Below are 72,089 nucleotides of genomic sequence, written 5' to 3' on the forward strand. Positions count from 1 at the left end.
TGTCCAACAACTAAGTGTGGCAGAGATGCGTATGTTGCGCTGGATATGTGGCCACACAAGGAGAGATCGAGTCCGGAATGATGATATACGAGAGAGAGTAGGAGTGGCGCCAATTGAGGAGAAGCTTATGCAACATCGCTTGAGATGGTTTGGACATATCCAACGAAGACCTGAAGAGGCACCAGTGCATATCGGAATAATTAGGCGTCCCGAAAATGTGAAGAGAGGTAGAGGCCGACCAACTTTGACGTGGACAGAGGCTGTGAAGAGAGACCTGAAGGAGTGGAATATTGATAAAGAGCTCGCCGCAGATAGGAAGGGGTGGAAGTGTGCAATTCACGTGCCAGAACCCTGATTGATAGTTTCGCTTTTCCTCCTTAATCGTTTGACCTTTTCTTGTGTCCATTTTAGATCTTGCTGGTCCTTGTGGGTTTTATCTCTTTTATGTGTTTCCCCGTTTCGTTGTTTTCGGTTCTCCTTTGCCTTTGTTTCCCTTTTCTGTTCTTTGGGGGTTGAGCTCTGAGGTTTTCATACGGGGTTTCATCTCTAGCCTACCCCAACGTGCTTGGGACAAAAAGGCTTTGTTGTTGTTGTTGTTGTTGTTGTTGGCCAAGTCAAAATTTAGACTTGGTTCTGCTGAGTTTAGTTCCTGTCTGTGTGAAGTTCAAGTTATTACTCAACTATTTGCATGTCTCGCTCATTTTATTTGTTGCGGATTTATTAACAGTGTTTCTGCTAGGAAAATGGATCGATGTCCATTTACCGTTAAATTTTGGTGTTTGATAACCAATATAACAATTTAGAGTAATATTATTTGTTAGTGTCTTTGGATATAATTCAAAGATTGTGAAGTAGACTTAGACTAAATGCAAAGAGGTGGCCCAAATGATCAACACATTAAGCAAGCCATTAGAAGAGATATTGAAGACCTAATAGAACATACAAAACTTCAAAACACAAGATAAAACCAAATCGGACGAAGATCGTAAGGTAATAAAGAAACGAAGGGTTTCAGTAGGCGTTAGGTCGATGCATCAGACTACTTGTGGGGTGTCGGACCATGAGGTCGAGATAACCCTAGCTAGCAGATAGCGGTGTGTCAGACCAACAGTTGCAAAGGTGTCGGATCATAGAGTCTCAATGTGCACAAGAGATGTGTCAAACTAAATGCCTGGCTGTAGTTGAGATGGCGTCAGATCAAACGGTTACAATGTTATGCTCAAAGGAACATTAGATCAATGCTGCATAGCATGGGTGAATCTAGGATCCAATCACGCCCAGGGTCGGTCTGTTGGATCAATTGAGTTTTCAATGCATTTTGGTCTAAAAGCAATAACGATAACTAGAGGTGCATGGGCTATGTCCTGGGTCATGGACTGGGTGGCCGAGGCTTGTATCCACCCCTATTGCATAGGAGCGTTTGACCATCAGAAGTGGAGTCTGACGATCACAATAAAGGTTCTTGAGAGTAGAAAGGTGTAGTCTTACAGTAGGTGTCAAACTATATATCATAGATACGTGATACAACGGTTGGCTATGACTAATATTGACACAGTAGCCATTATGAGGTGTCGAGCCATGACACATGGTCTGACGGTGCACATAGATGACTGTTGAGGGTGCAATGCAACAACCATATCTCTTCTTGGAAGCTATAAATAAGACATCAATCAACCATTTGAAAAGTGTGGGAGTTAAGAAACATATCAAGAGGGTTGAGGCTCATCTCACCCATAGTAACAGGTCAGACGTGCACTGGACCAATCACCGAATCGGGCCCACAGAGAGCATGTTTCTAGGACTTTGGCAGATTGGCGCACCGGGCCGATCCAGTGTGCCATCGAATGACCCTCTAGACTCGGCACATAAGAGCTTGTTAAGGGGGCTTCGGTTCTTGATGCATGGGACCAGGTCTGATGTGCACCGGACGCATAGTACAACCAACAGTCATAAGCGGAAGATACAACAGTCGATTGACATGGCACTGACGTGGCAAGTACGATGTGCCACCGGACCGGTCCGGTGCACATTGACAACTTTACCTATTGGTCATCGATGGGACAACGCACAATGAGAGATCTAGTGTGGCCAGTTTAATGACCAAATTTTGTAGTGGACTTCCAACGTAATGGAAAATTTATTTTTCTTGGCACATTTGCTATTTTATATCAATTTTAGTTTACTTGTGTCGGTACCCAAAATATGGGTACCCACTCCTGCTATATCAAGGTGAGACCCCAGTGGCTACCATTGAGGATTCCACGAGCGGCTAGCCCAACGCTGGGCTAAGGCCCACCATATGGAGTTGTGGCCAGGCCAGGTTCACCTCCTGGGCTAGATCACCATCTCCATCAAGTCTCATAAAGGGAGGAATCAACAACTTCAGCTATAAATCTGGGATCCTACAAATAGGACCCGAACCTCCTTGTGGACCCGACGGATCCCTGGAGAAAGGGGTCCAGAGGGAGCACAGAAACCCCGGAGATGAAGACACTCTCTAGCTATAGCTAGGGCTAGGCATTTGGTCTATTAGGGTAAATCGGTTCGGTCTATTTGGGTTTGTTAAATTTCGGGTTCTGGAAAATGAGAACGGAATTTTTCAAAATAATTTTAGAAACCAAACCCAAATAGACTCATAATTTTGGTTCGGTCTATTTGGTCCACCAAATAGACCTGAATAGTAGAGAGACTAGTATCTTTTGTTAAAATATATACACTGAATAATTAATTGGAAGTACTATTATTACAACAAGAGACTATAAAAAATAGCATACATAGATATATATATACTATCGTTAAGATGATATCATTATTTTGGCTAATAAGTTCATAAATCATATAATAATACCATCACATATTAAGAGCTTTTTTATATTTCGGGTTATTCGGTCTATTCGGGTTTTAAAGGTTAGGAACCGAACCCGAACCCATACCCTGAAATATAGCATATTTAGGAACCGAACCCGAATAGACCGACAATTCGGTCTATTCGGGTTCGGTTTTAAAATGCCCACCCCTAGCTGTAGCAGCCTTCGGAGTGGCTCCAGGTCCAAAAATACCATTTGTACCTCAAGCCAGGTGAGGTCTGGTGTCGCCACGTATCCGGACAAGTGTGGCCGAGGCCTGGACCCCCTCGGGTGCGGTCCATGCCCACGGCCAGAGAAGGCCTAGGAATGCCATGTCATCACTTATTCCCGGGCCTGTCCCTTGTCCAGGCAGAGGTTCGGTGCCGACGCGAGGCCAGACGCACCTGGCGTAAGCCACCGAAAGCCTCTGACATAGGGCCCGCCAGTATTGGGTGCGGATGGGATGCATACTTGCCCGTCAGTGACGGGTAGCGTATCCCTGGCATTAAATGCACGTGGCGCACCAAATCTGTAACGTGCGGATTTTACTGTTACCCGCACATTACCGAGGCAAGGGCATTGACCCAATGCGTCGTTTGGGTACCTTTCATTATGACTTCCACTATTATTTGTGTGTTACCGAGGCATGAAGAGACGGGTGGAGGAGACGCAACGACACTGCCCACACCTACGCACGGCAACGTATCAGGCTACACCGCAACCTACAACAAGAGTTGCACACATACTCTGATAAAGATGAAGCGGGAGGATAAGATGTCAGGAGCATGCGCGATGACCAAGAAGGGATACACGCTCAGGAAGATCTAGTGTTGTCAGCTCTATCCGGGGTTTCTCGTTCCATATTGTAAACTCTCCTAGGTCCACCTGTCAGGGACTGAACTCCCTTGTAACGTGCCTCCCTTGGATTATAAAAGGGAGATCACTTGCTCCGTAGCAGGAGAGGTCGATTCACACTCAGATCGACAACTCTCAAGTTCTCAAGCAATACAATTCACAGTGGATGTAGGGTATTATGCTCTGGCGGCCCGAACCATTCTAAACCCTTATGTTCTTGTGTCCATCTGTAAGGCCAGGTAAACACCCAAGCCTACTCCTCATCGTAGGACCAGGGCAGGTGCAATCTGCCACCTGGCCGGAGGATTCATCCTCCGACAACTTGTATTTGTACAAATGCTGGTACTTTTATTTAGCTTCTTAAATGTCAGTACTTTGACTTCTTAAATGTCACGCCATTGTTGTTTTCCTTTTGTTACTTCGATTTGGTAGTTTAAAAATATTATACATACAGTTTTAGTTGACTTTCGATATGGGGGATCATGGGGAATCAATTTTGATTTAAGTTCGCTTTAACTATGTACATATGTTAAACTTTAGGATATGTAGTTTGAGTTGAATTGAGTAAATATCTGAATACAGATTTAGATTTAAACTATTCATTTTATATTCGCATCCGAGGATATTCGGATCCATATTCAAATACATATTAAAATATGATAAATTATGGCATTCAAATTTGTATCTGTGCGTATTCAATCCGCACGACTCCAAGCAGCAAAGCACGAAAACGAGCAGACGCATCGAATTGCGCGAAGCCAAGCCGGTCCAAGCAACTACTTCTGGTCGGCTCGGCTGCTGCTCCCTTCTCGCACTGACCAACACAATCCCGTGCCATGGATCACGCCGACCCCGCGCGGGGCCGCCTCGTCGTGCTCTCCTCCTACCTCGGTACCGATGGCGCAAGCAGGGCCGGCCCTGAGAATTTGGTGGCCTGGTGCGAGATAAAAACTGAGGCCCCACTGATGACAAATATAAGAAGATTATATATCAATTGTAACTATAATACATCACAGTATGAAGATCACTTAAAAATGTTCCTTCTAACTGAGGGCACCTAGAGGGGGGGTGAATAGGTGATCCTGTAAAAACTTAACTTATAGCCACAAAAACTTGTTAGGGGTTAGCACAATAATTGCCAAGTGGCTAAAGAGAAGATCTTGCACAATACGACAATCACAGAGAATTCAACACAGAGGAGACACGGTGATTTATCCCGTGGTTCGGCCAAGTACAAAACTTGCCTACTCCACGTTGTGGCGTCCCAACGGACGAGGGTTGCAATCAACCCCTCTCAAGCGGTCCAAAGACCCACTTGAATACCACAGTATTTTGCCTTGCTTATCTTTATCCCACTTGCGAGGAATCTCCACAAATTGGAGTCTCTCGCCCTTACACTTAAGATTCACAAAGAAGCACGGAGTAAGGGAGGGAAGCAACACACACAAATCCACAGCGAAACGCGCACACACACGGCCAAGAATCGAGCTCAAAGACTATCTCACAGTTTCTCACAAGAACAGAGCTCGAATCACTTAGAATCACAAACGGATGCGCAAAGACTGAGTGTGGATGATCAAGAATGCTCAAAGGTTGCTTGGTGTCTCCCTCCATGCGTCTAGGGGTCCCTTTTATAGCCCCAAGGCAGCTAGGAGCCGTTGAGAACAAATCTGGAAGGCCATCTTTGCCTTCTGTCGTCGGGCGCACCGGACAGTCCGGTGCACACCGGACAGTGTCCGGTGCCCGATTCCTTTCCTTAATTGGCGAAGCCGACCGTTGCAGATGCGGGAGCCGTTGGCGCACCAGACATGTCCGGTGCACACCGGACAGTCCGGTGCCCCCTTCCGACCGTTGGCTCGGCCACGTGTCCCGCGCAGATCGCGCGGTCGACCGTTGGCTCAGCCGACCGTTGGCTCACCGGACAGTCCGGTGCACACCGGACAGTCCGGTGAATTTTAGCCGTACGCCGTCAGCAAATTCCCGAGAGTGGCCACTTCGGCCAAGGCAGCCTGGCGCACCGGACACTGTCTGGTGCACCACCGGACAGTCCGGTGCCCCAGACCGAAACAGCCTCTTGGCTGTACACAGCCAACTTTCTTCTTTTCTTCTTCTTCCTGTTTCTAACACTTAGACAAGTATATTAGTACACAAAACCAATGTACTAAGACTTAGAAACATACCTTTGCTCTAGATTTGCACTTTGTTCATCCATGGGCATTGATTCACGTTTAAGCACTTATGTTGACACTTAATCACCAAAATACTTAGAAATGGCCCAAGGGCACATTTCCCTTTCAATCTCCCCCTTTTTGGTGATTTATGCCAACACAACATAAAGCAACTAGAACAAGTGCAAAATCACTTCAAATAAAACTCAAATTTATTTTGATTCAATTTTGGCATATATGGATCATTCTTTGCCACCACTTGGTTTGTTTTTGCAAATCAAACTCAAATCTCTATCTCTAAGTCACACACACATGTTGAAGCATAAAGAGAGTCATTCCAAAAGAGATTGGTCAAAGATTTAAAAAAAAACTCCCCCTATTTCCCATAATCAATACTTCTCCCCACAAGAAGCCAACTTTTGACAAGAGAGACAATAATAGACAATAAAAGCGTTTGACAAAACAAAAACTCTATTCTACTATTTTCAAAATCTCTCAAGTGGTAGCTGATCCATTTATCGCTTTGGCCTTTATTTTCTCCCCCTTTGGCATCAAGCACCAAAACGGGATCAATCTTGGCCCTATAACCCCATTGCCTCACCAAAATCTTCAATAAGAATACAAAGGCAATAAGAGTCTTAAAGATGAACTTGGAATAAGTTACCCTCTCATCGGAGTGCAGTGGAAGTCTTTCATGGTCCAAGTCCACCTTTTCCCTTTCAATCCTCCTTCGAGACTAAAGCATCAAACTCAAGCACATGGTTAGTCTCAGAGGGTCAAGTTGTAACACATCTCCCCCTAAACATGTGCAACACTTTGCAACGGACTTGTGAGGTCCAGGGAGTGTTTGTACAACTTGAGCACCATAGTAAAGCAACAAAATGCAAAAAGGAACATGATCAAAAGCATAAATACATGTATGCTACAATTCAATCCAGGTTCCGCGAATCTAAGACATTTAGCTCACTACGCAACCTGCAAAAGGTCTTCTCATCTAGAGGCTTAGTGAAGATATCGGCTAGCTGGTTCTCGGTGCTAACATGAAACACTTCGATATCTCCCTTTTGCTGGTGGTCTCTCAAAAAGTGATGCCGGATGTCTATGTGCTTTGTGCGGCTGTGCTCAACAGGATTCTCCGCCATGCGGATGGCACTCTCATTATCACATAGGAGTGGGACTTTGCTCAGATTGTAGCCAAAGTCCCGGAGGGTTTGCCTCATCCAAAGCAGTTGTGCGCAACACTGACCTGCGGCAACGTACTCGGCCTCAGCGGTGGATAGGGCAACAGAGGTTTGTTTCTTAGAGTTCCATGACACCAGGGACCTTCCTAAGAATTGGCACGTCCCCGATGTACTCTTCCTATCGACCTTACATCCAGCATAGTCGGAGTCTGAGTATCCAACTAAGTCAAAGGTAGACCCCTTTGGATACCAGAGCCCGAAGCAAGGTGTAGCAACCAAATATCTAAGAATTCGCTTCACCGCCACTAAGTGACACTCCTTAGGATCGGATTGAAATCTAGCACACATGCATACGCTAAGCATAATATCCGGTCTACTAGCACATAAGTAAAGCAAGGAACCTATCATTGACCGGTATGCTTTTTGATCAACGGACTTACCTCCTTTGTTGAGGTCGGTGTGTCCGTCGGTCCCCATCGGAGTCTTTGCGGGCTTGGCGTCCTTCATCCCAAACCGCTTTAGCAGATCTTGCGTGTACTTTGTTTGGGAGATGAAGGTGCCGTCCTTGAGTTGCTTCACTTGGAACCCAAGGAAGTAGTTCAACTCGCCCATCATCGACATCTCGAATTTCTGCGTCATCACCCTGCTAAACTCTTCACAAGACTTTTGTTTAGTAGAACCAAATATTATGTCATCGACATAAATTTGGCATACAAACAAGTCACCATCACATGTCTTTGTAAAAAGAGTTGGATCGGCTTTCCCAACCTTGAAAGAATTAACAATTAGAAAGTCTCTAAGGCATTCATACCATGCTCTTGGGGCTTGCTTAAGTCCATAGAGCGCCTTAGAGAGCTTACACACGTGGTCGGGGTACCGTTCATCCTCGAAGCCAGGGGGTTGCTCCACGTACACCTCCTCCTTGATTGGTCCGTTGAGGAAAGCGCTCTTCACATCCATTTGGTACAACCTGAAAGAATGGTGAGCGGCATATGCTAGCAAGATACGAATGGACTCTAGCCTAGCCACAGGAGCGAAAGTCTCCTCAAAGTCCAAACCTGCGACTTGGGCATAACCTTTTGCCACAAGTCGAGCCTTGTTCCTCGTCACCACCCCGTGCTCGTCCTGTTTGTTGCGGAACACCCACTTGGTTCCCACAACATTTTGCTTCGGACGAGGCACCAGTGTCCAAACTTCATTGCGCTTGAAGTTGTTGAGCTCCTCCTGCATGGCCAACACCCAGTCCGGATCTAGCAAGGCCTCCTCTACCCTGAAAGGCTCAATAGAAGAGACAAAGGAGTGATGCTCACAAAAATTGACTAATCGAGATCGAGTGGTTACTCCCTTGCTAATATCTCCCAGAATTTGGTCGACGGGATGATCCCTTTGAATCATCGCTCGAACTTGGGTTGGAGGTGCCGGTTGCGCTTCTTCCTCCATCACTTGATCATCTTGTGCTCCCCCTTGATCAAGCGCCTCCACTTGAGGTACCTGTTCGTCATCTTCGGTTGGGGGATGCACCATAGTTGAGGAAGAAGGTTGATCTCGTTCATCTTGTTCCTGTGGCCGTACTTCTCCAATTGCCATGGTTCGTATAGCGGCCGTCGGAACCTCTTCTTCATCTACATCATCACAATCAACAATTTGCTCTCTTGGAGAGCCATTAGTTTCATCAAATACAACGTCGCTAGAGACTTCAACCAAACCCGATGATTTGTTGAAGACTCTATACGCCTTTGTATTTGAGTCATAACCTAACAAAAACCCTTCTACAGCTTTGGGAGCGAACTTAGAATTTCTACCTTTCTTCACTAGAATGTAGCACTTGCTCCCAAATACACGAAAGTAAGATACATTGGGCTTGTTACCGGTTAGTAGCTCATACGAAGTCTTCTTGAGGAGGCGATGAAGATAGACCCTGTTGATGGCGTGGCAAGCCGTGTTCACGGCTTCCGACCAAAAACACTCAGGGGTCTTGAATTCTCCAAGCATTGTCCTCGCCATATCGATTAGCGTCCTGTTCTTCCTCTCTACCACACCATTTTGCTGTGGTGTGTAGGGAGCGGAGAACTCGTGCTTGATCCCTTCCTCCTCAAGAAATTCCTCCACTTGAAGGTTCTTGAATTCGGACCCGTTGTCGCTCCTTATCTTCTTCACCTTGAGCTCAAACTCATTTTGAGCTCTCCTGAGGAAGCGCTTGAGGGTCCCTTGGGTTTCAGACTTATCCTGCAAAAAGAACACCCAAGTGAAGCGGGAAAAGTCATCAACAATAACTAAACCATACTTACTCCCTCCTATGCTCAGATAGGCGACGGGTCCGAAGAGGTCCATATGCAGCAGCTCCAGAGGTCTTGAAGTGGTCATCACATTCTTGCCGTGATGCGCTCCTCCCACTTGTTTACCTGCTTGACAAGCTGCACAAGGTCTATCTTTTTCGAAATGCACGTTAGTCAAACCTATCGCGTGTTCTCCCTTTAGAAGCTTGTGAAGGTTCTTCATCCCTACATGTGCTAAGCGGCGATGCCACAGCCAGCCCATGCTAGTCTTAGCTATTAAGCATGCATCTAGACCGGCCTCTTCTTTTGCAAAATCAACTAAATAAAGTTTGCCGTCTAATACTCCCTTAAAAGCTAGTGAACCATCACTTCTTCTAAAGACAGACACATCTACATTTGTAAATAGACAGTTATACCCCATCTGACATAATTGACTAACAGATAGCAAATTATATCCAAGACTCTCTACTAAAAATACATTAGAGATAGAATGCTCATTAGAAATTGCAATTTTACCTAACCCTTTTACCTTGCCTTGATTCCCATCACCGAATATAATTGAATCCTGGGAATCTTTATTCTTGACGTAGGAAGTGAACATCTTCTTCTCCCCCGTCATATGGTTTGTGCATCCGCTGTCGATAATCCAGCTTGATCCCCCGGATGCATAAACCTGCAAGGCAAATTTAGGCTTGGGACTTAGGTACCCAACTCTTGTTGGGTCCTACAAGGTTAGTGCAAATTTCCTTAGGGACCCAAATGCAAGTTTTGTCTCCCTTGCATTTTGCCCCTAACTTCCTAGCAATTACCTTCTTACCCTTTCTACAAATAGCAAAGGGAGCATTGCAAGCATAATAAATGGTAGAAGGTTTGTTCACAACTTTTCTAGGAACATGAGCAGAATTTCTCCTAGGCATATGCACAACATTTCTCCTACACATATCTCTATCATGCTTATAGGAAGAACTAGAAGCAAACATGGCATGAGAATCATAAACATGTGAATCAAAATCATTATAAGCATTTCTAGCATGTCTCCTATCATGGTACAAGAAAGCATGGTTCCTTTTAGCACTACTAGCCATAGGGGCCTTCCCTTTCTCCTTGACGAAGATGGGAGCCTTATGGCTTGTTAAGTTCTTGGCCTCTCTCTTGAAGCCAAGACCATCCTTAATTGAGGGGTGTCTACCCACTGTGTAGGCATCCCTTGCAAATTTTATTTTATCAACTTCACTCTTGCTAGTCTTAAGTTGAGCATTAAGACTAGCCACTTCATCATTTAGTTTTGAAATTGAAACTAAGTGTTCACTACAAGCATTAACATCAAAATCCTTACACCTAGTGCAAATTGTAATATTTTCAACACACGAGTTACTTGCTACTTCTAGTTTAGCAGTTAAAACATTAATTTCACCTTTTAAAGAAGAAATGGTTTCATTACAAGTAGAAAGTTCACAAGAAAGTATTCCATTTCTTTTAACTTCTAGAGCAAGTGAATTTTGTGTACTAACAAATTTATCATGTTCTTCATATAAAAGGTCTTCTTGTTTTTCTAAGATTCTATCCTTTTCATTTAAGGCATCAATCAATTCATTAATCTTAGCTATCTTAGTTCTATCCAATCCCTTGAATAAACTAGAGTAATCAATTTCATCCTCACTGGATTCATCATCACTAGAAGAATCATAAGTATTAGCATTACGAGTGATCACCTTCTTTTCCCTTGCCATGAGGCAAGTGTGATGCTCGTTGGGGAAGAGAGCCGATTTGTTGAAGGCAGTGGCAGCGAGTCCTTCGTCGTCGGAGTCGGACGAAGAGCAATCCGAATCCCACTCCTTTCCAAGGTGTGCTTCGCCTTTGGCCTTCTTGTAAACCTTCTTGTTCTCTCTCTTCCCATTTTTCCCTTGCTCCTGGTCACTATCATTTTCGGGACAGTTAGCAATAAAATGACCAAGCTTACCGCATTTGAAGCATGATCGCTTTCCCTTGGTCTTGGCCTTGCTTGGCTGTCCCTTTCGACCTTTTAGCACCGTCTTGAATCTCTTGATGATGAGAGCCATCTCTTCATCATTAAGACCGGCAGCCTCAATTTGTGCCACCTTGCTGGGTAGCGCCTCCTTGCTCCTTGTTGCTTTTAGAGCAATGGGTTGAGGCTCGTGGAGTGGACCGTTCAACGCGTCGTCGACGTATCTTGCCTCCTTGATCATCATCCGCCCGCTCACGAATTTTCCAAGTACTTCCTCGGGCGTCATCATCGTGTACCTGGGATTCTCACGAATATTGTTCACGAGATGAGGATCAAGAACGGTAAAGGACCTGAGCATTAGGCGGACGACGTCGTGATCCGTCCAACGCGTGCTTCCGTAGCTCCTTATTTTGTTGATAAGGGTCTTGAGCCGGTTGTAAGTTTGAGTTGGCTCCTCTCCCCTTATCATGGCGAATCGTCCAAGCTCGCCCTCCACCAACTCCATCTTGGTGAGCATGGTGATGTCGTTCCCCTCGTGAGAGATCTTGAGGGTGTCCCATATCTGCTTGGCATTGTCCAAGCCGCTCACTTTATTGTACTCTTCCCTGCACAAAGACGCTAAGAGAACAGTAGTAGCTTGTGCATTTCTATGAATTTGTTCATTTATAAGCAAAGGGCTATCCGAGCTATCAAATTTCATTCCATTCTCCACAATCTCCCATATGCTTGGATGGAGAGAGAATAAGTGACTACGCATTTTGTGACTCCAAAATCCGTAGTCCTCCCCATCGAAGTGTGGAGGTTTGCCGAGAGGAATGGAAAGCAAATGTGAATTCGAACTATGTTGAATACGAGAATAATCAAATGAAAAGTTCGAATTGACCGTCTTTTTATAGTCGTTGTCATCATCCTTTTGGGAAGAAGTAGACTCATCACTATCGTCGTAGTAGATGATCTCCTTGATGCGCCTTGTCTTCTTCTTCTTCCCTTCCTTTCGTCTATGCCCCGAGCCAGAGTCGGTAGGCTTGTCGTCCTTCGGCTCGTTGACGAAGGATTCCTTCTCTTTGTCGTTGATCACAATTCCCTTCCCCTTAGGATCCATCTCTTCGGGCGGTAAGTCCCTTTGTGAAGAGAACGGCTCTGATACCAATTGAGGGCACCTAGAGGGGGGGGGTGAATAGGTGATCCTGTAAAAACTTAACTTATAGCCACAAAAACTTGTTAGGGGTTAGCACAATAATTGCCAAGTGGCTAAAGAGAAGATCTTGCACAATACGACAATCACAGAGAATTCAACACAGAGGAGACACGGTGATTTATCCCGTGGTTCGGCCAAGTACAAAACTTGCCTACTCCACGTTGTGGCGTCCCAACGGACGAGGGTTGCAATCAACCCCTCTCAAGCGGTCCAAAGACCCACTTGAATACCACAGTATTTTGCCTTGCTTATCTTTATCCCACTTGCGAGGAATCTCCACAAATTGGAGTCTCTCGCCCTTACACTTAAGATTCACAAAGAAGCACGGAGTAAGGGAGGGAAGCAACACACACAAATCCACAGCGAAACGCGCACACACACGGCCAAGAATCGAGCTCAAAGACTATCTCACAGTTTCTCACAAGAACAAAGCTCGAATCACTTAGAATCACAAACGGATGCGCAAAGACTGAGTGTGGATGATCAAGAATGCTCAAAGGTTGCTTGGTGTCTCCCTCCATGCGTCTAGGGGTCCCTTTTATAGCCCCAAGGCAGCTAGGAGCCGTTGAGAACAAATCTGGAAGGCCATCTTTGCCTTCTGTCGTCGGGCGCACCGGACAGTCCGGTGCACACCGGACAGTGTCCGGTGCCCGATTCCTTTCCTTAATTGGCGAAGCCGACCGTTGCAGATGCGGGAGCCGTTGGCGCACCGGACATGTCCGGTGCACACCGGACAGTCCGGTGCCCCCTTCCGACCGTTGGCTCGGCCACGTGTCCCGCGCAGATCGCGCGGTCGACCGTTGGCTCAGCCGACCGTTGGCTCACCGGACAGTCCGGTGCACACCGGACAGTCCGGTGAATTTTAGCCGTACGCCGTCAGCAAATTCCCGAGAGTGGCCACTTCGGCCAAGGCAGCCTGGCGCACCGGACACTGTCCGGTGCCCCAGACCGAAACAGCCTCTTGGCTGTACACAGCCAACTTTCTTCTTTTCTTCTTCTTCCTGTTTCTAACACTTAGACAAGTATATTAGTACACAAAACCAATGTACTAAGACTTAGAAACATACCTTTGCTCTAGATTTGCACTTTGTTCATCCATGGGCATTGATTCACGTTTAAGCACTTATGTTGACACTTAATCACCAAAATACTTAGAAATGGCCCAAGGGCACATTTCCCTTTCACTAACACTCTTAGATGCAAAGTTGGTGATGATAGAGTCAGTATCAAATCATCCAGCAGATGCTTCTCGATACAAAAGGTTGCCAAACCATTTAATCTTTCTTGGGACATTACTGACCTCAAATAGTTCTTCAGCAGCTTCAACTTTGAAAAACTTCTCTCCGCTGATGTGACAGTCACAGGAATAGTAAACAAGATTCCTTGAGCTGTTGGCTAAGAAACTAAGCTGTTAAGAGTTTCTGACTGTACATAGGCTGGTTGTCATGTGTAATCTTGCAAACGATGCAATCTAAAGCTTCTAAGATAATGAATTGAATTTATAGAATGAGTAAAGATATATTCCAAATTACTTTGCACTGAAGCTCTAAGGTAGAAAAGTGTTTAACATTTTGTCTCCCCCTAGTTTTCCCTGGTTTCAGAACGATAGAACCATTCGCAACAGTTTACTGGCCACAAGCAATGCCGGTATGCTCTTAGGTGGTTACAATTGATAATTTTGCTACCTAATCATTTCTCATGTCATGAACAAAAAAATTTCTGCTCAAGGAAAAGAGAATAATTCCAAGAATTCTGCAGTAAAACGGGTATAATAGACAATCGTTGCATTTTATCTTTTTGTTTTTCCTTTATACCATGCCAGGTGGCCATTGCTCTAGAAAAGGTAGCACTGTCAGGCGAATTAATGTTTTATCAAGAGGAAGCTATATCCAAATGTGGACTTCTACTCTGGGCTAATTTATAGGTACTTCGGTTGGGAGCAACACCTGGTTTCCTTTCTTTTTTTTCTCCCACTCCCGTAGTTTTTATTGTTGTATTAGTTTCCAGGGCGATGGGATTTCCTACGAGAATTTTGCAATCATGGCACCACCAAGGGCGGGCTTCAGAAACATGGCACGTCCATCGCCGCAATTGCATTCGTGGCATTATAATCCTAGCCGATTTGAACATTTAGCATTGGACCCTGGTAATGGTCATTAGCTCATGTGACATTCCCTTTTTGCCCTCGCGCCGTTTGTTACCTGGGCGCCGTCCCTCTGCCATTTCTTACCTGGGCGCCGTCGTCTACCTCCCTCGTTCAGTTGCCGTCGTCTTCCTCCCTCATTTCTGAGACCCGCAGCTCACTGCCTGCCGTCGTCTTCCTCCCTCATTTCTTGCATTGTCTCCCGTCGCCCTTCCACTAGCCGGATCCTGCTCCTGTGTTTCATCCTGGATTCCGTGCGTCGCGAGCTTCAAATGCGCCCCGAGCGGCATGGATTTGGCCCGAGCGGCGTTCGTCCAGCAAGCCCGTCACCGGACCCTGCGCGCCTAGCTCAGGTAACTGATGATGTGCAGTAAAATAGGCGGCCTGTTTAGCGTATATTTTGTGTGCAGTGAACTAGAGTCCAGCTCGTCGTATTTTGTGTGCAGTGATCTAGGCGCCCAGCTGCCATTATATTGTTTGTGCAGTGAACTAGACCCGAGCACCCATTTAGCATTCATTTTGTGTGCAGAGTAATATGAATGATCCTACGAACGACGAAACGACTACCTGCATGAGCGAAGAACATGAGTGGGCATTGACTTGTATTGCCACAGAGCATACAGAGGTTAGTGGTTTTAATGAATTATAGACAATATAGTAGGTATATTGTATATTACAACTATGTTTGGTGAATAGGGGAGTGGCCATGCAATGCATGATGTCGATTGGGATTCAATACTGGTAGAAGAAACCAACAATGAAGAAGGAAGAAACGATGTTACTAGTGAACAAGGTCTTTATTTTCAGCTTGGTCTAGACAATCAAGATGATAGTAGGGAAGATCATTCAACTGGTTGCCGTTTTGGAAATACCAACACATGTGAAGATGAATTGGGAGCAGGCATTCCGTGTACTGATACAGTGCTTGATGAAAATAGGACAATATATGATATGAACAATCCAGTTATGGAGCCTGGCAGCTTATATGAAACAATGCACCACTTCAGACTTGCAATAAGACAATACGCCATAAATAAAGAATTTGAGCTTGGAATAGAGGCAACCAATAAGACTAGATTCAGAGGGTATTGTAGAGGGCCAGATTGCCCTTGGAGCATTCATGCTAGACCGGAGAGGAAAGGGGCGCCAACAATTCAAGTAAGCTGAGAATATAGCTAATTGTACTGTATATGTGCTTTATATCTACCTTTGTATTCGTGGTTATATGCTCATGACACTATAACTAATTTTCAGGTAATTGTATTGAATGACAAACATACTTGTACGTCTAGTGGTAGACGTAAGACCACTACACCGACATGAGCTTGGGTTGCGGCACGTGCGCTTCCGTTACTGATGAAGAAGCCTCATATGGGAGCTAAGGAGCTACAAACCACATTGCAGGACACTTTTGGTTGTACAATTGCATATGACACAGTTTGGCATGGGAAAGAGAAAGCTTTGAAGGAATTGTTTGGAAGTTGGGAGAAGAGCTTTCAGCTACTATGGCGTTGGAGAGCAGCAGTAATGGAAAAATCACCGGATAGTGTCATCGAGCTTGATGTTAAAATGGATGAGGGTCGTCCTTTCTTCACTCGATTTTTTTGTGCTCTCGGTCCATGCATTTCTGGTTTCAAGGGTGGGTGCAGACCATACCTTAGTGTTGACTCGACAGCTCTGAATGGTAGGTGGAATGGTCACCTTTGTTGTGCAATAGGTGTCGATGGGCACAATTGGATGTATCCAGTAGCCTATGGCTTCTTTGAGGCAGAAAATACAGAAAACTGGACATGGTTTTTTAACCAGTTGCACAAGGTTGTGGGTGATCTACCTTTGCTAGCTTTGTGTTCAGATGCTTGCAAAGGTCTGAAAAATGCTATGAACAATGTCTTCCCTTATGCCGAGAAAAGGGAATGTTTTAGGCATCTCATACAGAACTACATAAAGCAGTTTGGTGGGTCTGAGTACATGTATCCAGCTGCTAGAGCTTATAGGAGAGAAGTCTTCGACCACTATTTTAGCAGCATCCAAGAAATACCAAGGGTAAGCAGTTGGCTAAAGGAGCATCATGACTATCTTTGGTACCGAAGTGGCTTCAATACAGATATCAAGTGCGATTACGTGACTAACAACATTGCTGAGGTTTTCAATAATTGGATTAAGGATTGGAAGGATCTGCCTGTTTGTGATTTGGCTGATAGGATCAGGGAGGAAATAATGGAGATGTTTCATAGGAGGAGGAGGATTGCACAGAGGTTACAAGGAAGGATTTTATCGTCAGTTCTGCATATCCTACACGCCAGAACAAGAGGTTTAGGCCATTTATCAGTACGTAAAGTTGACAACTACATTGCAGAGGTTAGAGACAATAATGATGTGCATAGCAAGCACATTGTAAATGCTCAGCTACGCGAATGTTCTTGCAAAGAGTGGCAGCACACGGGCAAACCATGTATCCATGCATTGTGTTTGATAACAGCACAAGAATTTAGGGATGTCAGGATGGAGGATTTTGTAAATGACTACTATTCTGTTGCTAATTTCACCACCGCCTACTCAAGAGTTATTCCACCTGTGGGTGACAAATCATTCTGGCCAGACGTTCCTTTCGCAAAAGAAGTGGGTGCTCCAATTGGAAAACGAGCTGTGGGTCGACAGAGGAAAAATAGGATCAAAGGATGCCTTGAGGGAGGTAGTGCTAAAAAGAAAGTTAACGATGACAGTGGTAAGAAAAGCATTAGGGGCAAGTTCAAGTGTCCGAACTGTGGTGAACTAGGGCACAGGAAAGCAAGCTACAAATGTCCATTAAATGGCACAAAGAAAAGGTTACATTAAATATATTTCAGTTTATTTGACCATACTTTCTATTTTCTGATATTAACTTGTTCAGTTTAAATATGGCATAACAGAAAGAGAAAGCCTAGGAAGAATTCAACTAAAGGCTGGTTCCCCAAAGATGTAGCTGAGACCTCACAGGCTGGTGTCGAAGAGAATGAAGATGTCCCTGAGTCCTCACAGGCAATTATAACAGCTAATGAAGAACTTATTGAAAGACCTTCGTCGCCACAAGATGAACATGTAGTTCGTGTCCTAGTGAAAAAAATCACACCTAGAAAGAAGACTGTTTGAGTAGTATGGTTCTATGGTACTATTTGTAGTTCACAGGCTCGTGTCCGAACTTTGGTTTTTCTGTTTAATTTGTATGGTTATTTGTAGTTCAAAATTATGTTGAGTAGTATGGTACTATGGTTATTTCTGTTGAATTATTTGTAGTTCAAAATTCTGGCATGACCTCCCTTCTTTCTGGCATTTCAATTCATTTCATACAGATAACAGCCAAGTTCATTGCATTTCATACATGATAACAGCCAAGATAACAGCCAAGTTCCATACCATTTCATTCCATTTCATACAAGATAACAGCCAAGTTCCATGTCGATTGCAAGATAACAACAAAAGCATAGCCAGTGTTACATAACCACTGTCGGTGTTACACTGATCAAGTTCAGCTTACAAAAGCATAGCCAGTGTTACAAAAGCACTACAAAAGAAGATGTTACACAGATAAGATGTTACACAGATCTATCCCTGATCTCATTGTAATTAAGCCCCCACTTAGCACAGTGCTCAGCTAGTGTCTCCACTTCCAATGGCTGATTCATTATTTCTCGGTCACGGAATACGTCCTCCCACACCGCACTATCTTCGCTACCATAGCCAACTTCTAATATAGTTGTTGGATCCATCATCGAGACCTGACAGTCAATTGCAGTAACTTCTAGTGTTTCAGCTAACTCGTCCAAGGAACGAGCCACTTGAGTCAACTTGAAACCGTCGACAACATCTTCATCTGTGTAGCACAAAGAGGCAGTCTCTTGTAGTTTCTTAGCTGTATCACTCATTAGAGACAGAGAATATCTGAGTGCTTGCGCAAGTTTTTGGTTAACCTGAAAAAAAAACATCAGACTATTGCCAGCCATATGATCAAGTTCTGGAACTAACAAGTCAACTGAACGAACCTAGGAAACAAGTTTATTCTGGAACTATCAAGTGTCTTATGCCCTCAGTTTGAAAACATCATAGGGCTGATCATGGAACTAACAACTGAACTGAACCAACCTGGGAACCTACAAGATTCTGGAACTGACAAGTTTCTTATGCCCTCAGTTTCAAAACAGCCATATCAACAATGTAGACCAGCAGAAAGGCTAAAAAAAGCCCTATCAAGAATGTAGACCAGCAAACAGGATCAAACACCGATAGCCCTCTGTAAATTTTCAGTGTAGTATACAGTTCACTCTTTTGAAAGAAATCATCATAGGGCAACTTTTAGTCTCAACTCTACTGGAGAATTTTGTAAACATGGCACAGCATCAAACAGGCTGAATCAGCCTTAGCCCACTCTAAACAGCCATAGCCCTCAGTTATTTTTTAACATAAAACCAACAAGTGTAGTATACAGTTCACTTTTTTCAAAGAAAACATCACAGGGCTAGGCTAGTACATCATCTCACATGAGCACAAGCATCAGGTAAATATTTTTTGTGCAACTCAATCATTGCCGGGCATCAGGTAAATAGCAACAATGTTTGAAAACCACAAATAATCACAAACTTTTCCTCACTTAACACTTACTCACTTCGCATTTCAATGACAGGGCTAAACAATCTCAATCATTGCCTGGCACAAGAATAGTTTGAGAATACAAACCTCACAATATTTGGCAATAGTCTCCTTAGCACAATCGGCGGCTGCACTCGCCTGGCTGTAAGAACTCATAGCACTTTTTTCCGCCGCCACAGCGGATTCAAGAACATCAAGAGTAGAAACCACATCGTTACCTAAGGAAAATGTGGCGCAATAATCACCAGCAACCATACAGGCGGTAGATGAAGCTTTCATTGTGTCAAGGGCGGCATCAACGGCCGCGGACAGCTTCTGGGAACATAGCTCTGCGGCAGGTTCCATGGCAGCCTCCAACTCTGCAAACCCTAGGGTTACCGAAGTAAGAGGTCTCACCAGCATGGTCGGGGCGGCAATGGACAACAATAGCGCAGGTGCGGAGCCTGGTCAGCGGGGGTAGGGGATAGGCGATGGGAGGAAGGCACCGCACTGCGAGAGGAACAGATCCGGGGGAGGAAGGAGCGAGGAAGACGACGGCCAGTCGAAGAACACAGATACTCAAGACGAACAGAAGAGAACCCTCGCCTCGGGGAGTAACGGCGACCAGGGAGGGAGTAACGGCGCCCAGGTAAGAAACGGCGCGAGGGCACTGGAAGAAAGTGAGCTGAGCTAATGACCATTACCAGGGTCCGATGCTAAATGTTCAAATCGGCTTGGATTATAATGCCACGAATGCAATTGCGGCGATGGGCGTGCCATGTTTCTGAAGCCCGCCCTTGGCGGTGCCATGATTGCAAAATTCTAGATTTCCTACAGAGTTTTCCCGGTGCTGGTGTCTTGGTGAGACATTACGTCAGAGAACGAGTGCTGGTGCCACACACCGGCTTGCCTCAATAAACAGCAACCACTTTTGCGCTTGAAAAAGGCAACAGATGCTTCGCTTGGTTGGAGTTGTAGGCTTTCTGTTGTCAAAAAGTATATAGGCAATAATGCAGTGAGAATACTACACCGTTACAGTGTGAAACTGTCATTGCGTTCTCTATGATGTAACTTCCATTAAGATGAATGAAGAGATACGATCAAGTTCCTGGGTGTGCTCATTTTGGTGATTTTTTTTGTTGTTGCTCGTTTGCATCGAGATTAGTGAAAACAAAATCACGTTGTATCTATCTAGGACGGAAACGAGTATTTTGTTACAGCATCGGAAACGTTTTCGGTGAAATTCGATCGTGAACAAGCAATGCACAAAGACAAACAACCGTAGGTGTTCTCTTTTTCAGGTTTTTTTATGCTTGGTTACCACTTGAAAGAGTAGCACGTATTAAACTTGGTGCTGTTTTTCTAATCTAAAGTGGCCTGCAAACATCAAGGCTTATCTAAAGGCTTGAGCAGTACACATGAAACATGAAAAGAACCCTAACATGCGCACCAAATTTTGAAAAACCTGGAGCTCATCAAATATAAGCTTAAGAAAACTTATCATAATTATGATCAGCAACATGCGCACCACAAATTCCAACAAAAAAAATCCTACCGTTCATGTCTGTTCCACAACATATTACATATTGCAGACTTCGCTCTTTGCATAGTAAAATCCAAAGTATGATACAAACAAAAGCAGATATTAATGCTGCAGCGGAGGTACTGATGGGTTGGTCTTGCTGCCGCAGAAAAGATCTGGGACTGGAACTTATGGGTGATAGCTGAGAATAAGTTGTCCACCTAGAGCGGCATTCTTCCAAGCTGCACATAAGGCGCAGAGTATGGTGAGATAAATGTGTAATAACCAATTAATTTGACACAAGCAAAAGGGCCGTGTACCAATATGCAGAGGCATGTAGCATCCAAAACATATTAGTAGTTCATAACATACACATATATATGCTGAACTAGCTTCTAAACCTACAGCCTACAGCTCAATGTAGACTGGTTGTATGATTTGGCAATATAACAAAAAAAAACACGTGAGCTTATCTACGACAAGGCACCAGGTATGTCAAGGGGAGTTTAGGTGGGGTGGTTAATATACCTTACATTTAGTGACGCCTTCTGTCTCTATGTTCGTCTCTAGAATAGCGTTGTTCAAAATCCCTCCTTGAATGGTAATGCGAGTCATGCCTTGACCTCTTGGAATCATGACTATCCATATATCTATTGTGTTGACCATGCTCTTCCTGCCTTCTATTGTCATCTCTGTTCTGAGAGTCTCTGTATCCCTCTTCTCTATCTCTACTTGAATTTGGATCATACCGATCATCTATCAGTTTCCTTTTGTTGTCCCTCTCCACATCATTTCCACCTTTCCTTTCGTATTGCTCTCTCTCCCTCTGTCTCTCTTCCTCCCTCTCTCGCTGCCTTTTCTTCTCCTTCTCCATCTCCATCCTCTCTTCCTCCCTTTGCTTTTGCTTATCCAGCTCTTTCTTCTCTACCTCTCTCTTCTGTTGCTTTTCAAGCTCTTTTCTTTCCTCCTCTTTCTGCCTTTGTGTAGTCAGCTCATTTCTTCTCCCTCCAGCTTGACTCCTTTTCTGTTCCTCATAGCTATCTGCACTCGTGTCAGAATCACTACTGCTGAGGCTGCTGCTGTAATCTGAACTATCACTTGAGGTAGCTACTTTTCTTTTCTCTTGCACATCCTTTTTCAACACTGCAACATTCAATTGTCTTTCCTTACCACGGGAATAACCATCTGAATCTGAGTCATGGCGAAAGCTTTCCTTGTACTTACTATGTTTCTCATGCTCGGAAGCCCGAGAGCCATAATTATAATTTCTCGATCTAGGCTTCTCATCCTCCAAATCATGACGAGAGCTTTGCAATGGTCTCTTGTTTTTCCCATTATTATCTGCACCAGAGTCAGAATCATGGCGAGAGCTTCTCGCTGGTATCTTCTTTCTCTCATCACGAATACCCTCTGTATGTTCTATTTTCTTCTTCCTATAGTCAATATCTGCATCAGACTCAGAATCATGATGAGAACTCTTCAATGGTACCTTCCTTTTCTCATCACGTACATTCTTTGTTTGCTCCATTTTCTTCTTGCCATAGCCACTATCAGTATCAGACTCAGAATCATAACGAGAACTCTTCACCGGTACCTTCCTTCTCTCATCACGTTCAATTTTTGCATGTTCCATTTTCTTCTTGCCATAGCCACTATCTGTATCAGACTCAGAATCATGACGAGAGTTCTTCACCAGCACCTTCTTTCTCTCATCGCGTTCATTCTTTATATGTTCCATTTTCTTCTTGCCATAACCACTGTCTGTATCAGACTCAGAATCATGACGAGAGCTCTTCACCAATAACTTCTTTCTCTCATAGTGTTCACTCTTTGCATCTTCTGTTTTCTTGCCATATCCACTATCTATATCAGATTTGAAATCATGACGAGAATTATTTACCGGTATCTTCTTTCTCTCACCCCTATCATTCCTTGCATGTTCTGTTTTCTTGCCATAGCTACTATCTGTGTCAGACTCGGAATCGTGATGAGAGTTCTTCACTTGTATCTTCTTTCTCCCACCCTGATCACTCTTTACATGTTTAGTTTTCTTTTTGCCATGGCCACTATCTGTATCAGACTCAGAACCAGAGTTCTTTCCACGCTTTGCCTTCTTTCGATCATTTTCAGAATCATCATCAGAACCAAGACGATGTTTCTTGTTGTATTTCTTTTCCTTTTTCTCATCATAATCAGTCTCTGAATCATCATCTGAATCATGGTGAGAACTCTTCTTCGTTTTTGTGTTATGATCGTGATCCAAGTCTGAGTCATACTTGCTCTTTCTCGAACTTTTGGGTTGACGCCTTTTGTCATTCTCTTTTTTCTTCTTGCTCTTCTTTGCATTCTTTGAATCCTTACTATTATTTTCCCCAACAGTAACCAGTTCCTCATAGTACTTACCAGGAACAAGCTCCCCAGATTCTACATCACTTTCTACATCCCCCTTCTTTGCATCCTCCACGTTCAGCCCTAAAGCAGCCCTTAGAGTCTCAAGTTGTTTCTCCTTCCGTGCTGCAACATGGTGGCTCTGTGTGTCTGTAAACCTGAGAAAAATATGGCAACTTATGATTAGAATGTAGATAACAAAAAAACAAATAAAAACAGTCAAGAGACTAAATGTTTATCAGAAACAATAATTTCATTTTCAAATGGAAAACAATCTCAGAGACTAATTGAAGGCATCCAACTAAAAAGAAAAGGCTACATGAAATTAGTGTGGTCAGCTTCCATTGTCTATCGTATGCATGAATATGCCCTCCAACAGAAAGGTCTAATGGACAGAAAATCAACCATTACAAAATCACAGACTTTCCCACATCTGCACAGGAATGTATGAAATCACGGCATGCAGTAAACTATCCACATCCAAAGCTAGAAACTGGTGAAACACACCAGCTGCAAGCAATAATTTTTCTTTCTAAGAGATGACACAGCCAGAAAAAACTAAGTGTAGGCATCCATCTAAAACAAACTACATGGAAGAACTGTCTTCCACCACCATCCACACCATCAATATGCAATTCCCTGGTGGGATAGGTATAATAGACTGAAAGTAAAGCACTATAGATAGCCATACTTCCCATGTGTGCAAAGATTGGGACTGATAAATGATTTTACGGTCCAAAAGATGAACAAATGCACGAACATATAAACAGAACCTACAATTCGAATATGGGATTGCTCTTTAAGTACCAGCTTTCACTGGAGAAGTCCTCCCATAAACTAGGAAATGTCTATTCACACTTAGATGAGAAATGAAGGCACCAGATTTAAAGTGCTCATATGAGCACAAGAGCTCCATGAGCACAGGATACGTTCCCAAGTCTGAAACCACACAAAAATCGACAACTGACCAAAACCTATAAGACGCCAACAGATCCATACCCTCTGCCGGGTAGAGGCGGTCGACCGGCGCCGCTAACGCTCCCTGCTTCCTCCGCTGCCGCGACCGCGGCCGCCTCTGCCTCAGCAGCCTTGCGCGCCTCCTCTACGCGCTCCTCGATCTCGTCTTCGGTGTAGCCCTGCTCCTCGAGCGCGTCCCTGAGCACGAGCAGATTGAGCTCGACCTGGCGCTTGCGGTCGTGCTCGAGGATCTCCTTGTTGGGCTTGCGCATCCCGCCGAGCCCGCCGCCATCCGCGCCGGTGGCGTCGGGGAGCGGCGGCCTGTGGGGTCCGCCCGGGCCCCCGCCGGATGTGGAGCGGGGCTTGATGAAGAACTTGTTGGTCTGGACGTACCCGTTGGTGCCCGACCCCCGCGCGGTCTGCAGCCCGATGCCGTTGTACATCGCGGCCGGCGGGCGGGGAGAGGCCGGCTGGATCGGCGGCGGCGGCGGCGCAAAGTAGGGCAAGGGAAGCCTGGCTAGGTCGAGGCTTCGTGCTCGCGCGTCAGATCCGCAATCCGGACGGGGTGAGGTGAGAAGCGAGGGAGGAGCCGGTTGGGTTATATTCTGATTGTGGGCTGCCTCGTGACTCCGAGTCCGTAGGCCCGGCCCCGGTAGAGATGGCAACGGTGAGGGCTTGTTTGGAAGAAAGAGTATTGGAGAGGATTGAAGGGGTTATAATCCCTTGCTATTCAAAATTGAATAACAAGGGATTATAGTCCCCACAATCTCTTTCAATACTCTTGTTTCCAAACATACCCTGAGAGTATTTTCTCTCATCTCCACCACGTTGAGGAATATGAGAGTATGTTAGAAAGTGTAATATTTGAGGTATGTTTTGTTTATCTTTCTGAACCAAATCTCTATTCTCTATTATACTTAAAGCATATTTAAAGCACCAGTTTCAACCGTCGTCATGCGTTATCTTTATATAAAAAAGTCCATACATTTCTTTTTGTTCAACCCGTCGTCCAAGCGACGCGACAAACTCTATAGGCCCGTACACTCTAAATCTGGTGGCCTCGCTCTCCTAGCTCCCGCCGCCACCGGTGGCCCTCCACACTCATCTCCCTGCCAACCCTAATCCCCACGAAAACCCTAAACCTCGCTACCTGGCCTCCCAGGTGACCCCGCTCTCCTCCCGCCGCCACTGGGTGACCCTCCACACTCATCTCCCCTGCCAACCCTAATCCCCACGAAAACCCTAAACCCTCGCTACATGGAGGCGGTGGCTACAAGCTCCTCGTCAGCTCAACACCATGAGCCCACCGGCTAGAGGTAGCTAACCATGACACTATCCTTGTTTTCCATCCATTTTTCGCAAGCGACGGAGACTTATTGCTTCGATAAATCCTGTAGGAGGACACAGTGGGAGGGGAGGCAGGTTTGATGCGACGGTCATGGGGGCGACGGTGGCCGCAGATTTGGTAGTGGTAGAGGTGAGAGAGGTGAAGGGAGGGAGAGGTGGTAGGACGCATAGGGGCGGCCGTGGTGGTGGCATGAATGGTGGGAGCAAGGCTGTTGTGGTGGTGCACAAGCACGTTGGTGTCTTCATCTCCAAGTCCAAGGAGGATGCGCTCTGCACCAAGAACATGGTCTCGGGAGAGTCTGTGTACGGAGAAAAGTGTGCTTCCGTTCAGGTTCGTGATTGCTTGTTCTTGTCCCATTTTATCTTCTCGTTTTATTATTAGACAGGGATTGCTTGTGTTGTGTGTACTGCGAGTGAGTTGACCTGTTTTAGGTAGTCGATTTTGCGTTCAGTAAATTTATACATTGTCAAGGTTCAGATATTGTTCCTTTTTCGTGTTATCTGCCAAGTACGTTATATGTATCTTTATTTAGAATCTAAAATGTAACTTGGTTGAAATTTAGTCCACGAGAATATATTCTTTGTAAACTTGCTACAACGTTCTGGGCTTTTAGCTCTGTAAATGATGATCTTAATTACTCGGATTCTCCTTCAAGAGATCTAGATGGGTGATGCACATACGAGTTTCTAATGCGCTCATGCCCAATGAAATGTAAATTAGTTAATTATTTTTCCTTTCCATTTTTATGATAAGGAATTGCTCTGAATAATTGTAATGACATAGGTTTTAAACTCATCCATTGGGATTTTGGTTATAGAACTGATTTATTTCTACTGTTTGATTATTTGGCCATTGTAGAATGATGATTGAACAAAGGTTGAATACAGGGTGTGGAACCCCTTCCGTTCGAAGCTGGCTACTGTTGTGCTTGGTGGTGTTGACAACATCTAGATTGTAAGTAGACTTTGTTAACTCAATCTGCTTGAGTTCTATATGTTTTTTTGCAAGTAGAAACTATGGTGTTGTTATAGCTGACAATTTGTTAATAAATATGTAGGCTCCTGGTACTCGTGTGTTGTATCTTGGTGCTGCTTCTAGCACAATTGTGTCTCATATGTCTGATATTCAGAACCCTTCCCTTTCATAGTGCGCATGTGTAATGGTAGAAAGAAAAGGTGAACTAGATATTGTTGTCTTTCACTTTTTATATTCTTTCATTTTTACACTTATCTAGTGTGTTTGTTTGCCAAACCATTGCATTTTTAATTGTTCTATAAGTTGCAAATTTGGTTATGTGTGCAACACTCGAACCCCTTAAAAAGGTTGGCTGAAATTACTTCAAAACACTGGTAGGGTCTTTGTTGCCACTTGATGTTTTTTATTTGTGTACGAAGGCCGCGTCGGATCTAAGTTGTTGCATTTTGGCGCTCTGCGCAAATGTCCTCGACGGAGGCGAAGGCCGTGGCGGTCCTAGAGTCTGTGCTGCGCTTGGAGAAGTGGGCGGCATATAAGAAGGCCCTTGCTGACAGGAAAAAGGCGCTTGAGAGTCGTACGATCATATTCACTCACTCCAAACAGTATGCCCAGGAGTACGACACAGAGGTGAGCACGATTTGTGCCACCTTCTCGTCATCGCAGTTTATTGCGCTACCTCCTGTTCTGCTTAGCTACGATAAATTTCTAGGACATTGTTGCGTCTGCGTCCGGTCTGGCAATCTGATTTTGTTTCGTATAGGATCGCTGATTTTGTTTCATATAGGGTTGCTGGTTTTGTTTCTTATAGAATCATTTTTGTTTGAAATTGGTGTGCTCATAGCATTGTTAGTTGAGATTGTGAATGTTGATTGTTATATCAGTCACCATGTCAATCGTGTTTATTGATTTCGTGCAACGGAAAAATTAGTTTGTCGTGACTCTAGGAGTCCACTGTCCATGTGGGCAGAATAGCTTTTTCCCTGATGACTAACAAAAATATGATAACATTTACCATTAGTATTTCATCCCTCTTTATTAAGGTAGTACCTAAGCAAATTTATTATTATATATTTGTGCTGGTGTAGGAGATGGAGCTTGTGCAGCTCAAGCATGAGGCTCGGTTAAAGGGTGGGTTCTATGTGAGCCCAGAGGCCAAACTTGCTATATAATTGAAACTGGCACCTCTCTGGATTGGGGCAAGAGGTTTTGAATTCACGTGGGACTACATAGTTCAAGGACTTGAACCGAATGCTAATCTTGTATGCACTCAATACCATGTGAAAATATAATACTAGATTCCTTGGTTTGAAGAAAGCAACTTCCTAAACTCATGGTGTTTATTTAACATATTTGTCAAAAAGAAGAATGTTGATTTATGTTTCTCTACAGATGATGACCCTCTCCCTTGCTGCATTAGGATCCTTGATGTGGCTTAGGAAGAACAAGCCTAGGACTTTGGTTCCAATAATTTATGCATATGCTCTATTGTCGGCAACAATGCCATCTATCACCAGGTAAACAACGCTCCACTTTGTTTATTTGTTCTTATTTACCCTGTTTTCTAAAATAGAAAGTGATTTATTACAAGAAATAATAATTTCTAGATTTGCATGTCATCTCTTTTTGTCGCTAAGCCATGTGTATAGATTATTCTAGCATGATTTGTATGGAATCAAGACTAAAAGGATTCATTATTGTTGCTTGTCTTGTCAATTAGTTTGAACTCAGGAAGATTATCTAAGTTCTTAACCGCTTCAACAATCAACAACCTTTGTTGCCTGCTGCAACCTGGCGAGGCGCCACCCCTCGCGGCGGCGGAACTCCTAAGCGAGGCGCGCACGTTGGGCTTCGCGGCGTGCGGCGGCGCATCCACCAGCGGCCCGAGTTGGCCTTCCAGGAGCTCCGGACCATCGAGCCCGTGCGAGCCGAGCTCGACGTGATAGGCATCTAGTACAATATCTTTCTGATGTCTTTCTCTTGTTGCAGTTTTTTGCCAGTTAATATCTTCTAAATGTATTGTCAAGATGCTACCAAATTAATGGCAAATAAAAAATTTAGTGCAGGTAAAATTGTTCTCTTTCTGGTTCAAGTTTTTGTTTGGAAGCTAACTCAATTTCTAAATCATATAGCATCTTCATGACATCTTCTTTCTCTTGTCGCAGTTTTTTTGCCAATTGAGTAAATAACATCAAACAATGTTGGAAAACATAACGAGGACCTACCTCTTCTTTTGTCGCTTCAAGCTTTTCTCTATTAGTACTATTTATGACCATCTTTTTGAGTTCTTCATGTCTCCTGTCAATTTCTTTTTTTTGGTTTCCCGTTCTTTATGCACCATCCTATCAGTTTTGATACATGTAGTCTTTCTTATTGAGTGGGTGCTTGCTAGGCCCAAATAGCCAATTAATGATAATGAATTACCCTAGACTGATACTTTCTATTCTAGCACAAGTAGCTAGCTTTGATGTTTTAACTTCTCTGCAATATGAACATGCAAATTTTAACCACCTCATTCATTTTTTAATGAGCTGAAACAAATTGTTGGTTATTATTCCCCTTGTCTGGTTGCTCTCATTTAAGATGTGTCTTAGATATTCCTACTCAGAGAGTTGGTACATGCTTACCTTTTTTCATTTATCAACCATATGTTCGTTTGATGTTTTTCTATGCTTAGACCTAAACAAAACATTCTTGATAGCCACATCTAAAACATTCATTTCAAGTTCTACATTAGTTCATTTATATTCCATCAACTTTTAAAATACAACACTTACTCTATTTGAAAAGAAATAGTTTTTGTAAAATTTTCAAACAAGACTTGACATTGATTTATTCATCGACAATGCATCTCGACCCTCTCTGCATTGTAAACTCCTACAGTGAAGCTAGACAAAAGTCTCATTTATTCATTTTGGTTTAAGTTGATTGAGCACTTTTTACAATCTCTGGTGAACACACCTAGGATAACTCCTACAATGATTAGCATTCTATAATTACCCACTTTTGACAACATCCTCTTATTTGATCCATGGGTTGCACATATCCTCTATAATAGTAGAGATATAAGATGAGCTTTCTTTTTTTATCTTACAGTTTCAATAATACTAGATTATGCCCTCTCATATCTATAAACAGCCCCGAACCATCTGCTAATGAAAAAGGGCTTAATATTAGGTGTATCTTGGCAGATAGGAAATATAAGACCATACAAGAGAACCACATGTTAGGGAATTAGGTTATAGCTACAAGTCAGTCATTGTTGGGACCATGCTTCGTCGCCGAAGGTCCTGCGGAAAGAAAACATCTTCGGCTGAAGCTGCTTGACCGTAATGCCGAAGGTACCATTCATAAAGCTTCGGTATTACAGCATGTCTGAAGATGAGGGATCGAACCGACTTAAAGATAGAATGACCTTTTAGTCCATAAGGGTCTGAGTCAATGTTGTAAACTTTTATGAGGGGCATGATTGTAATTCCTCACAGGCTGTGTCATGTGCCTATAAATAGTGAACAGTATTCCTTTACTGTTCACGCATTCCTGTAATTGCAAACGCATCACTCGGGAATTATTATTTGTCAAGGCAAAGGTATAAATGTACTCAAACATTATGTTCAAATATCTTAGATTCATATAATAAAATATGTGAATGATATCATTTATTTCCGACATATTTATCTTCAATGTTTCACATTTTATATTACTTTGTATTATCTTTATAAGTTTAATTACGAAGGGGAAACCTTCGTAATATTCTGCTCGTGGTCTTCATCCGAAGTTCATTAAATCCTTGGGGAGATAATGCTTCAGCGGACGAAGGGCATTGATATTTAACATTCTATGTTGCCTTGTTCTTAATTCATAGCATTTGAGAACAAGTCCCCAACATTGGCGCCCACCTCCAGTGAACTCACTTCCACTTTTTTGAGCTGATGGCTTCGTTCAACAATCAAGCTGGAGCTGCTTCGGCTCTGAAGCTGGTACTCCCGATAACAGGCGGTTCATGCTCAGAGCCAGCCAACAAGAAGCAGAAGAAGGAGGCACAGAGAAGGGTACAGCATGTCGGGGTGCAAGGACCCTTCATCAAGTCAAGATGGTCTCACATTCCAATTACCTTCTCTCAAGAGGATCTTCAACTCAAGGATTACCCACACAACGATGTTATGGTTATCTCTTGTGTGATCAAAGGATTTCTGGTCCATAATGTTTTGGTTGATACAGGCAGCGCAGCTGATATCATATTTGCTAAGGCCTTCAGACAGATGCAAGAGCCCGAAGACAAAATCCATGATGCCACACATCCCCTTTGTGGCTTCGGAGGAAGGCAGATCGTAGCACTTGGAAAAATCACAATGCCAGTAACCTTCGGATTCATTAACAACACAAGGACTGAACAAGTTGTATTTGATATTGTTGACATGGAATACCCTTACAATGCAATTATTGGTCGTGGTACTCTCAATGCCTTCGAAGCAATTCTTCATCCAGCTTATCTTTGCATGAAGATACCTTCAGACCAAGGGCCCATTGCTATTCATGGAAGTCAGGAAGCTGCCAGAAGGGCCGAAGGAAATTGGACAGACTCAAAAGCAATCCATAACATAGATGGAGCTGAAGCTTGTGAGCAATAGAAGTTCAGAAGGGAAAAAGCTGCTTCGGCTGATCAGCCGAAGCCCATGGTCTTATGTGAGGATATAGCAGAGCAGAAGGTGCTGTTGGGATCTCAACTGTCCGAAGAACAGGAGAAAACCTTGATAAGATTTTTGTTCAACAACAAAGATGTTTTTGCTTGGTCAGCTAATGATCTTTGCGGAGTTAACAGGGATGTTATTGAACACTCGCTCAATGTTGATCCATCATTCAGACCCAGAAAGCAGAGGCTTCGGAAGATGTCTGATGACAAGGCTGAAGGTGCTCGGAATGAAGTGAAAAGACTCCTCAGTGCCAGAGTTATCAGAGAGGTAAAATACCCAGAATGGCTGGCTAACACTGTTATGGTAAAGAAGGCCAATGGTAAATGGAGGATGTGTATCGATTTTACTGATCTCAATAAGGCATGTCCGAAGGACGAGTTTCCATTGCCAAGGATAGATTCCCTAATTGATGCAGCAGCTTCATCAGAGCTTATGAGTTTGCTGGATTGTTATTCAGGCTATCACCAAATTTGGATGAAGAAGGAGGATGAGCCGAAAACCAGCTTCATAACCCCTAGTGGAACATATTGTTACCTTCGGATGCCTGAGGGGCTTAAGAATGCTGGAGGAAGCTTCAGCAGAATGACAGCGAAGGTTCTCCATTCTCAGATAGGCAGGAATGTGCTAACTTATGTTGATGATATCATTGTAAAAAGCACGAAGCAAGATAATCACATTGCTGATCTGCAGGAGACCTTCGCTAATTTTAGACAGGCTGGTTTAAAGCTGAATCCAGAAAAATGTGTCTTCGGAGTGAAGAAGGGGAAATTTCTTGGATGCCTAGTTTCAACAAAAGGAATTGAGGCTAATCCAAATAAAATCGAAGCTATCCTTCGAATGGAACCACCAAGTACAAAGAAGGGGGCTCAAAGATTGACAGGAAGACTGACATCTCTCAACAGATTCATATCTAGATCAGCAGAGAGAAATTTACCATTTTTCGAAGTGCTGAAGTCAGCCGAAGTTTTTCAATGGGGACCAGTCCAGCAGAGAGCCTTCGAAGAGCTGAAGCAATATTTGATAGATCTAACAACACTAACTCCACCAACGTCAGGGGCTCCTTTGTTGTTATATGTGGTAGCTTCGCACTCAGCGGTAAGTGCAGCACTTGTCCAGGAGAAGCTTGAAGGCCAAGTCAAAAAGCAGGCCCCAATATACTTTGTATCCGAAGTTCTTAGTTTATCAAAGAAAAATTATACAGAATTGGAGAAGGTACTGTATGCTGTTTTGATGGCCTCCAGAAAGCTTCGGCATTATTTTCAAGCTTACAATATAATTGTTCCTTCTTCACAACCGTTGAAGGATATTATGAGAAATTGAGAAGCTACTGGAAGGATTGGAAAATGGGCTGCAGAGCTCAATGAATTTTGTATTGATTATGTGCATAGATCTTCGATTCAGTCCCAAGCGTTGACAGACTTCACTGCTGACTGGACGCCAGAGGCTCAGGAGGAAGAAACGAATAAAGATGCCGAAGTATGGACAGTGTTTTGCGATGGGTCTTGGGGAACCTTCGGAGCAGGAGCAGCTGCTGTGTTGGTTTCACCTTCCAAAGTTAAAACTTGTTATGCGACAAGACTTGATTTCAGTTGCACAAACAATATTGCTGAGTACGAAGCTCTGCTCTTGGGTCTTCGGAAGTTAAAGGCAATGGGAATCAGAAGGGCCATTCTTAAAACTGATTCCCAAGTTATTTCTGGTCATATTGACAAGAGCTATAAAGCAAGAGATCTGAAGCTTGAAAAATATTTAGATACAGTCCGAAGGATTGAGGCTTCCTTTGAAGGATTCTCTGTTAAAAATATTCCTCGTGGAGAAAATGAATATGTTGATCTATTAGCCAAGTCAGCAGCACAGGGGCTGCCCTTACCTTCGGAAGTATTTTTCGAAACAATAAAAGCGCCTTCGGTCGAGCTTCTTGAAAGAGCGGTCCTCAACATATCCCCTGTCTATAGTGAAGATTGGAGAACTGAAATCATCTCTTTCCTTCAGGGTAATTTTCTTTCAGATGACGAAGCTTATAACAGGAGGATAGAAGCAAGAGCTTGACCATATGTCATAATAGAGGGGGAACTATACAAGCGTGGGGTCTGTTCCCCGTTACTCAAGTGTTTATCCAGAGCCGAAGGCATAGAATTGATGAAGGAAATACACGCAGGCCTGTGTGGATCTCACATTGGATCTAGGCCTTTGCTCGGAAAAGTTTTTCGTCAATGATTTTATTGGCCAAAGGCAGCTTCGGATGCAGCGGATTTAGTCCAAAAGTGCGAAGGTTGTCAGAAATGTGCAAGAGATCAAAAACAACCTTCGTCTTTAACTCAATTAATACAACCCACTTGGCCGTTGCAAAGGTGGGGCCTTGATTTGCTAGGTCTATTACCACCAGCACAGGGGAACTTAAGATATGTTGTAGTGGCAGTGGAATATTTTTCTAAGTGGATTGAGGCAAAGCCTTTAGCCACAATAACTTCGGTTACTATTCAAAAGTTTTTCTGGCAAAATATTGTTTGTCGCTTCGGAGTGCCGAAGGCCATTACTGTGGATAATGGGACACAGTTTGATTCTGAAGCTTTCAGAGAATTTTGTGATCAAATTGGCACGAAGATCCATTTTGCATCAGTTCGACATCCGGAGTCAAACGGACTTGTTGAAAGAGCTAATGGGATCATAATGACAGGAATAATGAAGTTAATCTTCAATCAGCCCAGGGGAAAGTGGCCAGACGAATTAATCAAAGTGGTGTGGAGCCATAACACAACAGTGTCAAGATAAACAGGCTTTACGCCATTCAAACTATTGTTTGGTGACGAAGCAATAACCCCGGAAGAAGCCAAAGCAGGATCAATAAGAACAGTAGCTTCGACAGAAGGCGAAGATGAAGCTGATTACTCTGTGGAAAAAGATGCTATAGAAGGGATCATGCTTCAAGCTGTGGAAAACATCAACAAATATCAAGCTGAAACAATAAAATGGCGTGACAGAAAGGTTAGGCTGAAGAACATTGAACCAGGACACTTGGTGCTTCGAAGAGTAGCCAACCCTGAGACAGTAGGCAAATTACAGCTGAAGTGGGAAGGGCCTTTTTTGGTAGTATCTTCGTCAAGACCCGGTTCCTACAGATTGAAGGATATGGACGACAACGATATTCCTAGATCATGGAATGCGGATGAGCTTCGGCGATATTATGTTTAGCTTGATGTAATTTTTTTCTTTTTTTCTATTTTTTTTGTGGCACCCTTTTCCTTTCCAAAGGGGGAGAAAGGTTTTTAATGGGGCCACAACATGTAATTTTTCTTTTCCTTATTTCAATTCTATAAGAGTGATATCCCCCAAAAAATGTAAATGTAAATGCAAAGGAAAAAGAAAAGAAAACAGGGAGAAGCTCAAAAGTCGTTCCTAAGGGAATGCAGAGCTTACAGCGAAAAATAAACGCTGATTCCGCTGAAAGTAAAAGGCGAAGAAGCTCCTAAGGGAGGCTTACAGCGAAAAATAAACGCTGATTCCGCTGAAAGTAAAAGGCGAAGAAGCTCCTAAGGGAGGCTTACAGCGAAAAGTCAGCGCTGATACACCGAAAAGTAAACGGTGGAGCCAAAAAGTAAACGACAAAAATATTTGAATCATTCCCAAGGGGATGAAGGGCTATGATTATGGTTTTTGAATATGTGTTCCGATATTCATTTGCACGATACATTACATCATGTCATTTGCATTCATAAACATTCATTTAGACATATATAGAATCATCATCATCATACCACACAAAAAAGACAGATGCTTCGGCAATGAGGAAAAACTTTGAAGAAAGAGGAAAATTTTCATGCTTCGTTGTGTACGAAAAGAAGGGAAGGTGTTTTTCGCCTTCGGCTCAAAAGTGTAGTTTCGTTCACAGCAAAGCAGATTGTACACGGATAAAGGAGACAAGATATATTACAAGGTATGTACAAATTTACATAGGTTTTTTTCCATAATTATATTACAAAGATCTCTCCAGAATTTTTTGCAGGAAAGTCTATTATAGCAACTATTAAGCTTCAGGCCGTCATACTTCAGCTTCGTCATACTTCAGCTTCGTCATCCTGCACATATTAAAGAGCAGAATAAGAAAGGTGCAAATTTCAAGGAGAAGGTAAAAGTAACAAATATAAGTTTCTCACTGGCTTAAGGTGGCTTCGAGCTTCGTCACCAGCCATTTTTCGCCCCCCATTTACCCAAATCTGGGTCATAAATTTATTTCCGATGCTTCGGGCTAGGCTTGGGATATCAACCAAATCTGCTGCTGACAAGCTAAAGTTTGGCCTATTTACAATTTTTCCGTGCGTACAGCCAGCCTTCAGAAAAGCGGTAGCTGTGCCTCGAGAAGCTACCAGGGCGCAGAAGTCAGCATGCCCAGCAATAACTTCGTCAAGAGCATCAACCTCGCCTTCAATATATTCCAAGGTGCTGGGCAGGTTTTCAGCTGAAGGTGAAAATTTTTCAGAACTGGCTCCGATAGAGTGAAACACATCCTTCAGCCACTGCACGCATCGGCTGCCGAAATTTAGGCATTTCTCTTGAAGTTCCTTCAATGATTTTTGCAAATTTGAATTTTTCTCGATCTCAGTCTTGAGACTTGTTTCAAGGTTCTTCTTTTCTTGCTCAGATTTTTCTGACTTTTTGAGTAATTCATTCTTTAAACTGTCATTTTCGGCTTGGACCTCAGCCAAGGAGCCTTTCATAGACTGAATAACAAAGTCTTTCTTTTCTAAGGCACCTTCGTGTTCTTTAGCTATGATTTCAAGGTCTTGAATGGTGAAGTCCTTCTTCTTCAGAACAGCTTCGTAATTTTCAACTTTTTCTTCTAAATCTTTGATGATAGCTTTGTTGTTCTTCTCTTCAAGATCTTGTTGCATTTTTAGCACTTTACTTAATACTATACTCTGCCAAAACAACCTTCGTCAGAAAACGACATAAAAAATAATAATAATAAAATAATAATAATATTTTTTACCTTAAAATTAGCATAGAGCAAGCTACCGGCGATATGTTGTCGCTGGTACCTGCAAAGGTCCGCTTCTATCTTCGGCAGGCCAACGCTTTTGGAGAAGGTCCTAACAACTTTGGCCTCGGTGCGATTCCGAAGGCATCTTAGCTTCCCTTCGTTGACCCCACCAAATAGCATAGACCCTGGTTTATATCTACAGGATATGGCATATTTTTTCAGCTCTTCTTTTTCAGCACCTGTTAATTCTTGTCCAAGTAAATCTTGAAAGTTAAAATTTCCTTCCTCCAAAATGTCTTCAACCTGCTCTTTTCCTTTTTCAGTAGCCGTGTTCACCGCAGCCACAGCAGCTTCTTCTTCAGCCATTTTCAGAAGTATATTGTCAATAACTTCAAGTGTGGTTTCTAGGTTTGAATCTTCGGTGGTCCCGGCTTCGGCTCCGGTAGCTTCGGCTCCGGTAGTTTCGGCGGCTTCGGCTCCGGTAGCTTCGGCTCCGGCGGTTGCAAATTCAGTGGTTTCGGCCTCGGTAGCTTCGGCTGCGGCGGCTTCGGCTTCAGCGGTCTCAGCAATAACAATTTTTGACGCCGATACCGGTGGCGGTGTCTGATGAATCACATCTGTCACTTGGATAATTCTTCATTTTTTCGGCTTTGCAGGACTTTCTGCTGCCGAAGCTTCTTTGTCCTTTTGAAAAAACTTCGTCAGTTCCGGCGCCAGCGGACTTAGCTTGACAGGCAAAGATTCAGTCATTACCTTCAGAATTTCTTCTACTTCGGCAGCAGAAGGTGTCGCAGGAACTTCCTCATTTCGGACCAATCTCTTTGGTTCTGGAGATACAGGTTTTGGAGATGCAGCTTTTCTTTTTCTTGGAGCAGCTATCTTCGGTTCAAACTTTTCTTTCTTCTTTTTTGATTGATCTTCGTCGTCTTTAATCAAAGTGTCAGCTACTCTTTTCCTTTTCTGCCCTTCGGCACCCTTATCGACCCGCCCATAATCAGGATATTCAAAGCCTATAGCATCAAGCACTCTGTTTAGCCTTCGTTTCGGCCGGGTGCCGAAGGCTGCTGTCATCAATTGATCCTCTTTTTTAGAATAATTCCCAAGGATTTCAGTACTCATCACTTCGATTGTTTCGAGCCATTCTTGGCAGGGTGCTTTAAAATATTTCTTGAACTTATAGTGGTAGGGCAGTCGGACAAGCTCCCCCTCTTTCTTCTGTCTTTCAAGCTTCGGCATAGCCCATTCCTTCATAGTTGGAAATATTTTGAAAGCCAGAAATTCCTGCACTAAATCTCTAGTGCCAATGTGCTCTGCAATAATCCTGAATTCAGCCAACGCGGTTTGGGTTGGACCTTCTGGTGTCATACTACATTGGGGTCTGGTCTCTCCGAAGATCAGTTCAAGCGGACTCTGTACCAGCTTCTCCTTGTCATCGTCAACTTTGACGTAGAACCATTCCGATTCCCAGTCTGTCGGCCACTTGCTTCGGTAGCTGATCACAGGAAATTTTGAAGTTTTTCGATAGGCAAAATTGTAACAACCAAAATTTTCATGTAACCCATCCTTTCTGGCTTTGGTTTGGTAATGTAGCTCGTGCACCCGGCAGAAACCTTCGGCAAACGGTTCCACCCCCTGGCTTCGGAGAGCCCAAATATAAACACTAAGCCTAACAATAGCGTTAGGAGTTAGTTGATGAAGATAGATCCCAAACTTCTTTAGCACATCGGCAATCATCCTATTCAAAGGAAATCTCAAACCAGCTTTGAGGAAACTCTTGAAAATCACTATTTCATCTTTTTGTGGCTTCGGGGTAGTTTCTTCTGCACCGAAGCGAATCAGCTTTTTCTCATCTTCGCTAAAGTAGCCCGACTTCACCATCTTAGGAAAATCAGCCTTGGAGATGGTTGACTTTCCGAAGTCCAGGTGGCTAGGCTTGCTCGGTACTGCGATATTGTGATCACCTTCAGAATCAGTCTCTTCAATATCTGCTTGTTCTGCTTCAGCAGCAGGGATGTCTTCCGATGTCACCAACCCAGATCGCTTCATTGCTTTCGAGATAGGAACAGTTTCCACAGCTTCGGCTTCGTCTCCTTCGCGCTCAACTCTAGCAGTAGAACGCACTCTGGCCATTTGATTTTGAATTTCTTGAAAATTTCTTGGAAATTAATAACCTTTCTTCCGAAGCTCTTCTTCTGACGAAGCAGACACCAAACTGGAGCTTTGTTTGAATGCGAAAGTCAAGCTTCGGCTATGGTTAAATTTTTGGCAGCAAAACAGTGCAATAGCAATGAATGATGTGGTAACTTCACACCTACCTGTCTGTTTATATAGTGCTGCAGGTAAGAAGGTGAATCGTCAGGATTTTTACACCAGGCAAACAGTTGCTCGCACCCGCTGCACGGTGGGCCGCAAAAACCAAAATAGTGAACCTGCATGGCGGGACCGCTACGCGCTCGAAAACTGTATCGTTTCTCGACAACGAGCTCAGGGAAGGTGTTTTTCGGACCTTCGGCTTCCTGAAGCCTAAGAGACTTTTTCACGGATCAAGCTCGTTACGAAAAACGATCTAGCACCGCGAAGGGGCTACTGTTGGGACCATGCTTCGTCGCCGAAGGTCCTGCAGAAAGAAAACAGCTTCGGCTGAAGCTGCTTGACCGTAATGCCGAAGGTACCATTCATAAAGCTTCGGTATTACAGCATGTCCGAAGATGAGGGATCGAACCGACTTAAAGATAGAATGACCTTTTAGTCCATAAGGGTCTGAGTCAATGTTGTAAACTTTTATGAGGGGCATGATTGTAATTCCTCACAGGCTGTGTCCTGTGCCTATAAATAGTGAACAGTATTCCTTTACTGTTCACGCATTCCTGTTTTTTTCAAACGCATCACTCGGGAATTATTATTTGTCAAGGCAAAGGTATAAATGTACTCAAACATTATGTTCAAACATCTTAGATTCATATAATAAAATATGTGAATGATATCATTTATTTCCGACATATTTATCTTCAATGTTTCACATTTTATATTACTTTGTATTATCTTTATAAGTTTAATTACGAAGGGGAAACCTTCGTAATATTCTGCTCGTGGTCTTCGTCCGAAGTTCATTAAATCCTTGGGGAGATAATGCTTCAGCGGATGAAGGGCATTGATATTTAACATTCTATGTTGCCTTGTTCTTAATTCATAGCATTTGAGAACAAGTCCCCAACAATCATATATTCTAATAATTTAGTTGCTTGGTAGTTGTACAGTGTGCTGTCACTGGGCTTTATTTCCTTTGTGGTGAATAAAAGCAGCCCTCACCACTCGCGCACAAGCACACAACGTTTCTTGCTAGATTCGACAATGTTTCTGCGTCCTAAATCCTTAATCTCTATGGTGTAGTGCAGCACATAAGGTGCTTCATTCGTTGCAGGTTTGGCGTGGGGGCGAGGGGCAAAGGAAAAGATTACATGATTCTGAAACTAAGAAGAAGAAGAAAATGATTCGAAAATTTAATTTGAAGGAGCACAATGCATGTGTTGCTACGTGCTATGCATGCCTTTACTGCATTCTGCCTTTGTTACAAGTGCTTAATCTATTATTGAACTGAACGGTGTCACAAGCCGAGAGCTTACACCTACAATTACTTTGTTGCAGTTGTTTTTAAGTTCATCCAAACTTGTTCTCAGATTTGTAGTTGTTCGCTCACTTAACAAGGTTGATCTAATGCTCTGCTTATTTCTTTACACTAGCTGTTCTTGGTATTATGTTCTTCTCATTTAAGTAGAACCTTTGATTGTGTATTAGTTTCCAATATGAAATCATTGGCTTTTGAATGTCAGGGTTTCTTTTTCATTGCAGAAATATAATAACACAACAATATTGGTTTCATCATGTTCTCAAAAGTTAATACTTATTTTAGTTTGAGATGGAGTTTGTACTCCATGAATGGTTGCCTAAGAAGTTAAGCTCTAAATTTCGAGCATCTAAATAATTTTTAACATAACATTCAGTTTCTGTCTTCGTGCTCTTCCTCTCTCATCGGTCTCATGGGTGGAAGTTACTGTGTATGTCTCTTGATTCTAAAAACTAATAAGAAAAAAATGGTTCAAAAATTCAGTTTGAAGGACCACAATGCGTGTGCTGGTACCTGCTATGTGAAAGGGAAATGTGCCCTTGGGCCATTTCTAAGTATTTTGGTGATTGAGTGCCAATACAAGTGCTTTTGTATTGATATATGCAATGTGGTGGACAAAGTGCAAATCATGTCAAAAGGTATGTTTCTCGGACTTAGTACATTGTTTTTTAGACTAATGTATTGTGTCTAAGTGCTGGAAACAGGAAAAGAACAATTGGAAATATCTTGGCCCGAGCAGCCAAGACTCTGCTCAGTCTGGGAGCACCGGACTGTCCGGTGGTGCACCGGTGTCACACCCGGTTTTAAAAGGCAAACCGAATGCGAACCATGTACGTGCCAGGATCAGTTATTCACGTACACAGCAGTTACATAACATGGACATCATCACACAATGCTCAAAATAGTATTAAAAGGGAATAATAGGTGATTACATCATACGTCTGAGACGTCCATATAGTTCTTACAGTAAATCAAAGTGCGGAAAAGAAACGTAGATAAACGCGGCCTTCACAGGCAGCCGACTGGGGGTTGCCGCTAACCCACGCCTAGAACTCGTCGTAGTCTTGGAACTCCTGGAAGTCTCCTTCCACAGCTTCATCTTCGCCTGAGCAGTGGTTGCAATGCTGACAACCTGGGGGGGGTTTGGTGTGTAGAGCAAGGGTGAGTACACATCAACATACTCAGCAAGTATCCCGTTTGGCTGTAGTGGACTAGCTGTATGTGGGGATGAGTCAAGCGGTTGCTTTTAGTTGGTCAGATTATTACTTACTAGTAGAAAGCCAAGTTTTAACATTAACCCAAGTTATTAGCCTGATGTACCCTTTCCAAACGGAAAGAATACCACTTACCAACACCATAGTCATAACCAGAACCATCGATCTCATAACCACCTGTACCACAATGTCTCTGATCAAGTACCACTAATCACTGGAGCTCCCTTGGCCGCTCATAACCGCGAGCACGGCTGATATATCAGTTTTCAAACACTCTGCAGAGGTTGTGCACTTTACCCACAAGCCGTGATTCCCATTCTGCCCGGAGATCATGACTCTCCATTGATCACTACCAAGGTGACCCAGCAGGGCATCACTACGTAGCCTTTACAAAGATTCCCCGGGGCTGTAGCCACCCGTTAGGTTTCCTAAATGTACCGCACTCCTCCCCAAGGGACAAATCAACCTTGGCAGAGCGAGCCGCATACACCGAGCCCCATTGACGGCACGACGGCTAAGTGAACTACACCCCGGATCCTCTAATTATTCAGCTAAGGGCATCCCATTCCACCCTCATGGTTGCACTGTTTTCCCGGGCGGTCATCCATAGAACAGGTCCTTACGGAGAGGCACTCGAGAAACCGCTCGAGCCCCCTTAAAGCCACAAGTACAACATCATAATAAGAGAAGGGAAAACAGCGTATCATAGATATTCTCATCATGTTCATTGATTAGAGTTGAGCAATAGCATAAAGCTAAACAGTAATAATCCAACCCAAATAGGTAAGCAAGGATAGGGATAACAAAAGCTAGTCAAACCTTAGGTATAAATATGTAAAGCGGGGGGTGAATTAAATAATGAATAGGACAGAGATAGGTCAAAGGACACTTGCCTCCACCAACCGACTGCTGCTCAGGGGCTTCTCCTGCGAGTTCCTCGGGCTCTTCAACCGGATCGTTCTCTATGCGATTGCAAACATACATACATCCACATATTTAATACAAAAGAACAGTACACCATACAATAGAATGCAATAAGTAAACAGACGTTCTACGCGGGCTCGCAGTTATAGTTAAGAGAGAAGGAGAACAAGACAGTCGAGAAACGATCACGTTACATGATTATAAATTAACCACTCGCTTAATGGAAGGAAATTTAATGTAGACACTATGTTTAGCGTAAAGTAAAGTCATGTTTCATGTCCAATTATTATAAGCAGGTGGAGGTAAACAAAAAGGATGGTCGCGCGGTGAGACGCGCGACAAAGCTCTCTAAAACAAATTAAAAAGTTAACGACTCGTCGCGCGACCGAGCACGCAACGAGACACTTCGCCTTAGATACGAGGAGACGTTAAACGTCGCGCGACGAAGCGCACGACGGCATACGTCGACTAAACTGAGTCCAAAGTGGAACGTCGCGTGAATACACACGCGGCGTTACACCTTAAACAACCTGAAACAAAAATGGATCGTCGCGCGACGAAGCGCACGACGCAACACAAGATAGAATCTGAATTTAGACAAACCGTCGCGCGGCGAAGCGCGCGACGTAACACGCTAATTAACGAATAATCACCGCGAGCGCGGGCGAGCGAAGATACGGTCGGGCGAGGCCGGGACGGGAACGGGCGGCCGAACGGGGGGAAGGGCGGTTCAACCGGCCAGGGGGCGGTTGAACCGGCCGGGGACGGCCGAGCCGGGGGCGGGGGCGCGCGGGCGAGCGGGGTCGCGCGAGGGGAGGCCGGGGACGGGCGCCGCCGCGCCGGGGAGGGCCGAGCGGGGGCCGAACGCCGCCGGGGAGGGAGGGGGGAGGGGCCGAGCGGGGGGCCGAGCGGGGGCCGAGCGCCGCCGGGGAGCGGCCGAGCGGGTGGGCCGGGGCGCCGCCGCGGGGAGCCGAGCGGGGGGCCGGGGCGGGCAGGGGCCGCGCTACCGCGCCGAGGGGGCCGAGCGGGGGCCGCGCCGCCGGGGAGGGAGGCCGGGGACGGGGAGCCGAGCGCCGCCGCGGGAGGGAGGGGGGAGGGGCCGAGCGGGGGGCCGAGCGGGGGCCGAGCGCCGCCGGGGAGGCCGGGCGGGGCCGAGCGCCGCCGGGGAGCGGCCGAGCGGGCGGGCCAGGGCGCCGCCGCGGGGAGCCGAGCAGAGGGCCAAGGCGGGCAGGGGCCGCGCCACCGCGCCGAGGGGGCCGAGCGGGGGCCGCGCCGCCGGGGAGGGAGGCCGGGGACGGGGAGCCGAGCGCCGCCGCGGGAGGGAGGCCGGGCGGGCGAGCCGGGGGCGGGCGCCGAGCGCCGCCGCGGGGAGGGCCGAGCGGGCGGGCCGAGCGCCGCCGCGGGAGGGGCCGAGCGGGCGGGCAGGGGCGCCACCGCGCCGGGCAGGGACGGGGTCGGGCGCGGGTAGGGGGAAGAGGGAGGGCGCGCGCGCGGGGGAGAAGAGGGGGGAGAGGGAGAGAGAGAGAAGAAGGGGAGGGGAGGGGAGCTCACCTCGGGGTCCAAAATCCGGTGATCGCCGTCTCCAAATCCTAGGGCACCACGGGGAGAGAGAGGTGGAAGAGGGAGAGGGAAGTTGTTGCGCGAGAGATCCAAATGAGAGAGAGAGAGGAGGGGGGGCGCATGGGGGGGTTTTGGGCGCCAGGGGCGCGCAGGCCGGGGCGGGCCGGGCCGCTTCGCGGATCGAAAACCCACGACAAGCGCGGACCACTAAACGAACTTAAAACGCGAATCAAAATCCGGAACGGAACGAGACGAACACTCAACATCAGATAAAGAAATGTGCTTCGGCATGATGCAACACCCATGACACTTAGGTTTTGGTTTATACATGACGCGGACACCTGCCGCTATACTGATTTGAAATTGGGAAGAAGGAGCAAAAGGGGAAAGAGAAAAGAGAGTAACGCCCAAATTTGGTGAGAGAAAAGAAGAAAAAATTCTACCCCAAATTCAGGGCGTTACAAACCTATCCCCCTTAAAAGAATCTCGCCCTCGAGATTCAGGGTTGGCTAGCAAAGAGCTCAGGGTATTTAGCCAACAGATCATCTTCACGCTCCCAGGTTGCTTCTTCCTCAGAGTGATGATTCCATTTGACTTTGCACATTCTGATGGTCTTCCTTCGGGTGACTCTGTCTGCAACCTCAAGGATTTGCACTGGCTTCTCAACGTAGGTCAAGTCCTCCTGGACTTCAAGACCTTCCACTGGCAACTGCTCTTCTGGCACACGCAAGCACTTTTTCAACTGAGACACATGAAAGACATCATGCACAGTAGACAAATTCTCTGGTAGACTGAGCTGATAGGCCACTTCTCCATGTCTTGCAAGAATCTGATACGGACCAATGTAGCGGGGTGCTAGCTTGCCTTTCACTCCAAATCTTCTGACTCCTCTGATCGGTGACACTTTCAGATAGACAAAGTCTCCGACTTCGAAACTCAGCTCTCTTCTTCTTGTGTCTGCATAGCTTCGCTGTCTTGATTGCGCTATCTTCAGATTCTCTCGGACCATCTTGATGTTCTCTTCGGCTTCAAGCAAAATGTCTGGCCCAAACACTTGCTTTTCTCCGGGCTGATCCCATTGCAACGGAGTTCTACAACTCCTTCCATAGAGCGCCTGAAATGGTGACATCTTCAAACTGGCCTGGTAACTGTTGTTATAGGAAAACTCTGCATAAGGCAATCGCTTGTCCCATCCGGACTGATCTTGCAACGCACAGGCTCTCAACATGTCTTCAAGAATTTGATTGGTCCTTTCGGTCTGGCCATCTGTCTGCGGATGATAAGCTGAACTGAAATTCAGATGCGTGCCCAAGGCTTCATGCAACTGCTGCCAGAAATGAGAGGTGAACTGCGTTCCTCTGTCTGACACTATCTTCTTTGGCACACCATGAAGACAAACGATCCGAGACATATACAATTCTGCCAATACGGCACTGCTATAGTTGGTCTTGACAGGTATGAAGTGGGCTGACTTGGTCAAGCGGTCCACTACTACCCAGATGGAATCGTAGCCGGCTCGAGTGCGAGGCAATCCGACTATGAAATCCATACCGATTTCGTCCCATTTCCACTGAGGGATCTGCAACGGTTGCAACAATCCAGCAGGTCTCTGGTGTTCTGTCTTAATTCTTTGGCAACTATCGCACATAGCCACATGCTCTGCGATTTCTCTCTTCATTCCGTACCACCAGAATTTCTTCTTCAGATCCTGATACATCTTCTCAGTGCCAGGGTGAATCGAATAGGCTGTCTCATGAGCTTCTTTAAGAATCAACTCCCAAATGGACTGGACATTAGGAACACACAAGCGGTCTTTAAACCATGTCACGCCTTCTGCATCTTCTCGAAAATCTTTGCCTTTGCCATCTAGAATCAGTCGCCGAATCTCACTGATCTTTTCATCATTCTTCTGCGCTTCTTTGATTTCGCGCTCTAAGGTAGGTTCCAACTCGACTGTGACTCCTCGCGAATTGTTCAGAAATCCGAGACTCAACCTGTCGAACTCTTTGGCCAACTCATAAGGCATCGGACGAGCGACCATCAGATTGACTTGACTCTTTCTGCTCAAAGCATCTGCCACTACGTTTGCTTTGCCTGGATGGTAATGAATCTCCAACTCATAGTCTTTGATCAACTCTAACCATCTTTGTTGCCTCATGTTCAACTCTGACTGAGTGAATATATACTTCAGACTCTTATGATCTGTGTAAACATCGCATTTCTGTCCATACAGATAGTGCCTCCATGACTTCAGTGCGTGAACCACTGCTGCCAACTCTAGATCATGGATTGGGTAGTTCTTCTCATGAACCTTCAACTGTCAGGACGAGTAAGCCACAACTCTTCCCTCTTGCATCAACACACATCCCAAACCTGTGTAGCAAGCATCACAATACACCGAGAAGGGCTTGTGCACATCAGGCAAGACTAAGACAGGCGCTGTAGTCAACTTCCCTTTCAGCGCTTCAAAGGCCTCTTGACATTTCTGGGTCCACTTGAACTCAACCTTGTTGCCTAGCAATGCTGTCATTGGTTTCGCAATCTTCGAAAACCCTTCAATGAATCGCCGATAATATCCGGCCATTCCAATGAAACTCTTGATTCCTCGAGCATCTGTTGGCGCTTTCCAGTTCAAAATGTCTGCCACTTCCTTCGTATCAACAGCCAATCCTTCTTTGTTGATTATATGACCCAAGAACAGGACTTCACTGATCCAGAACTCACACTTGCTCAATTTTGCATACAACTGGTGCTCTCGCAATCTCTGCAACACCATCCTCAAATGATCTGCATGTTCTTCTTCGCTTTGAGAGTAAATCAGAATGTCATCAATGAATACCACCACAAACTTATCAAGGTAATCCATGAATACACTGTTCATCAAGTTCATAAAGAACGCTGGCGCATTGGTCAAACCAAAAGACATCACTGTGAACTCATACAACCCATACTTGGAAATGAATGCCGTCTTCGGAATGTCCGAAGGTCGGATCCTGAGCTGATGATAACCTGACCTCAGATCAATCTTGGAGAACACACTGGCTCCTCTCAACTGGTCGAACAGATCTTCTATTCTGGGCAAGGGATACTTGTTCTTGATCGTGACCTCATTCAAAGCTCGATAATCGATGCACATCCTCTTGGTGCCATCTTTCTTTTCCACGAACAAGACAGGGGCGGCCCAAGGCGAGGTGCTTGGCCGGATGTAACCTTTCTCTGACAGCTCATCAATCTGCTTCTTAAGCTCAACCAACTCTGGTCCAGATATTCTGTAAGCTCTCTTAAAGATAGGGGCGATTCCGGGAAGAAGCTCTATGGCAAACTCAACTTTCCGCTCTGGTGGCATACCCGGTAAGTCCTTTGGAAACACATCTGGGAACTCTGACACAACCTTGATACTCTCAATTGGGTCTGCTTCACTGCTATCAACAGCTAGCTGATAACAACTTCCTTTCTTTGGCTCAGGCGGGACTAACTCGGTCACCACTTCCTCTCCTAGTGGGGACACCAACTTGATTGTCCTTTTATCACAGCTGATAACTGCCTGATACTTATCTAGCCAATTCATCCCTAGGATGACATCTATTCCCTGAGTACCCATTACTATAAGGTTGGCGGGAAACGCTATCCCCCTTATTTCCACACTTATATTCAAACAAATGCTATCGGCTCGAATTCTACCACCGGCTGAGTCAATTTGAATGGGGGTTGACATGGTAGTAATTGGAAGATTATGTGCTTCTACCCATAATGCAGTAATGAAAGAATGCGTTGCTCCAGTATCAAATAACACTTCTGCAATATGGGAGTCGACTGGGAACATACCTACTATCATGCCGGGGGTCTCCTGAACTGCTTCAGCCTCCAAGTGATTCAGTCTTCCATGATTATAACGCGGCTGAGGGCGATTGCCTGCTCCAGACTGAGGCACATTCTGCTTTGCTGGGGCATTGGGGCCTGACTGCTGCTGGGCTGCCTTCTTCGGACATTGCATCACCCAGTGGCCTTGCTCTCCACAGTGGAAACATGCTCTGTTTCCAACCTGAGCTGGTGCTGCCTGATTGTTCTGCTGGTTTGCTGGGGCAGGAAGACGAGATGCCTGCTGATTCTGCTTCTGAAACTGACCTCCTGACTGATTGCTCTGACGGTTCTGGTACTGATGCTGAGGATACTGCCTTTGGAACTGCTGATGCTGCTGAGGTGGACGCTGGTTCTGCCTGAACTGCTGAGGCTGATTGCCTGAGAAACGAGGACGACTGCTGCTTCCAGGCTGGGGTCCACTGATCTTGCGTTTACGATCCTCCATCTCCTTACGCTTCCTTTCTGTCATGATTGCTCTGTCAATCAGGTGCTGGAATGTCGGGAAGGTGTGATTCATCAGTTGGTACTGTAGAGGGTCAACCAAGCCTCTCAGGAAACGGTACTGCCGCTTGGTGTCAGTGTTGACATCTTCAGGAGCATAGCGAGACAATTGCAGAAACCTGTCTCGGTACTCACTGACAGACGATGACCCTTGCTTGAGAGCTAGGAACTCCTCCTTCTTCACTGTCATCAGACCTGCAGGGACATGGTACTGACGAAAGCTACCTCTGAACTCTTCCCAGGTGATGGCGTCAGGGTGGGCATGGGTGGCGAGGTAAGACTCCCACCATGACTGGGCTGCTCCTCTCAACAGACGGGGACCATACAGGACTTTCTCCCTGTCATCGCACTGAGCGGTATGCAACTCCCGCTCCACAGTGCGCAGCCAGTCTTCAGCATCCATGGGGTCAGAAGAATGAGCGAACGTTGGTGGATGACCTCTCATGAATTCAGCACGCTTGTCTCTAGGCATCTGAGGCATCTGAGGCTGAGGTGGGGCCTGCTGCTGTTGCTGCTGCTGCTGCTGAATGGCGGCCAAAGTCTGACCGATGGCTTGAACTGCCTGAGTCTACATCAGAAACATCTGCTCGATGGACATCGGGGGCGGGGGCGGCAGGTGCTGCTGCTGGGGCACCTCATCCTGTTGAGCGGCTCGCTCCTGCTGAGCACGCCTTCCTCCTCTGCGCCTGTTCTCTGACATCTGCAGAATGCAACCACACATCAGAACTGATCTGGCAAGTCTTGCAGCATAAGGAAAGAGAATAGAATTCTTCAACAGCACTGAACAGATGAGCGTCTTCACTGATCTCCAACACAGACCACACAACTTCTCAGATAAAGAGGAAAGTGGAATAAAAGGTTTCCCAACTATATAACTAACTTTATTAACATAATAGGTAAACCAAAATGCAGGGGATACCCACACTCTGGTGACAATCATTACAAAGATCCAAACCAAACAAAGTTCATCATGACAAACATAAATGCACAGGATATAGCAAACTACCCTGTCTAACTAAGACTTAACTAAGAGCGAGACTAACGCTAAGACTGAAGCTTCTATGTATATATATTTCGTATTAATTACAAGATCCAACTCTAACGAGCTATAGTTCTAGAGTTATCTTGGTCTTGCAGTCGGGATTGCCATAAGACTGGTGTCCACGCTGAGGTGAGCGGTACGGGTGCTGAGTCCCGACGGGAGCGGGGGAACCACCGTCCAGGTGACGACGTTCCGCGCGCTCAGCCCGCAGCAGGGCGATCTCAGCACGAGCCCTACTCAGCTCGTCTAGTGCATGGTCCAGCTCCGTGTTTAGCACGACGGCTAGGTTGACTGTGCTGCTCAACCTAGGATTGCCCTCACCGACAGGTGAGACAATCACGCCTCCTGTGCTGCCAGATGGACGGCGGGGGTAATACTTCAGGTCAAGACCGTCAGCTGCCCCACCGAAAACCGAGCAGTAGTGCGAAAGCGCACGCCGTGCAGCATCTTGCATGGCTGCCTCAGCTGAGTCCCGCTCAGAGATAGAATAGTGCTCTGAGCAGACCTCAGCACCCTGGAGACTGTTCTCCGGGCAGCGCACCAAGCAGGTTGCCTCCCAGCGGTCCGGGTAGACCCCGCGACTGTGCTGGTAGACCACACAGCGATACTCGACGGACCAAGTATGCCGGTCAAATGCCCGACGTAGCAGGGTGTCGAGCGCATCATGGAAGTGACACCCGCGAGCAGCGTCGCGAGTGATGGGTCGAGCAACCCATCCTTCCGGCTCAAGGTTAGCAGAGAAGTCGGTGTCGTGGCTCAAGCTGTCGTCGCCATCTCCGTCGTCTGGATCTCCTCCAGCAGCTACTCCAGGGGCTGGGGCGCCCTGTGGTGGTGCAGGGGGCGCCTCCAGGGGAAGCATAGGGGAGCAGCTCCTCACAGACGCTATCTCCTGCTGGAGCGAGAAAGAAGAGCCCTGCTGCTCCTGCTCCTGTCGTCGACGTTCCTGCTCCTCATGCAGGCGGTGGTGCAGTCTCTCCAAGTGGCTGGACTGTCCGGCCACGGGACGGCGAAGCGGACGCTCAGCAAGGCGGGAGGGTAAGAAGGGGATGACTGACTTACGTGCAGTGTGTCTAAGTCGAGCCATCTACAAAAGACATCGCAAGCAAAAGGGTAAGAACAGAATCAATATGACCAGCAAATAATGAATCATAAGTGAATGAAGGATTAGAATAAAACATGATTTTCAGCAAGGTATAATATATAGTAGAACATAGGTTTGGTCGGTATGACCAACTTTTGAAGGGATATCAAAGTCAAGGCAGAGACAGAGGTCTATAGTCCTTAGAACGACCATTCTACTCTAGGTTAGCGGTCCTACAGTCAGCACGGCTCTGATACCACTTATGTCACACCCGGTTTTAAAAGGCAAACCGAATGCGAACCATGTACGTGCCAGGATCAGTTATTCACGTACACAGCAGTTACATAACATGGACATCATCACACAGTGCTCAAAATAGTATTAAAAGGGAATAATAGGTGATTACATCATACGTCTGAGACGTCCATATAGTTCTTACAGTAAATCAAAGTGCGGAAAAGAAACGTAGATAAACGCGGCCTTCACAGGCAGCCGACTGGGGGTTGCCGCTAACCCACGCCTAGAACTCGTCGTAGTCTTGGAACTCCTGGAAGTCTCCTTCCACAGCTTCATCTTCGCCTGAGCAGTGGTTGCAATGCTGACAACCTGGGGGGGGGGGGGGTTTGGTGTGTAGAGCAAGGGTGAGTACACATCAACATACTCAGCAAGTATCCCGTTTGGCTGTAGTGGACTAGCTGTATGTGGGGATGAGTCAAGCGGTTGCTTTTAGTTGGTCAGATTATTACTTACTAGTAGAAAGCCAAGTTTTAACATTAACCCAAGTTATTAGCCCGATGTACCCTTTCCAAACGGAAAGAATACCACTTACCAACACCATAGTCATAACCAGAACCATCGATCTCATAACCACCTGTACCACAATGTCTCTGATCAAGTACCACTAATCACTGGAGCTCCCTTGGCCGCTCATAACCGCGAGCACGGCTGATATATCAGTTTTCAAACACTCTGCAGAGGTTGTGCACTTTACCCACAAGCCGTGATTCCCATTCTGCCCGGAGATCATGACTCTCCATTGATCACTACCAAGGTGACCCAGCAGGGCATCACTACGTAGCCTTTACAAAGATTCCCCGGGGCTGTAGCCACCCGTTAGGTTTCCTAAATGTACCGCACTCCTCCCCAAGGGTCAAATCAACCTTGGCAGAGCGAGCCGCATACACCGAGCCCCATTGACGGCACGACGGCTAAGTGAACTACACCCCGGATCCTCTAATTATTCAGCTAAGGGCATCCCATTCCACCCTCATGGTTGCACTGTTTTCCCGGGCGGTCATCCATAGAACAGGTCCTTACGGAGAGGCACTCGAGAAACCGCTCGAGCCCCCTTAAAGCCACAAGTACAACATCATAATAAGAGAAGGGAAAACAGTGTATCATAGATATTCTCATCATGTTCATTGATTAGAGTTGAGCAATAGCATAAAGCTAAACAGTAATAATCCAACCCAAATAGGTAAGCAAGGATAGGGATAACAAAAGCTAGTCAAACCTTAGGTATAAATATGTAAAGCGGGGGGTGAATTAAATAATGAATAGGACAGAGATAGGTCAAAGGACACTTGCCTCCACCAACCGACTGCTGCTCAGGGGCTTCTCCTGCGAGTTCCTCGGGCTCTTCAACCGGATCGTTCTCTATGCGATTGCAAACATACATACATCCACATATTTAATACAAAAGAACAGTACACCATACAATAGAATGCAATAAGTAAACAGACGTTCTACGCGGGCTCGCAGTTATAGTTAAGAGAGAAGGAGAACAAGACAGTCGAGAAACGATCACGATACATGATTATAAATTAACCACTCGCTTAATGGAAGGAAATTTAATGTAGACACTATGTTTAGCGTAAAGTAAAGTCATGTTTCATGTCCAATTATTATAAGCAGGTGGAGGTAAACAAAAAGGATGGTCGCGCGGCGAGACGCGCGACAAAGCTCTCTAAAACAAATTAAAAAGTTAACGACTCGTCGCGCGACCGAGCACGCAACGAGACACTTCGCCTTAGATACGAGGAGACGTTAAACGTCGCGCGACGAAGCGCACGACGGCATACGTCGACTAAACTGAGTCCAAAGTGGAACGTCGCGTGAATACACACGCGGCGTTACACCTTAAACAACCTGAAACAAAAATGGATCGTCACGCGATGAAGCGCACGACGCAACACAAGATAGAATCTGAATTTAGACAAACCGTCGCGCGGCGAAGCGCGCGACGCAACACGCTAATTAACGAATAATCACCGCGAGCGCGGGCGAGCGAAGATACGGTCGGGCGAGGCCGGGACGGGAACGGGCGGCCGAACGGGGGGAAGGGCGGTTGAACCGGCCAGGGGGCGGTTGAACAGGCCGAGGACGGCCGAGCCGGGGGCGGGGGCGCGCGGGCGAGCGGGGTCGCGCGAGGGGAGGTCGGGGACGGGCGCCGCCGCGCCGGGGAGGGCCGAGCGGGGGCCGAACGCCGCCGGGGAGGGAGGGGGAGGGGCCGAGCGGGGGGCCGAGCGGGGGCCGAGCGCCGCCGGGGAGGCCGGGCGGGGCCGAGCGCCGCCGAGCGCCGTCGGGGAGCGGCCGAGCGGGCGGGCCGGGGCGCCGCCGCGGGGAGCCGAGCGGGGGGCCGGGGCGGGCAGGGGCCGCGCCACCGTGCCGAGGGGGCCGAGCGGGGGCCGCGCCGCCGGGGAGGGAGGCCGGGGACGGGGAGCCGAGCGCCGCCGCGGGAGGGAGGGGGGAGGGGCCGAGCGGGGGGCCGAGCGGGGGCCGAGCGGGGCCGAGCGCCGCCGGGGAGCGGCCGAGCGGGCGGGCCGGGGCGCCGCCGCGGGGAGCCGAGTGGGGGGCCGGGGCGGGCAGGGGCCGCGCCACCGCGCCGAGGGGGCCGAGCGGGGGCCGCGCCGCCGGGGAGGGAGGCCGGGGACGGGGAGCCGAGCGCCGCCGCGGGAGGGAGGCCGGGCGGGCGAGCCGGGGGCGGGCGCCGAGCGCCGCCGCGGGGAGGGCCGAGCGGGCGGGTCGAGCGCCGCCGCGGGAGGGGCCGAGCGGGCGGGCAGGGGCGCCGCCGCGCCGGGCAGGGACGGGGTCGGGCGCGGGTAGGGGGAAGAGGGAGGGCGCGCGCGCGGGGGAGAAGAGGGGGGAGAGGGAGAGAGAGAGAAGAAGGGGAGGGGAGGGGAGGGGAGCTCACCTCGGGGTCCAAAATCCGGTGATCGCCGTCTCCAAATCCTAGGGCACCATGGGGAGAGAGAGGTGGAAGAGGGAGAGGGAAGTTGTTGCGCGGGAGATCCAAATGAGAGAGAGAGAGGAGGGGGGGGGGCGCATGGGGGGGTTTTGGGCGCCAGGGGCGCGCAGGCCGGGGCGGGCCGGGCCGCTTCGCGGATCGAAAACCCACGACAAGCGCGGACCACTAAACGAACTTAAAACGCGAATCAAAATCCGGAACGGAACGAGACGAACACTCAACATCAGACAAAGAAATGTGCTTCGGCATGATGCAACACCCATGACACTTAGGTTTTGGTTTATACATGACGCGGACACCTGCCGCTATACTGATTTGAAATTGGGAAGAAGGAGCAAAAGGGGAAAGAGAAAAGAGAGTAACGCCCGAATTTGGTGAGAGAAAAGAAGAAAAAATTCTACCCCAAATTCAGGGCGTTACAACCGGACAGTGTCCGGTGCGCCAGGCTGGCTCGAGCGAACTGACCGCTCTCGGGAATTCATCGGCGACGTACGGCTATAATTCACCGGACTGTCCGGTGTGCACCGGACTGTCCGGTGAGCCAACGGTCGGCCAGGCCAACGGTCGGCTGCGCGATCTGCGCAAGACACGTGGCCGAGCCAACGGTCGGGAGGGGGCACCGGACAGTGTCCGGTGCGCCAACGACTCCCAGGCGCCAACGGTCGGCTTCGCCAGGAAAGGAAAGAAATCCGCACCGGATAGTGTCCGGTGTGCACCGAACTGTCCGGTGCGCCACGTGACAGAAGGCAAGAATTGCCTTCCCAGATTGCTCTCAACAGCTCCTAGCTACCTTGGGGCTATAAAAGGGACTCCTAGGCGCATGGAGGAGTAAACCAAGCATTCCTTGAGCACTCTTGATCACTCACACTTCATTCTTGCGCACTTGTTCGACATTCTAGTGATTTGAGCTCCGTTCTAGTGTGCTAGTCTTTTGAGCTTAAGTCTGGGTCTTGTGTGTGCATATTTGCTGTGATCTTTGTGACTTGTGTGAGTTGCTAATCCCTCCCTTACTCCGTGCTTCTTTGTGAACATCTTTGTAAGGGCGAGAGACTCCAAGTTGTGGAGATTCCTCGCGAACGGGATTAAGAAAAGCAAAGCAAAACACCATGGTATTCAAGTGGGTCTTTGGACCGCTCGAGAGGGGTTGATTGCAACCCTCGTCCGTTGGGACGCCACAACGTGGAGTAGGCAAGCGTTGGTCTTGGCCGAACCACGGGATAAACCACTGTGCCATCTCTGTGATTGACTTCTTGTGGTTATTGTGTTTTGTTGAGACTCCTCTCTAGCCACTTGGCATTATTGGTACTAACTCCTAATCAAGTTTTGTGAGTTTAATTTCAAGTTTTACAGGATCACCTATTCACCCCCCCTCTAGGTGCTCTCAATTGGTATCAGAGCTGTTCTCTTCAAGAAGGGACTAATCGCCCGAAGAGATGGATCCTAAGGGAAAGGGGATGGTGGTCAACAACGAGAAGGAGTCTATCTTCAATGAGTCGAAAGATGACAAGCCCACCGACTCGGGTTCGGGCCACAAAAGAAAAGATGGGAGGAAGAAGAAGACAAGGCACATCAAGGAGATAGTCTACTACGACAGCGACGAATCTTCCTCTTCCCAAAAAGACGACGACGACTACGAGAAAAAGAAAACGGTCAATTCGAACTTTTCTTTTGATTACTCTCATATTCCTCAAAGTACAAATGCTCATTTATTATCCATTCCACTTGGTAAACCTCCTCATTTTGATGGAGAGGACTACAGATTTTGGAGTCACAAAATGCGTAGTCACTTGTTCTCTCTCCATCCGAGTATATGGGAGATTGTAGAGAGTGGAATGCACTTTGATAGTACGGATAATCCCATGGTCATTAATGAGCAAATTCACAAAAATGCACAAGCTACTACTGTTCTTCTAGCTTCATTGTGTAGGGATGAATACCACAAAGTGAGCGGCTTGGATAACGCCAAGCAAATTTGGGACACCCTCAAGATCTCTCATGAGGGGAACGACGTCACAATGCTCACCAAGATGGAGTTGGTGGAGGGCGAACTCGGGAGATTCGCGATGATAAGGGGAGAAGAGCCAACCCAAACGTACAACCGGCTCAAGACCCTTGTCAACAAGATAAGAAGCTATGGAAGCACGCGATGGACGGACCACGCCGTCGTCCGCCTAATGCTAAGGTCTTTTACTATCCTTGATCCTCATCTTGTGAACAATATTCGTGAGAATCCTAGGTACACCAAGATGACGCCCGAGGAGATACTTGGAAAGTTCGTGAGCGGGCGGATGATGATCAAGGAAGCTAGATACATGGATGACGCATTGAATGGCCCAATCCAAGAGCCTCAAACGATTGCTCTCAAAGCAACGAGGAGCAAGGAGGCGCTACCTAGCAAAGTGGTGCAAGTTGAGGTGGTCGGGCTCAATGATGAAGAGATGGCCCTCATCATCAAGCGCTTCAAGACGACACTAAAGGGTCGCAAGGGACAGCCAAGCAAGACCAAGACAAAGGGGAAGCGTTCATGCTTTAAATGCGGTAAGATTGGTCATTTTATTGCTAACTGTCCCGATAATGAAAGTGACCAGGAACAAGGGAGCAAGAGGGAAAAGAAGAAGGCATACAAGAAGGCAAAGGGCGAGGCACATATTGGAAAGGAGTGGGATTCGGATTGCTCCACGTCCGACTCCGACAACGAAGGACTCGCCGCCACTGCCTTCAATAAGTCATCCCTCTTCCCCAACGAGCATCACACTTGTCTCATGGCAAGGGAGAAGAAGGTAAGCACTCATGAAACTAGTACTTATGCTTCTTCAAGTGAGGATGAGTCTAGTGATGATGGTGAGATAGATTACTCATGCTTATTCAAGGGATTAGATAGATCTAAGATTGACAAGATTAATGAATTGATTGATGCTTTAAATGATAAGAATAGGCTACTAGAAAAGCAAGAGGATCTTTTTTATGAAGAACATGATAAGTTTGTAGAGGCACAAAAATCCCTTGCATTAGAAATTAAGAGGAATGAAATGCTTGCTTGTGAGTTGTCTACATGCCATGATTCTATTTCTAACTTAAAGAGCATAAATGATGATTTGAATGCTAAGTTAAAAATAACTAGTAAATCAACATCTTGTGTAGAAAATGATGTTATTTGCAATAGGTGTAAAGATTTTGATATTGAGGCTTGTAGTGAACACATAGCCTCTATTGCAAAATTAAATGATGAAATTGCTAGTCTTAATGCCCAACTTAAGACTAGCAAAAGTGAATTTGATAAGTTAAAATTTGCAAGGGATGCCTACATGATTGGTAGACACCCCTCAATTAAGGATGGACTTGGCTTCAAGAGAGAAGCCAAGAACTTAACAAGCCATAAGGCTCCCATCCCCGCCAAGGAGAAAGGGAAGGCCCCTATGGTTAGTAATGCTAAAAAGAATCATGCCTTCATGTACCATGATAGGAAATTTTCTAGAAATGTTCATTATGATAGGAGTTGTAATGCTTACAATTCAAATGCCATGGTTGCTTCTAGTTCCTCTATTATGCATGATAGAAATTTGGCTAGGAGAAATGTCATTAATCACATGTCTAGAAGAAATGTTGTTCATGTTTCAAGGAAAATAATTAATCAACCTTCTACAATTTATCATGCTAGTAATGCTTCATTTGCAATTTGTAGAAAGGATAGAAAGGTGATTGCTAGAAAATTAGGGGCAAAATGCAAGGGAGACAAAACTTGCATTTGGGTCCCTAAGGATATTTGTGCTAACCTTGTAGGACCCAACATAAGTTGGGTACCTAAGACCCAAGCCTAAAATTGCCTTGCAGGTTTATGCATCCGGGGGTTCAAGCTGGATTATCGACAGCGGATGCACAAACCATATGACGGGGGAAAAGAAGATGTTCACCTCCTACGTCAAAAACAAGGATTCCCAAGATTCAATAATATTCGGTGATGGGAACCAAGGCAAGGTAAAAGGGTTAGGTAAAATTGCAATCTCAAATGAGCACTCTATTTCTAATGTTTTTAGTTGAGTCTCTGGGATATAATTTACTATCTGTTAGTCAATTATGCAATATGGGATATAACTGTTTATTCACAAACATAGATGTGTCTGTCTTTAGAAGAAGTGATGGTTCACTAGCTTTTAAGGGTGTATTAGACGGCAAACTTTACTTAGTTGATTTTGCAAAAGAAGAGGTCGGTCTAGATGCATGCTTAATTGCTAAGACTAGCATGGGCTGGCTGTGGCATCGCCGCTTAACACATGTGGGGATGAAGAACCTTCACAAGCTTCTAAAGGGAGAACACGTGATAGGTTTAACTAACGTGCAATTCGAAAAAGATAGACCTTGTGCAGCTTGTCAAGCAGGTAAACAAGTAGGAGGAGCACATCACAGCAAGAATGTGATGACCACATCAAGACCCCTGGAACTGCTACATATGGACCTCTTCGGACCTGTCGCCTATCTAAGCATAGGAGGAAGTAAGTATGGTTTAGTTATTGTTGATGATTTTTCCCGCTTCACTTGGGTGTTCTTTTTGCAGGATAAGTCTGAAACCCAAGGGATCCTCAAGCGCTTCCTAAGGAGAGCTCAAAATGAGTTTGAGCTCAAGGTGAAGAAGATAAGAAGCGACAATGGGTCCGAGTTCAAGAACCTTCAAGTGGAGGAGTACCTTGAGGAGGAAGGGATCAAGCACGAGTTCTCCGCTCCCTACACACCACAACAAAATGGTGTAGTAGAGAGGAAGAACAGGACACTTATCGATATGGCGAGGACGATGCTTGGAGAGTTCAAGACCCCCAAGCGCTTTTGGTCGGAAGCCGTGAACACGGCTTGCCACGCCATCAACAGGGTCTACCTTCATCGCCTCCTCAAGAAGACGTCGTATGAGCTACTAACCGGTAACAAACCCAATGTTTCGTATTTTCGAGTTTTTGGGAGTAAATGCTACATTCTAGTGAAGAAGGGTAGGAATTCCAAATTTGCTCCCAAAGCTGTAGAAGGGTTTTTGTTAGGTTATGATTCAAATACAAAGGCGTATAGAGTCTTCAACAAGTCATCGGGTTTGGTTGAAGTCTCTAGCAATGTTGTATTTGATGAGACTAATGACTCTCCAAGAGAGCAAGTTGTTGATCTTGATGATGTAGATGAAGAAGATGTTCCGACGACCGCTATACGAACCATGGCGATTGGTGATGTACGACCACAGGAACAAAAGGAGCAAGATCAACCTTCTTCCTCAACAATGGTGCATCCCCCAACTCAAGAAGATGAACAGGTTCATCAAAAGGAGGCGTATGATCAAGGGGGAGCACAAGATGATCAAGTAATGGAGGAAGAAGCACAACCGGCACCTCCAACTCAAGTCCGAGCGATGATTCAAAGGGATCATCCCGTCGATCAGATTTTGGGTGACATAAGCAAAGGAGTAACTACTCAGTCTCGATTAGTTAATTTTTGTGAGCATTACTCCTTTGTCTCTTCTATTGAGCCTTTCAGGGTAGAGGAGGCCTTGCTAGATCCGGACTGGGTGTTGGCCATGCAAGAGGAGCTCAACAACTTCAAGAGGAATGAAGTTTGGACACTGGTGCCTCGTCCTAAGCAAAATGTTGTGGGAACCAAGTGGGTGTTTCGCAACAAACAAGACGAGCACGGAGTGGTGACGAGGAACAAGGCTCGACTTGTGGCAAAAGGTTATGCCCAAGTCGCAGGTTTGGACTTCGAGGAGACTTTTGCTCCTGTGGCTAGGCTAGAGTCCATTCGTATTTTGCTAGCATATGCCGCTCACCATTCCTTCAGGTTGTTCCAAATGGATGTGAAGAGCGCTTTCCTCAACGGGCCAATCAAGGAGGAGGTGTACGTGGAGCAACCCCCTGGCTTCGAGGATGAACGACACCCCGACCACGTGTGTAAGCTCTCTAAGGCGCTCTATGGACTTAAGCAAGCCCCAAGAGCATGGTATGAATGCCTTAGAGACTTTTTAATTGCTAATGCTTTCAAGGTTGGGAAAGCTGACCCAACTCTTTTTACTAAGACTTGTGATGGTGATCTTTTTGTGTGCCAAATTTATGTCGATGACATAATATTTGGTTCTACTAACCAAAAGTCTTGTGAAGAGTTTAGCAGGGTGATGACTCAGAAATTCGAGATGTCAATGATGGGCGAGTTAAGCTACTTCCTTGGGTTCCAAGTGAGGCAACTCAAGGATGGAACCATCATCTCTCAAACCAAGTACACGCAGGACTTGATCAAGCGGTTTGGGATGAAGGACGCCAAGCCCGCAAAGACTCCGATGGGAACCGACGGACACACCAACCTCAACAAAGGAGTTGTACAAGCATTCCCCGGATCTCACAATCTCAAAGGAAATTTGAAAGGGAAAAGGTGGACTTGGACCATGAAAGACTTCCACTGCACTCCGATGAGAGGGTAACTTATTCCAAGTTCATCTCATGTACTCTTATTGCCTTTATATTCTTACTGAAGATTTTGGTGAGGCAATGGGGTTCTAGGGCCAAGATTGATCCCGTTTTGGTGCTTGATGCCAAAGGGGGAGAAAATAAAGGCCAAAGCAATAAATGGATCAGCTACCACTTGAGAATTTTGAAAAAGTAGAGTTAGAGTTTTTGTTTGTCAAAATACTCTTGTTTGTCTCTTATTCTCAAAAGTTGGCCTCTTGTGGGGAGAAGTGTTGATTATGGGAAAAAGGGGGAATTTTTACTCTTGTTTGTCTCTTATTCTCAAAAGTTGGCCTCTTGTGGGGAGAAGTGTTGATTATGGGAAAAAGGGGGAGTTTTTGAAATCCTTGATCAATTTCTTTTGGAATACCTCTCTTTATGTCTCTACAAGTGTGTTTGATTTAGAGATAGGAATTTGAGGTTGATTTGCAAAAACAAACCAAGTAGTGGCAAAGAATGATCCATATATGCCAAGGTTGATTCAAAACAAAAATGAGTTTTTATTTGCATTGAAATTGCACTTGTTCTAGTTGCTTTATGTTGTGTTGGCATAAATCACCAAAAAGGGGGAGATTGAAAGGGAAATGTGCCCTTGGGCCATTTCTAAGTATTTTGGTGATTGAGTGCCAATACAAGTGCTTTTGTATTGATATATGCAATGTGGTGGACAAAGTGCAAATCATGTCAAAAGGTATGTTTCTCAGACTTAGTACATTGTTTTTTAGACTAATGTATTGTGTCTAAGTGCTGGAAACAGGAAAAGAACAATTAGAAATATCTTGGCCCGAGCAGCCAAGACTCTGCTCAGTCTGGGAGCACCGGACTGTCCGGTGGTGCACCGGACAGTGTCCGGTGTGCCAGGCTGGCTCGAGCAAACTGGCCGCTCTCGGGAATTCATCGGCGACGTACGGCTATAATTCACCGGACTGTCCGGTGTGCACCGAACTGTCCGGTGAGCCAACGGTCGGCCAGGCCAACGGTCGGTTGCGCGATCTGCGCAAGACACGTGGCCGAGCCAACGGTCGGGAGGGGGCACCGGACTGTCCGGTGTGCACCGGACAGTGTCCGGTGTGCACCGGACAGTGTCCGGTGCGCCAACGACTCCCAGGCGCCAACGGTCGGCTTCGCCAGGAAAGGAAAGAAATCCGCACCGGACAGTGTCCGGTGTGCACCGGACTGTCCGGTGCGCCACGTGACAGAAGGCAAGAATTGCCTTCCCAGATTGCTCTCAACGGCTCCTAGCTAGCTTGGGGCTATAAAAGGGACCCCTAGGCGCATGGAGGAGTAAACCAAGCATTCCTTGAGCACTCTTGATCACTCACACTTCATTCTTGCGCACTTGTTCGACATTCTAGTGATTTGAGCTCCGTTCTAGTGTGCTAGTCTTTTGAGCTTAAGTCTGGGTCTTGTGTGTGCATATTTGCTGTGATCTTTGTGACTTGTGTGAGTTGCTAATCCCTCCCTTACTCTGTGCTTCTTTGTGAACATCTTTGTAAGGGCGAGAGACTCCAAGTTGTGGAGATTCCTCGCGAACGGGATTAAGAAAAGCAAAGCAAAACACCGTGGTATTCAAGTGGGTCTTTGGACCGCTTGAGAGGGGTTGATTGCAACCCTCGTCCGTTGGGACGCCACAACGTGGAGTAGGCAAGCGTTGGTCTTGGCCGAACCACGGGATAAACCACTATGCCATCTCTGTGATTGACTTCTTGTGGTTATTGTGTTTTGTTGAGACTCCTCTCTAGCCACTTGGCATTATTGGTACTAACTCCTAATCAAGTTTTGTGAGTTTAATTTAAAGTTTTACAGGATCACCTATTCACCCCCCCTCTAGGTGCTCTCACTATGCATGCCTTCACTGCATTCTTCCTTTGTTATGAGCGCTTAATCTATTACTTTCTATGCATGCCTTCACTTCATTATTCTTTTGTTATGAGCGCTTAATCTATTACTTGAAAGGGAAATGTGCCCTTGGGCCATTTCTAAGTATTTTGGTGATTGAGTGCCAACTCAAGTGCTTAAAATGTGAATTTATGGAATGGATGAACAAAGTGCAAATCAAGAGCAAAGGTATGTTTCTAAGTCTTAGTACATTGGTTTTGTGTACTAATATACTTGTCTAAGTATTGGAAACAGGAAGAAAAAGAAAAGAAAAAAGTGGCTGTGTACAGCCAAGGGGCTGTTTCGGTCTGGGGCACCGGACTGTCCGGTGGTGCACAGGACAGTGTCCGGTGCGCCAGGCTGCCTCGGCCGAACAGGCCGCTCTCGGGAATTCGCCGACGGCGTACGGCTAAAATTCACCGGACTGTCCGGTGTGCACCGGACTGTCCGGTGAGCCAACGGTCGGCCGGGCAAACGGTCGGCCGCGCGATCTGCGCGGGACACGTGGCCGAGCCAACGGTCGGGAAGGGGCACCGGACTGTCCGGTGTGCACCGGACATGTCCGGTGCGCCAACGGCTCCCGCATCTGCAACGGTCGACTGCGCTGTTTAAGGAAGGAAATCGGGCACCGGACAGTGTCCGGTGTGCACCGGACTGTCCGGTGCACCCGACGACAGAAGGCAAGTTTGGCCTTCTGGAATTGCTCTCAACGGCTCCTAGCTGCCTTGGGGCTATAAAAGGGACCCCTAGGCGCATGGAGGAGAATACCAAGCAACCTTTGAGCATTCTTGATCATCCACACTCAGTCTTTGCGCATCCGTTTGTTATTCTAAGTGATTCGAGCTCCGTTCTAGTGAGAACTTTGGGATAGTCTTTTGAGCTCGATTCTTGGCCGTGTGTGTGCGCATTTTGCTGTGGATTTGTGTGTGTTGCTTCTCTCCCTTACTCTGTATTTCTCTGTGAATCTCAAGTGTAAGGGCGAGAGACTCCAAGTTGTGGAGATTCCTTGCAAACGGGAAATTGAAAGGAAAAGCATAACACTGTGGTATTCAAGTTGATCATTGGATCACTTGAGAGGAGTTGAGTGCAACTCTCGTCCGTTGGGACGCCACAACGTGGAGTAGGCAAGTTTTGTACTTGGCCGAACCACGGGATAAATCACTGTGTCTTCTCTGTGTTGAACTCCTTGTGGTTATCATATTGTGCAAGATCTTCTCTTTAGCCACTTGGCATTAACTGTGCTTACGCTTAATCAAAGTTTTGTGGCTTAAGTTTTGAAGTATATAGGATCACCTATTCACCCCCCCTCTAGGTGCTCACAATTGGTATCAGAGCCGTTCTCTTCAAGAAAGGGACTAACCGCCCGAAGAGATGGATCCTAAGGGGAAGGGAATCGTGATCAACGATAAGGAGAAGGAGTCCTTCGTCAACGAGCCAAAGGATGACAAGTCAAACGACTCGGGCTCGGGTCATGGACGAAAAGATGGGAAGAAGAAGAAGACAAGGCGCATCAAGGAGATTGTCTACTACGACAGCGACGAATCTTCCTCTTCCCAAAAGGACGATGACAACGACTACAGGAAGACGGTCAATTCAAACTTTTCATTTGATTATTCTCGTATTCCACATAGTTCGAATTCGCATTTGCTTTCCATTCCTCTCGGCAAACCTCCACACTTTGATGGGGAGGACTACGGATTTTGGAGTCACAAAATGCGTAGTCATTTATTCTCTCTCCATCCAAGCATATGGGAGATCGTAGAGAATGGAATGAAATTTGATAGCTCGGATAGCCCTATGTTTATTAATGAACAAATTCATAAAAATGCACAAGCTACTACTGTGTTGCTAGCCTCTTTGTGCAGGGACGAGTACAATAAGGTGAGCGGCTTGGACAATGCCAAGCAGATATGGGACACCCTCAAGATTTCTCACGAGGGGAACGACATCACAAAGCTCACCAAAATGGAGTTGGTGGAGGGCGAGCTTGGAAGGTTTGCAATGATAAGGGGCGAGGAGCCAACCCAAACATACAACCGGCTCAAGACCCTTATCAACAAAATAAGGAGCTACGGAAGCACGCGATGGACGGATCACGACGTCGTCCGCCTAATGCTAAGGTCATTCACCGTTCTTGATCCTCATCTCGTGAACAATATTCGTGAGAATCCCAGGTACACGAAGATGACGCCCGAGGAGGTACTCGGAAAATTCGTAAGCGGGCGGATGATGATCAAGGAGGCAAGATACGTGGACGACGCCTTGAATGGACCGATCAACGAGCATCAACCCCTTGCTCTCAAGGCAACAAGAAGCAAGGAGGCGCTACGTAGCAAGGTGGCACAAATTGAGGCGGCCGGACTTAATGATGAAGAGATGGCTCTCATCATCAAACGCTTCAAGACGGTGCTAAAAGGTCACAAGGGGCAGCCAAGCAAGACCAAGACAAAGGGGAAGCGCTCATGCTTCAAGTGCGGTAAGATTGGTCATTTTATCGCTAACTGCCCCGATAACGATAGTGACCAGGAACAGGGGAACAAGAGGGAAAAGAAGAAGAATTACAAGAAGGCCAAGGGCGAGGCACACATCAGAAAGGAGTGGGATTCGGATTGCTCCTCTGACTCCGACAATGAAGGACTCGCCGCCACCGCCTTCAACAAGTCATCCCTCTTCCCCAACGAGCGTCACACATGCCTTATGGCAAGGGAGAAGAAGGTGAGTACTCGAGACTCCACTTATGCTTCTTCTAGTGATAATGAGTCTAGTGATGATGATGACATAGACTATTCATGCTTATTCAAGGGCTTAGACAGATCTAAAATTGATAAGATTAATGAGTTGATTGATGCCTTGAATGACAAGAATAGATTACTGGAAAAACAAGAGGACCTTTTATATGAAGAGCATGACAAATTTGTAGAAGCACAAAAATCCCATGCTTTAGAAGTTAAGAGAAATGAAATGCTTTCTTGTGAATTATCTTCTTGCCATGAGACAATTTCTAGCTTAAAGAGCATAAATGATGATTTAAATGCTAAGCTAGAAAAATCTAGTAAATTAACATCTTGTGTAGAACATGTTGTGATTTGCACTAGGTGTAAAGACTTTAATGTTGATGCTTGTAGTGAACACCTAGAGTGCATTTCTAAATTAAATGATGAAGTAGCTAGTCTTAATGCCCAACTTAAGACTAGCAAGAGTAATTTGGATAAACTAAAATTTGCAAGGGATGCCTACACAATTGGTAGACACCCCTCAATTAAGGATGGGCTTGGCTTCAAGAGGGAAGTCAAGAACTTGACAAGCCATAAGGCTCCCATCTCCGCCAAGGAGAAAGGGAAGGCCCCTATGGCTAGTAGTGTGCAAAAGAACCATGCTTTTATGTACCATGATAGGAGACAAACTAGAAATGCTTATAGGAGTTTTAATGCTTATGATGATTTTGATTCTCATGTCATGTTTGCTTCTAGTTCTTCCTATGTGCATGATAGAAATGTTGATAGGAGAAATGTTGTTCATAATATGCCTAGGAGAAATGTTGTTAATATTCCTAGAAAAGTTATGAATGGACCTTCTACAATTTATCATGCACTAAATGCTTCCTTTGCTATTTGTAGAACGGATAGGAAAATAGTTGCTAGGAAGTTAGGGGCAAAATGCAAGGGAGACAAAACTTGCATTTGGGTCCCTAAGGAAATTTGCACTAACCTTGTAGGACCCAACAAGAGTTGGGTACCTAAGTCCCAAGCCTAAATTTGCCTTGCAGGTTTATGCATCCGGGGGTTCAAGCTGGATTATCGACAGCGGATGCACAAACCATATGACGGGGGAGAAGAAGATGTTCACCTCCTACGTCAAGAATAAGGATTCCCAAGATTCAATTATATTCGGTGATGGGAATCAAGGCAAGGTGAAAGGGTTAGGTAAAATTGCAATTTCTAATGAGCATTCTATCTCTAATGTATTTTTAGTAGAGAGTCTTGGATATAATTTGCTATCTGTTAGTCAATTATGTCATATGGGATATAACTGTCTATTTACAAATGTAGATGTGTCTGTCTTTAGAAGAAGTGATGGTTCACTAGCTTTTAAGGGTGTATTAGACGACAAACTTTATTTAGTTGATTTTGCAAAAGAAGAGGCCGGTCTAGATGCATGCTTAATAGCTAAGACTAGCATGGGCTGGTTGTGGCATCGCCGCTTAGCACATGTGGGGATGAAGAACCTTCACAAGCTTCTAAAGGGAGAACACGTGATAGGTTTGACTAACGTGCAATTCGAAAAGGATAGACCTTGTGCAGCTTGTCAAGCAGGTAAACAAGTGGGAGGAGCACATCACAGCAAGAATGTGATGACTACTTCAAGACCCCTGGAGCTGCTGCATATGGACCTCTTCGGACCCGTCGCCTATCTGAGCATAGGAGGGAGTAAGTATGGTCTAGTTATTGTTGATGACTTTTCCCGCTTCACTTGGGTGTTCTTTTTGCAGGATAAGTCTGAAACCCAAGGGACCCTCAAGCGCTTCCTCAGGAGAGCTCAAAATGAGTTTGAGCTCAAGGTGAAGAAGATAAGGAGCGACAACGGGTCCGAGTTCAAGAACCTTCAAGTGGAGGAGTTCCTTGAGGAGGAAGGGATAAAGCACGAGTTCTCCGCTCCCTACACACCACAACAAAATGGTGTGGTAGAAAGGAAGAACAGGACGCTCATCGATATGGCGAGAACGATGCTAGGAGAATTCAAGACCCCCGAGTGCTTTTGGTCGGAAGCCGTGAACACGGCTTGCCACGCCATCAACAGGGTCTACCTTCATCGCCTCCTCAAGAAGACGTCGTATGAGCTTCTAACCGGTAACAAACCCAATGTATCTTATTTTCGTGTATTTGGGAGCAAGTGCTACATTCTAGTGAAGAAGGGTAGAAATTCTAAGTTTGCTCCCAAAGCTGTAGAAGGGTTTTTGTTAGGTTATGACTCAAATACAAAGGCGTATAGAGTCTTCAACAAATCATCGGGTTTGGTTGAAGTCTCTAGCGACGTTGTATTTGATGAGACTAATGGCTCTCCAAGAGAGCAAGTTGTTGATTGTGATGATGTAGATGAAGAAGATGTTCCGACGGCCGCTATACGAACCATGGCGATTGGAGAAGTGCGGCCACAGGAACAAGATGAACGAGATCAAACATCTTCCTCAACTATGGTACTACCCCCAACTCAAGACGATGAACAGGTTCATCAACAGGAGGCGTGTGATCAAGGGGGAGCACAAGATGATCGTGTGATGGAGGAAGATGCGCAACCAGCTCCTCCAACCCAAGTTCGAGCGATGATTCAAAGGGATCATCCCGTCGACCAAATTCTGGGTGACATTAGCAAGGGAGTAACTACTCGATCTCGATTAGTTAATTTTTGTGAGCATTACTCCTTTGTCTCTTCTATTGAGCCTTTCAGGGTAGAGGAGGCCTTGCTAGATCTGGACTGGGTGTTGGCCATGCAGGAGGAGCTCAACAACTTCAAGAGAAATGAAGTTTGGACGCTGGTGCCTCGTCCGAAGCAAAATGTTGTGGGAACCAAGTGGGTGTTCCGCAACAAACAGGACGAACACGGGGTGGTGACGAGAAACAAGGCTCGACTTATGGCAAAAGGTTATGCCCAAGTCGCAGGTTTGGATTTCGAGGAGACTTTTGCTCCTGTGGCTAGGCTAGAGTCTATTCGTATCCTGCTAGCATATGCCGCTCACCATTCTTTCAGGCTGTTCCAAATGGATGTGAAGAGCGCTTTCCTCAACGGGCCGATCAAGGAGGAGGTGTACGTGGAGCAACCCCCTGGCTTCGAGGATGAACGGTACCCCAACCACGTGTGTAAGCTCTCTAAGGCGCTCTATGGACTTAAGCAAGCCCCAAGAGCATGGTATGAATGCCTTAGAGACTTTCTAATTGCTAATGCTTTCAAGGTTGGGAAAGCCGATCCAACTCTTTTTACTAAGACATGTGATGGTGATTTGTTTGTGTGCCAAATTTATGTCGATGACATAATATTTGGTTCTACTAACCAAAAGTCTTGTGAAGAGTTTAGCAGGGTGATGACGCAGAAATTCGAGATGTCGATGATGGGCGAGTTGAACTACTTCCTTGGGTTCCAAGTGAAGCAACTCAAGGACGGCAACTTCATCTCCCAAACGAAGTACACGCAAGATCTGCTAAAGCGGTTTGGGATGAAGGACGCCAAGCCCGCAAAGACTCCGATGGGGACCGACGGACACACCGACCTCAACAAAGGAGGTAAGTCCGTTGATCAAAAAGCATACCGGTCAATGATAGGTTCTTTGCTTTACTTATGTGCTAGTAGACCGGATATTATGCTTAGCGTATGCATGTGTGCTAGATTTCAATCCGATCCTAAGGAGTGTCACTTAGTGGCGGTAAAGCGAATTCTTAGATATTTGGTTGCTACGCCTTGCTTCGGGCTCTGGTATCCAAAGGGGTCTACCTTTGACTTAGTTGGATACTCAGACTCCGACTATGCTGGATGTAAGGTCGATAGGAAGAGTACATCAGGGACGTGCCAATTCTTAGGAAGGTCCCTGGTGTCATGGAACTCTAAGAAACAAACCTCCGTTGCCCTATCCACCGCTGAGGCCGAGTACGTTGCCGCAGGTCAGTGTTGCGCGCAACTACTTTGGATGAGGCAAACCCTCCGGGACTTTGGCTACAATCTGAGCAAAGTCCCACTCCTATGTGACAATGAGAGTGCTATCCGCATGGCGGAGAATCCTGTTGAGCACAGCCGCACAAAGCACAAACACATCCGACATCACTTTTTGAGAGACCACCAGCAAAAGGGAGATATCGAAGTGTTTCATGTTAGCACCGAGAACCAGCTAGCCGATATCTTCACTAAGCCTCTAGATGAGAAGACCTTTTGCAGGTTGCGTAGTGAGCTAAATATCTTAGATTCGCGGAACTTGGATTGAATTATAGCATACATGTGTTTATGCCCTTGATCAGGTTCATTCTGCATTTTGTTGCTTATTGTGGTGCTCAAGTTGTACAAACACTCCCTGGACCTCACAAGTCCGTTGCAAAGTGATGCACATGTTTAGGGGGAGATGTGTTACAACTTGACCCTTTCGAGACTAACCATGTGCTTGAGTTTGATGATTTAGTCTCGAAGGAGAATTGAAAGGGAAAAGGTGGACTTGGATCATGAAAGACTTCCACTGCACTCCGATGAGAGGGTAACTTATTCCAAGTTCATCTTTAGACTCTTATTGCCTTTGTATTCTTATTGAAGATTTTGGTGAGGCAATGGGGTTAATGGGCCAAGATTGATCCCGTTTTGGTGCTTGATGCCAAAGGGGGAGAAAATAAAGGCCAAAGCGATAAATGGATCAGCTACCACTTGAGAGATTTTGAAAATAGTAGAATAGAGTTTTTGTTTTGTTAAACTCTTTTATTGTCTCTCTTGTCAAAAGTTGGCTTCGTATGGGGAGAAATATTGATTATGGGAAATAGGGGGAGTTTTTGAAATCTTTGATCAATCTCTTTCGGAATGACTCTCTTTATGCCTCAATATGTGTGTTTGACATAGAGATAGAGATTTGAGTTTGATTTCCAAAAACAAACCAAGTGGTGGCAAAGGATGATCCATATATGCCAAAATTGAGTCAAAATCAATTTGAAGTTTATTTGAAGTGATTTCGCACTTGTTTTAGTTGCTTTATGTTGTGTTGGCATAAATCACCAAAAAGGGGGAGATTGAAAGGGAAATGTGCCCTTGGGCCATTTCTAAGTATTTTGGTGATTGAGTGCCAACTCAAGTGCTTAAAATGTGAATTTATGCAATGGATGAACAAAGTGCAAATCAAGAGCAAAGGTATGTTTCTAAGTCTTAGTACATTGGTTTTGTGTACTAATATACTTGTCTAAGTGTAACGCCCCGAATTTTGCAGTTGAATTTTTTTTTCTTTTCTTTACTCGCCAAATTCGGGCGTTACCTTTTCTTTTTCTTTTTGCCCTCGCTAGACCTTGACTTTTTCCAAAGCTAGCGGGATTCGGTTTGGAATTCCCGTGTAAAGAAAAACTCTAAAAAAAATACTTTATGTGGTTTGATGCACCATGCCGAGCTATGCATTCTTTGATTGTTTGAAAGTGCAAATGCATTCATCTAGGAAGATCGGATTTCGAAAGCAGGGAAATAATCTTTTCTTTTTCTTTCTCTTTCTTTCTCTCTCCCTCTTCCCCTTTCCCTCTCTCCCGCGCCATGGGCTCCTTGGCCGGCCCAGCCGCCCCTTGGCCGGCCCAAGCCCCCTGCGCGCCCCCCCCTCTTGGGCCTTGGCAGGCCCAGCCGCCCCCCACCTCCCCTTTTTTTCCCCAATTCCCTCTCCCTCTCTCTCTCTCCCTCTCATTTTCCCTCTCTCTCCCTAAGCCGCCGCCCCTACCCCTCTGCCCTAACCGCCGCCGCCCCCTGCTCGGCCGCCGCCCTTGCCGTCGGCCGCCCATCGCCGGTGAGCCCCCCCCCTTTCCCTCTCCTCCCTCCCTCTCCCCTCTCCCCTCCTCCCTCCCCTTGGCAGCCCAGCCGCCCGGCCACCCCTGGCCGCGCCCCTGGCCGCCCCCAGCCCAGCCGTCGGCCGCGCCCTGGCCCCAGCCGCGCCCTGGCCGGCCCCGGCCGCGCCCAGCCGCGCCCCCGGCCCGCCCTGGCCGCGCCCTCGGCTGCCCCTGGCCCCTGGCCGCCCGCCAGCCGCCCCCTGCCCGCTGGTTCGGCCGCGCCCCTGGCCGGCCCAGCCGCTCGCCCAGCCGGCCGGTTCAACCGCCCTAGGGCCGGTTCAACCGCCCCCCCTGTTTTTTTATTTTTTTTATTTTATTTTATTTACTTTCTATGATCATAATTACCTTATTTTGGGTAGACTAATCATGGTTCATGCTATGGAAATGAGAAGTTTAATTTAGAATTTCGTTGCGCTAGTTGATTCATTCAGTTAATTGTTTATCCCGTGCAATGTTAATCAACTTAAAATGATTAGGTTCCCACTAGTGCATATAACAGAATTCTTTTGTTAGGAACCTATTGAAACTAGAGTGCGTAATTTAACTAATCATTAGTGCATAAACTTTAACCCCCCTGCGAGACCCTTTTCCCGTTTCTTTCTAACCATAACAAATGCAATGTCAAATGTCATACTTGATGCATATTCGCTTTATTTGTTCCCTTGTATGGTGTACTGTTCTTTTGTATTAAATATGTGGATGGATGTATGTATGTTTGCGCTCGCATAGAGAACGATCCGGTCGAAGAGCCCGAGGAATTCGCAGGAGAAGCCCCTGAGCAGCAGTCGGTTGGTGGAGGCAAGTGTCCTTTGACCTATCTCTGTCCTAATCATTCTTTAATTCACCTCCCGCATCACACATTTATACCTAAGGATTGACTAGCTTTTTGTTATCCATGTCCTTGTTTACCTATTTGGGTTGGATTATTACTGCTTAGTTTGATGCTATTGCTCAACTTTAATCAATGAACATGATGTGGTTATCTATGATACGCTGTTTTCCCGTTCTTATTTATGATTATACTTGTGGCATTTAAGGGGATTCGAGCGGTTTCTCGAGTGCCTCTCCGTAAGGACCTGTTCAATGGATGACCGCCCGGGAAAACAGTGCAACCATGAGGGTGGAATGGGGTGCCCTTAGCTGAATAATTAGAGGATCCGGGGTGTAGTTCGCTTCGCCGTCGTGCCGTCAATGGGGCTCGGTGTATGCGGCTCGCTCTGCCAAGGTTGATTTGTCCCTTGGGGAGGAGTGTGGTACATTTAGGAAACCTAACGGGTGGCTACAGCCCCGGGGAATCTTTGTAAAGGCTTCGTAGTGAATCCTTGGCCATTCACCTCGGGAGTGAATAAGGGTCTTGCAAGCCCGGGCCAGAGAGGGAATCACGGCTTGTGGGTAAAGTGCACAACCTCTGCAGAGTGTTATGAAACTGATATATCAGCCGTGCTCGCGGTTATGAGCGGCCAAGGGAGCTCCAGAGATTAGTGATACTTGATCAGAGATACTTTGGTACAGGTGACAATGAGATTGATGGTTCTGATTACGATTATGGTATTGGTAAGTGGTATTCTTTCCGTTTGGAAAGGATACATTGGGCTAATAACTTGGGTTAATGTTAAAACCTGGCTTTCTACTAGTAAGTAATAACCTGACCAACTAAAAGCAACTGCTTGACTTATCCCCACATAAAGCTAGTCCACTACAGCCAAACAGGATACTTGCTGAGTATGTTGATGTGTACTCACCCTTGCTCTACACACCAAACCCCCCCCCCAGGTTGTCAGCATTGCAACCACTGCTCAGGCGAAGATGAAGCTGTGGAAGGAGACTTCCAGGAGTTCCAAGACTACGACGAGTTCTAGGTGTGGGTTAGCGGCAACCCCCCAGTCGGCTGCCTGTGAAGGCCGCGTTATCTACGTTTCTTTTCCGCACTTTGATTTATTGTAAGAACGATATGGACGTCTCAGACGTATGATGTAATCGACTATTTCCCTTATTAATACTATTTTGAGCACTGTGTGATGATGTCCATATTATGTAACTGCTGTGTACGTGAAT

General features: G+C 46.0%; 1 protein-coding gene and 2 pseudogenes across 2 annotated transcripts; 2 read left to right on the top strand and 1 right to left on the bottom strand.

Annotated features, from left to right (window-relative positions):
• Positions 1 to 20,694: 20,694 nt before the first annotated feature.
• On the bottom strand, positions 20,695 to 24,783 carry LOC103654761 (protein starmaker). 2 transcript variants are annotated; one of them, XM_008681580.3, is made up of 3 exons: positions 24,145 to 24,783; positions 21,291 to 23,303; positions 20,695 to 20,999 (listed from the first exon to the last, which is right to left on the bottom strand). In XM_008681580.3, the coding sequence occupies exons 1-2, from the start codon at positions 24,543 to 24,545 to the stop codon at positions 21,293 to 21,295; spliced, it is 2,412 nt and encodes an 803-aa protein (XP_008679802.1). In that variant the 5' UTR covers positions 24,546 to 24,783; the 3' UTR covers positions 20,695 to 20,999; positions 21,291 to 21,292. The 2 variants fall into 2 exon arrangements, with proteins under 2 accessions (XP_008679802.1, XP_008679801.1); XM_008681579.3 differs by having other exon boundaries at positions 21,286 to 23,303.
• A 616-nt stretch (positions 24,784 to 25,399) lies between these two features.
• On the top strand, positions 25,400 to 26,675 carry LOC109945960 (rRNA 2'-O-methyltransferase fibrillarin 1-like; annotated as a pseudogene).
• LOC111591435 (uncharacterized) lies at positions 26,066 to 26,144 on the top strand (annotated as a pseudogene).
• Positions 26,676 to 72,089: the final 45,414 nt, after the last annotated feature.

The sequence above is a fragment of the Zea mays genome, chromosome 4 (genome assembly GCF_902167145.1).
Source record: "Zea mays cultivar B73 chromosome 4, Zm-B73-REFERENCE-NAM-5.0, whole genome shotgun sequence".
NCBI classification, from domain to species: domain Eukaryota; kingdom Viridiplantae; phylum Streptophyta; class Magnoliopsida; order Poales; family Poaceae; genus Zea; species Zea mays.

Excerpts from the sequence above, each read along its gene's own strand:
- LOC103654761 (XM_008681580.3), bottom strand. The coding sequence starts at position 24,545 with ATGTACAACGGCATCGGGCTGCAGACCGCGCGGGGGTCGGGCACCAAC. Across the intron at positions 23,304-24,144 it reads CCGCCTCTACCCGGCAGAGG|GTTTACAGACACACAGAGCC; the intron begins GTATGGATCTGT and ends TATTTTTCTCAG.